This window comes from Numida meleagris, chromosome Z (assembly GCF_002078875.1).
Source record: "Numida meleagris isolate 19003 breed g44 Domestic line chromosome Z, NumMel1.0, whole genome shotgun sequence".
Classification (NCBI taxonomy): Eukaryota; Metazoa; Chordata; class Aves; order Galliformes; family Numididae; genus Numida; species Numida meleagris.
The window spans coordinates 65,729,358-65,801,446 of NC_034438.1; the positions used below are offsets into that span (position 1 = coordinate 65,729,358).

Sequence of the window (72,089 nt, forward strand, 5' to 3'; positions counted from 1 at the left end):
CCAGCCTGACCTACTGCACCCCAGCACTCAACCACTCCCCTTGGTGCCATGAATACCTCCAGGGACAGGGACTTCACCACTTCCTTGGGCAGCCCATCCCAATGGTTGACTACCCTCCCCATGAAGGAGGGTAGTCAGTTCTTCCTGATATCCAATCTAAATCTCTCCTGGTGCAATTTCCTCATGTTCTGTCATTTGTCACCCAAGACAAGAGTTTGGCAGCTCCTTACTGCAATTTCCTTTCAGGTAGCTGCAGAGAGCAGTAAGACTCCTCTCAGCCTCCTATCAATCAAACTACTCCTCTTGTGTAATAGGCCACAACTTCCTCCAACACACTTAACTTCTGTATTTCGGATGCATTTCAGGATGTAAGGCAAGCAAATACAATACGCATTTGCATTTGTTCTTCAGTCTTACTCCAACTGCTACTGTCATGGTTTTGTGATTTTTGCTGTCGGTATTCCACATCATTACATCATGTAAAGCACGGGCAGTTAAAGAGTTAATTCCCTGGTTACTGCAAACTGCCTTTTTTGCTGTGTGACCCTCCGAGGGGGAGGGGAGGAGGTGCACTCCCCAGGGGTCTTTGTGTTGGAGGGGGTGGTGAAGCCGCTTGGGAGACGCGGGGTCTGCTCCTTCCTGCCCGGCGGAGAAAGCACGTGCTCCTCCTGCAGTTTACTGTGTAAGATTTTCAGCCTGTAAACTCTCTGTTACAATTCCACTAGCCTCATTTTTGATATATTTAGTAAAATTAGTTGTTCCTCCTCAGACTGGTGCCGCTGTTTTGTTTTGGATCCACCTACAAGTCCCCTGCCTTTCCCCTCTTCCCTTTGTTTCCCCAGGATGCGGGTCTGTGGCTTCTCTGCCGCTTTAGCTGCCGGACCACCCGGGGCCGGCCCCTGCCCGCCGGCAATTTTTTTTTTTTTTCTCCTTTCTCTTCTTTTTTTTTTCTTTCAGGCCTGTTCCCCTTGTCACGGACGCAGACCCTTAGATAATACCGTGACAAGAAGAAAGACCGAGACGAAGACATGGACCCTGTCCCAGTGGTGGGACAAGTGCTTCCCAGGAGAAAAAATGATGCTGTTGTTCTCTGCCATCTTCTTCTCAGGATGAACCTCCTCACACAGGGCTTGCTTTGCCAAGCAAAAGCGTCTCTTTGTTCGGTACTTTGACCAGCACCTTCAGCAAGGAGCAGGCACAATTATGCTTCTGAGCACAAGGCTGTGTAGAAGGCTATCAGCTTTCAGCTTTCCAAATTCTTTCATTTACAGCTCACAAAAGGATAGCTATATGAGTCACAAATGCACAGACAAAGCTGGACGGAGCCCCATGGCTGGTGGAGGCACGGGTGGGAGTCCGGTGGTGCCCACCTCCCACCTGACCTGGCGCAGTGGAGCAGCGGGAGTCCCATGACAGGGGTGGCACAGGGAGCACATGAGCAGAAGTCTCACACTGTTTGGTGGGACAGCGTCTGCTGGGCAGTGCCTTGTGGGAAACAAATCATCCCTGAGCTGCTGCCTCCCTCAGCCTGGAAGAGGAAGCACTTCTGTGAGGACCAAGGAGAGTGGAAAGAGGAAGAGGAAAGGGAACGGAAAAGGTGGAAATCAGTGCTCAGTGTTGTGTCCAAATAGATGCACCACAGCTGTGTGAGCCACTCTAAGAAAAACAAGGTCAGCTTTCAGCATTTGTTTCCTCTCCTCTCTCCTGTTGTTTTCAACTGACAGCAATGCAGCCTATGAGACTCACCTGCACCTCCAGTGCAGAGCATTTCTCTTTTTTAAGTAGGTGGGAGGATTACTTGTGCAGTGCCTGTCTTGTTGGGCAGCATCCCCTGGCTGAGGCTGCTTCTCAAGCCCTTGCAGGAAAGAAAAGAAAGTCTGACTAAAACCTGTGCTAACCTCCTGGCTGGTGCTTTGCATAGGGTCTTGCCATCCCACGCCAAATATTTGCATGCACAGTGCCGTGGGCTCCTGCACACACACATATGTTGGTGTGAGGGAGTCTGTCCCTGCAAGAGGCAGATGCTTGGAAGCACTAAGAAGAGATGAAGCTCTTCTTAGAGTCCCATTTTACATGACTAGTGCCTTACCTGTTCTTAGAGTACCTAACATTAAATACCTTCACAGGCATTTATAGAAAATACAGGCTTAGCCTTACACAGAGACTATACTCCCTCCTGATTATTCTGTTGCTAAGCCTGGCCTGAAATGTTCTTACAATTCAGAATAATCGTTATGACATGGGGAGGAGAGTAACATGAAAAGCCAGAGAGAAGCAGTCCAAGCTATGGGCAGCTCCTGGAGAACTCAGACACCAAGCTGGACCCTGCTCCCTGGCACAGGGGGCAGCAGTGGGTGTTCTGAAACACGGGTGTGCTTCAGAGAGCCCTGCAGACTGTGCTGGATGTGTGCAAGGACCAGACCAGATGACAACCACGTGATGCTGCTTGCAATTACCAAGCACTGCCTAAGTTGTAATCCTCCCTAAACCCAAAAGTTCTTGTGCAACTAAAATGGTGAAAGAGCAGCACAGACTGCCAGTAGCTCCAGCAGGTGGTTGCATTTTTGGAATTGAAATTTTATCCACTTTTTGAAGTCAGAATTTTGACTCTACCTCTTATCCAAAGCAGTCGTCAGAACTGAGGGAGGAGGGGAAGGAAACAGGGGATTTCCAGACTTCTGGAAAAGAGCACCTTTACCAACCCTTCTAAATAAATATGTTTTTCTTCCTGTTTTTCAGTGAAACCACTCATCAGATTACTTAGCACAGAGGAATTTGGGGGTACACATTACTACATAGGAAGAAATCCCGGGAAGAAAAACCACACAGAGGCAGAGGTATTTCTTCTCTCAGAACCAGCAAAACCCCAGCAGTGCTTCAGCATGCAGATAAAAGCAGCAGCGCTGCACTGACAGTGAGCACCCTTCATGCAGCAGTGCCTGCAACTGTGTACAGCCCAGCAGGGACCGCAGCGAGCACCCTGCCTGCAGCGCGGACAGGTTTTCCTGCACAAAATCTACAGCACATGGCTCACTGAGGGGCTCACTGAGGAGATGCGTGTTTGAGCCACGGCTTTCCTCAGGATGTTTTTCTTGAATGCTCCTCTATGACATGGAGCTGTTAAGAGTCGCTCCCCAGGCCTGTCACGGGTCGCAGCCAGATGTCCGTATGCGAGGGTTTCCTTTGGGCTGCAGGCCAAAACATTTTGGTGGATCTGATTTCAGGTAGTTCCAGGATTCTGCAGCATTTTTTTTTGGTGCCTTTTTGTGTGTGTTAGTAAAAGACTTTGTACAAGGCATTCCAAGATTCCTCTGCTGGAGCCCAGATGTACCTCCAGGACTGGTTAGCAGCCCATTTACCCCCAGCCACCCAACGTATTGTTTCCAGGGCAGCCCCAAGCCAGCGGGAGCAGCTGGCTGGAAAGGTGCAAAGTTTTTTTGCAGCCATGAGGCAGAAGGCAGCTTGCACACCTTTGGGTACATGCAGGCCTTGAGGGAAGTCGGCTCAAAAGAGCAGCCGCGTTACCCAGCTGTGGGTTGTGCTAAATGCTGAGCACAGCTGTTTCCATGGTGGAGGTGAGTAATACGTGCACACAAAGGCATCTGTGCAGGGGATGTAGGATGTTCACACATTTCCCCAAAACAGCAGCAGCATCATGTTTGCAAGGACAGGCGGGCGCTGCAGCCCTGACCCCAGCTCAGCCTGCTTGCACTGTTGGTAGTGTCCAGCTCCATGTTGTTGCTGCTCCTCTTGCCTTAGGAGACCTTCAAGAGCAAAGGCAGCTGGTAGCTGCTGGAAACAGACTTATCCCTTTTCAACTTCAGATGGAAAGCTCTGCTCTCATTGTTACCTGGTGCCTGCCTTACAGGACACAGCACCACAGAACACCCTGTGCTGGCAGAGTCCCCCAGGGATCATAAAGGACAACTCCTGGCTCCACACTGGACCACACAAGATTCAAACCCTGGGAGTGTTATCTACCAGTCCTCACTGTGGCTAGCCAGCAGCTCAGCAGGCTGCCTCACAGCCCGGTGCTTCTGTTTGTGACCATGCCCAGAGGATCCATCTGACCTCACTGCTGTGCTTCTTAGTGGAGGGACAGCCCCAAAAGCCTCCTGCTCACCCCCTGGCAGGCACCATGGCCAGGAGGAGCAAACCTGAGGTATACAGACCATGACCTAGATCTGGGGAAGAGAAAGACGTGAGAAGTGCCAGTCTTAGTAAAGGCACTGGTTAGAAAGCAGCAATTGTAGCAAAAAAAAAAAAAAAAAGAAAAAGAAAAAGAAAAAGAAAAAAGAAAAAAAAAGAAAAAAAGCTTAATTTACAATAGCACTGTTGGTGAATGTCAATTAAATGATTCAAACAAGACACAGAGTGAGCACCTCTGCCTTCTGCATCGCTCCATCAGCCAGACAGCACACAGGCATGCAGGACACAAGGCTGCAAACTCAGTATTGCATATGTTCCTCCTCTCTTTTGCCCAGGAATGAAGAAGAACAGTGAGGAACACAGCCCCAAAGCATGCAAGAGAGGGATTGTGGCTTCTTTGGAGCAGGGCATCCCATCTCCCTCCCTCCCTGTGAACAGATTCAAGGCCAAATCTCAGCATGCCTGTGTTCCTGCAGCATCTGGTACCCTGCCGAAAGAATACTGCTTTGGAACAACAGGGATTCTGGCAAGCAGGAGTGTAAACACTAGGCAGTAGACAGGCAAGTGGGCAAATAACAGCCTTTTAAAATCTTTTTAAATAGCCCTGTTATATATTTAATAGAGTATAAAGGGAAGGTTTATTAACAGCCCATTTTCTTTTATTCTTAGTTACATGCAGAAACACCCACACTAACAAGTGAGAGTGTAATTAAAATTGCATAAAATACATCCGTCTAAAAAAAAGAGTTAATATGAAAATCAATATATTTCACTTCAAAGTGAATATATTGCACATAAATACAACGCTCTGGTGGTTAATGCTGCTTAGCTGGCAGAGCCCAGATGTCAGAAGAGAGAGGGGATGACAGTGGGAATGTGGATAGGCACTGGGCAAAGAGACGTGCTTGATGCAGAGCACAGCATCTCAATTCCCGTACCCCAAAAGGACAAGTCTAACTCAACATGCAATGAGCCCGTGCCCAGACAGATGCAGCAGTGGATATGGCAAACCCACTGATTTTCTTTTCACACCTGGCTTCAGGAGTGAGCGATGGATGCCTGCAGTTATGGCCAAAGGAGTACAATCATCAATCCATTTGCCTTGTCTCCTTTTCAGCCTCAGAGGAATACAATTTGCTTTTCGTTCAGAGTAATAGAAAGCTTTTTTTCTTGTTTCTGCTGAAGCAAAACCGTTTCAGACCTGTAATCTGAATGCTCAGAGAGGGACCCAAATGCTGCTCTCTGGCTGCATGCACCTCCCTGCTCATTACCATGGAACGCAGACACAGGGACTGGGCAGCCCTGCACAGCACTCCTGAGATGACTGTGCTGTTTGTCTGAGGTCTGGGTGCAGGCTGACAGCACACTGTCGGCAGCCTGCTGGTGCCTAGGGCGACCTCAGTGCCACTTCTCACCAACAGAAAGTGAAAGCCTTCAGAAATCTAACTCTGGACAGACCCCCCAGCAGTGAACAGAAGCCATAAATGAACCGTGTGAAAGCCAGGATGGGTGCTGTTTTGTTTCTTCACGTCTGGTGCTAAAATGAGAATTTGCGTAGTCATTGACCTCTGTGTGAGAAAACACTGCTACTCCAGCAGCCAGCTGCACCTACAGTGCATTAACACGGAAATGGCAAGAGTCCAAATATTCAGATGCTTCAGATAGCTGCTTGCCCAGTTCAGCAGACGCAGGGCACAAAGGTTAAAGAAGCACAGCTGGGAGACCAGCCCTGCACCTATTCTGTGCATATGGAAACTGTGGAGTTTTAGAAGGAGCCAGTAAAATAACTTGGTTTGTATAACTGAGATTAGCCATCAAGAGGACTCAAATACATATATTACAGATGATTTTTTGTTTCGTTTTGTTTTTTTAATGAGAGATCTGATATGTCCTGCATTTCTCCGCCCTAACCGCTCCCCTTTCACAGGGTGCTGATGCATGGCTGGGCTGGAGAAATGGGGAGAAATGGATCTTATCCATGGACATAAATACCTGAAGCAGATGAAGTGAAAAGGATGGAGGCACTCTCTTTCCAGTGGTACCCAATGACAGGACAAGAAGCAGTGGACACAACATTAAACACTTTTCCACTGCAAGGGTGAATAAGAATGGGCACAGATTGCCCAGTGAGGTCGTGGAGCTTCCATCCTTGGAGGTACTTGTAACCCATCTAGATGTGGTCCTGAGCAACCTACTTAGGGTGTTCCTGTTTGAACAAGGGCTCTTCCAGAGGTCCCTTCCAACTTCAGCTGCTCTGCAAGTCTGAGATTGACATCCAACCCCTGGCAGCAGCATGCACATCCTCTCTTGGATGGACAAGGGAGCAGGAGCATCCTTTGCTGCAGAGGTGCATGCAGCAGGCTATTTGGTGCTGGTTGCAGCAGCAGGGTTTGAATTCCACTAAGGAATCTGATTCTCAGGGATATACAGAGGGTTCTCAAGGCAGCACAGACCTTCTCTGATGGGAAGCAGAACGGTGTTACATGAAGTTTTCTTGGACTGGTGATTCATTGCCCATGGGCTTCTGGGTATCTGTGGAGTACTTCTAAAGAACACACAGAGTAACCATGCAAAGCAAGCCAGCCATAACAATCCTTCAGACTATTCAGGAAAATAAGTGTAAGGACCCATTAACTGAATAAACAGAAGACAAAAAAAAAAAAGATGAAATTGACTAAACCCAATCAAACCCAATGGGCAGTGCCAAACTTCTGTTACCTAAAAAATGCTGTTTCAAATAAATAGGGAAAAAAGTGCCCAAGAACCTGACTCAGGTGATGGGTGCCAAGGACCAATGTCTGGCAGAGGAGTACCACGGTGTGACTTTTCAGACAACCTATACGCTTCTGGACAAAGGCTAAAAACAAAGGCTTTCCTTCTTTTTTCCCCCTCTATTGCTGCCCTGGCAGGAGCCAGAACCCAGCAGGGGACTGCCAAGCACCCACTGTGCCAGACTCCGCACACTGTGGTACATGGAGATAGCATTCACTGGCCAGGGCTCGAGCATGTCCTTCAGTGCCCTCTGACACTCATCCACAGCTGACAGTGGGGAGGAGGTGGCCATTTTCCTTTTCCGAGATGAAGCTCATTAATCCACTGATTACAGAGACACAATGGAAACAAAGCTGTCAGAGAGGCAGAGAACACCAGAAAAGGCTGCAGCACAAAGCAGGTGAAAGCAGGGAAGCTCTGCTGCAGAGCAATGAGATAACAGTGCTTAGGATCCTTCATACACCTCGAGACCTCCAGCAGGCAAAAATAAGTGAGGAAATGCAGCCAGCCTATTTGTGATAACACCATCATGCTTCCGGGGAGCAAGAAGCTCAAAGCAATTCACAAGCACAGTGATGAGGGGTGGGAGTAGAAACAGCAGTGTGATGCTGCGGGTGTTAGATTGACCAATTCCACAACTGTTTTTAGAGATGAAAGCTAAGCTGAAAGCAATTCACAGCCACAGCGATGAGGGCTGGGAGTAGAAACAGTGGTGTGACACTGCGGGTGTTAGATTGACCAATTCCACAACTGTTTTTAGAGATGAAAGCTACGGGGTCCTGGTGGTGGAGGAAAGGGATTAGCAAAAAGGCCTCTTTCAGTCTGTAAGATAGGTTCCTTTGGGATACACTCTGTGTTTATATTTGAGGAAGCACCAGGAAATTCTTCTAAGGCAGTGTGAAATGGTTTAACTTTGTGGAGGAGCAAACTGCCCCGCGTGGTTCTGCCAACCAGCTTTCAGCATCTATGCCGTGGTTACCAGAAGGACAGTTTCTCCTGGAGAAGCTGCAAGCACTTCAAACAACGCAGCAGGCACGTGGCCTCCCGGTACAGCTCTACTGCTGGGTGTGGGCTGTGCAGCACAAAGTCTGCTTAAAGCAGCCATCATCCCACACGTGAGTGGAGTCTTTCTTCACTTGGCACTTGGTTTTGTTATTTCGCACATTAATAGCAAATGAGCCTACTGCTCAACAGCAACAAACTGCCTGAGGCAGAAATGCACCAGCTTCTCTGTTAGCCACGGAGCACAGGGCTGGAAATGCCAAATTTCACCTCTGGCACTCGTTTCTGCCATGGCTTTAGGCGAAATGAAATCATCTCTCTGGCCATCACCTGCTGCATACAAAAGCAGAGCATAGAGACAGTGTACGGTTGCATTCTGGCTGCCCAGGGGCCATCCTTAGAAAAGTACCAGTGCCTGCTCACTGCTGTTGGGGCTAGCATGCTGCTAACATGCTGTGATGAGATCATTGTTTGTGTCAGGCTGCATGCAGACAAGAGACTTTATATTCAGATGCAGTCATTCTCGACCACGTGCTACGCAGCTCTGCATAGATGCCATGATGGCGGGAGGATGCCAGAAATAATGCTGGTGTTTTAAGACTGTGCTATTCTGGTAAGTGGAAGTAAAAAACTTTCTGGTTCATACAACCAGGATTAGAATGAATGCATTCACAGGACAACCCTCTAACATCTGCCCCCTGCCTGCTTCAGCAGAATGGGATCCCCTGCCACCCAGCAGGCCAGGTCAGAACAGGGCCCCATCCAACCTGACCATGAATGCCTCCAGGGATGGAGCACCCATAGTCCTGGGCAGCTGTGCCAGGGCCTCACTGCCCTCCGAGTGAAGAATTTCTGACATCTCACCTAAACCTCTCTTCTTTTGGTTTTAAGCCATTTCCCCCTTGTCCTATCTGCAACCCGGAGACAAGAGCTGGCAGCTCTCCTACCCAGCTGCTCAGCTGCAGGGTGGGCAGCAGCCCTGCCAGCTCCAGGCCTCCCAGCCACATGACACAGCTGTGAGGCAGGTCTTGCTGAAAGCCCCACATAATTCAAGGGGAACTGGCTTAGCTGAGACTCCTTGAACATTCCAGAGGTCTCAGCTTCTAAACAAGAAACCTGAAACACATTCCTAACATCTCACTTCTCTGATATTCTTCCTCATTACCCAACATGTTGGGAAACCACCCAAATCTGCCCGTAATCGGTTACTCAAGGTCATCAGTTATAGATGAACTTACAGAGGGAGAAAACTGCAATGAACTTCATATTGCTTTTTCTCCTCCTCCCACGTTTGTGTCCTTTTTATAAACATCTTCAGAGACAACACAGTTTTCCCAGGAGGGGAGAGCATTAGCCAGCAAAACTGAACAGAAAGGAGGCAGTAGGCAAACTATACGCCTTGCCTTGCTCAGTTTGGGGCACTGCCAGCAAAGAAAGTAGTCTGGATTCTTCCTCAGCAGGGAGTCACTGAGCTCACCCAAAGGAAAGAACAAAACACTGGTTAAAACTAGGATTGAAAAGTCCAGAAAAATAAAAAGGATGGCATTGTGCTGTAATCAGTTTTAGAGACCAAATGGAACTGGATACAAGGCCCAGAGCTCAGGATTACTCCACTTTAATCCACTGACTTTTTAATTAAAATAACATTTCACCTGTCTCACTTGCCCACACAATCACATTTTGTTTGCTTTAGCAACTTCAAGGCTTCTTTAGAGGTTTTTGTTTTTTTTTTTTTAAACAGTGCTTCTTTATCTTATATATACATATATGAGTTTACAAGTGCATATATACAAAAATAGACTATCTGTACTTGAAAGAAACCACAAAAAGCTTTCATAGTTTCTCCATATTTTCTCATTTTCACAGGGCTGGGGATGACTGTTAAATGTTACTGTGTTTTACATGGGAACTGTATGGGTCTGCTGCTGCCTCACTGCCTCCAGCCACATTCTGGGACAAGAGAAAGGAAGCAGACGTTGCTATCAGGAGCGAGTTACCACTGAATATGAACAAATAAACACTTCCAGGCAACAGGCAAGCCTTAGAAGAGGAAAAGCTACTCACAGTACAGTGAGGGAGGGGGAAGGGAAGGCTCGCAGAGCTCGAGACTCACCGAGCACACTGCAGTCCTGTCAGCAGACCCAAGTTTAACAGGCCCAGAGGATGTAAAATCCAAGTCAAGAACAATAACTCTCTTCATGTCAAAGCCTAGTGATGAGATTTCTTCTGACAGCTCCTGTTTCATGCTTCCACTGAGCTTCCTGGCTTCCTGCACAGCCACACGAGCAGAAGTCTGACCTCTCCCATTCACCCGCAAGCTGGCTGCATGCAAAGTGGCACTAATTCCAGCTGGCACATGGGCTTGGCTAAGGCCCTTCCTTCCTGTCAGCAACAGGGGAGAGCTGGGACTGTGTGTGGAGGAAAGGCATACAAACAAGCTGCAACCCATGAACTTCTGCAGCAGGCTGCCTGGTTTGTGCCCCTTCACCGATCCTCTGCAGTCACGCCAGTGTTTAGGTAAAAATACTCAGAGCTAAGAGCAGAAAGAGGAATGCTTCTCCCCAGAAGCACCAACCATACATAAGAAGCAGCCCACTCTTGATCCCATGAGAATTTAAGAAATAAAGCGTTACAAAAGCCGTGGTGGAAAAGACTAGAAATATTCTTTTCTCCCACTCATGCTCTCTCAGTTTACAAGGATGAGTAGATTTTAACTTCAGCACGAAGACCAGCATCACAAACATCGTTTCCATTGAGCAGCCTACAATTAGAGAAGCTGCTTTCTATATATAGACTGCAGGGCTTCAGCACAGCTAGAAAAACACTGGAGCCTCTAATCTGCTTTTGGAAAGGGAACACAAGGGAAGCAACCTTGCAAGAGGCTCTAGCTGAACGCTGACAAACCCATGTGATTCACAAGATACACGGGTTTGAATCTGAAGGCCGGTGGGATTTCTCAGAGCCAGCTGTCAAGAACAGCTACACAAACACTTGTAGCAAATAGGTGCAAAGTAGCCACAAGAGTATCTTTCCACGTGAAACAAGTAACCAGCACTGCAACACGACACCACAGTGGCCGAGAGCCTGCAGGCCGGCTGCTGCCTTACTGCAAGGCTCGAACTCTGAGACGCAGGCAGTGAAAGCAGAATGCGGGAAACTGAACTAAAGGACTTATCACTTTCTTCTCAGCTCCCTGTGCTGATGGCTGGTAAGGGAAACGTTTGTGCAGTGTAGAAGAGCCCAACTTTGGAATGCTCATGACCTCCAGGATATGCAAAAAGTCAGTGCAGTTTGGGTAGGGGCTTTTTGTTAGTTCCACATCCCAGTCTGCTGATCTGAGTTACAGCACAGTTACACAACGCTCAAATCATACGTGCCTCCTACACAGTCAACATGCACGTACAGCAAATGGAGGGAAAGTTGTTCACCTGCCCAAACGTACAGAACTGTAAATACTGTTGCAATCGAGCTTAGTTTTTAATCAAGTGCTCAGAAAATACCCTTAAGCTTACATTTTTACTGGGAATATACAATTTGTCACGTGTTCCCGTGAAAGTCTACAAAAACTTACGCTTGGACACTCTCAGATCCAAAACCTGAATTATGGTTGAAACTGTTATTCTGTATAATGCCATCCTCTCTAAGTGTCTATTTTTTGGCCAAGCCTTGAGAGTGTTTATTTAAGCTCAGGTCACTCTGCACCACTCCAGGTTTATTGACATGTAACACTTCATGTGTCTGGGGAGACCAGAATAACCAGGGAATGCCAGGAGCTCAGGCATACCTGAAAGCAGAGGATCAGAAAATAATTGCGTGAGGAGGGAGAGGCCTTTACGATGAATAAAATATCTTTCAGAAGTAGCACATGAAAGCAGCTGGCTAGAAGCAGGCATCAACTGTGCCAGCTCATGAAACAGGAAATGAAGTAGTGCACGTATCACAAGACAGAAGAGCGGCAATGGAAGGAATTAAAGTGGGAAAAATTTCGTTTGAAAGCACAGAATACATTCAAGACATGATTTAACAGAAAAAAAAATATTCTAAAAGGACTCAGAAACAGGACGTAAGTGTGTGGTCGCTGGCTGCAGCTGTAATGAGCACAAAATACATTCAGGAATACTTGTGTTTCTATAAGCAATTTTCAAGTGACTGCAGTGGCGGTGGTTTCCACCATTCCTCCCAGACTCCAGCAGCTCTGCTGCACACACAGACTCTTGCCAAGATTTGCATGAAAACTTCTATTGGAGAAAACATTAAGGAAGAGGTAAGAGAAAGACAAGCCAGATGACAGAGCAAGAATGCTTTCCTCAGCAGCAGTACCTCAAATGAAAGTAATAAGAAACTATGCTGATTAGTTCCAGCAGACAGTTCAGTTGTGCAACTTTCATATGCTCAAGTTAGTTTTTTAGAACAAGGATGGCTCAAAAGGTTTAGGAACACACGAGTTAATCCACAACAGGTAGCACAGCTATTAAAAAAAAACTAAAGACAGCGCACTCATTTAGTGCAGCACAGATGATAGAGAAATCAAATCCAAAGCTGCCAAAAACACTTCAAATCAAACACTTTAAATAAAAGGCAGAGAACTGTATTGCAAACATTATATTCAAAATTTATTTTTAAATAAAAGAAAAACAATGACTTTAAATAAACATGGTATATTCTACATACCTGTAGATCAACACAACTTTACATTAGCCATTTTTAAAAGTTTTGTTGTATCATCTTCAACATTTGACAGTGTTGGTTTCAATTTCAGTCAACCAGACAATACCCCAAACAAAACTATTTGCTTAAGTGAAGCTTCAGTTTTCTTGACCAAAGATGGTTCTGCTAATACAAAAGCACCCGTTAAACAATTATCCCCACTTAACATCTTGTAAATGAAGTCTTTTCAGCCTTTTTTTTTTTTGGTTTTCTGTTCCATTGCCTGCATAGAAATCAGCATAAAGCTAAGTTGCAAGCTACGCTTCACTTCAGCAGTGCAATGAATGGCAATAAACTTCATGAAACAAAGATACAAATATTGTCAGCAAAATTCAACTATGTAAAAACTCTTAAAAACAATGTTTTCGTGGGTCACAACCAGACTAGCTTTCCGTGTGCAGCTTTCCTCAGGAGAAAATTCTTCCTGATTCACATGAAAAGAACGAAGCACACAATCAAAAGCCTTTGTTCATACAGAAATGCCCATTAAAAAGTTCCGTGTTATCATAAGGCAAAAGAAACATTAAGGTGGATGAAGCATTTTGGCCCAGAGTATGTTTAACACGTACATACACGACACTAGTGTGTAGCATATGACAGTTAAGGGATTGGCTCAGTAAGGTAAGTGTCCATTTTTATAAATACATATCATTATTGCTAATATGCTACACGTAATTCAACTTCTAAAGCTGCTTTGTTGGCATTAGCCTTGTAATTAGCAGCTCACATTCATGGTGACAATATTCTATTCCATCTGAAATAAAGCAGCATAAATACAATTATAAAAACAAAAGGCTTATGCAACATCCCTCTCTAGCTTTGCTGTTTTTTGTTTGTTTTTTTTTGCTTGCCTTTTTTTTTTAAATTAAAAATGTTCAAAGAAAACAAGTCCAGTTCACCACAAATTGGAAAGTCTTACAATAAGGTTGAAAACCAAGCTACAGGGACAGGGTCAGAAAACACGGCATGCATTATAATCTAGTCCTTTTAGTCATATCACTGGAATACAAAAGTCCAATTTAAAGGCTAGACTAACAGGAGAAGGCAAAAAGCCAAGAGCAGACTTAGTTTGATGTTTAAATTAAGATTACAATTTTAGTAACAGCAAACTCACCCGGACCTTTAGTATATTCACAATATTTACTGCAATTGAATACTTCATTTTGACTACTGTGGATGCATATGTTCATTTTAAAAAGATATTAAATACCTGCATCATGAAATTACATTCTTAATACATTGTTTTAAGAAAGTAGCTTGTGTGAAATGTTTCTGAAATGTACTTCTGCTCCCTTCTGTCCTTTACTGAGTCCCACACACACACCCCCCACCCCACCAGCCCCACTCAAAGCACTCACACACAAAAAAAGCCAAACACCCCTTTAAAAGGATGGAAACAATGCAGGGGAGCAGCTAGGCTAGTTACAGCACAGTGCTTAACAAGGTTCAAGACCGAACCAGATTAGAGTTGGCCAAAAGATGCTCACAATACGTGACTGACCAGTAATTCCTTTCGCCTCATTCCATCAAACTCAGTCCACTTTTGGTTCATTGCCACAACTAAAGTACTTCATATATACATATAAACACAGGACTCCAGCTTTATTTTAGCTTGTTTTTGCTAAGCGTTTTCACTTTCCATTCATTTTGTTCCGCAGCAACTACAAGAGGTAGGCATAAAGCATTTAAGAGCTTCTTTCCCAAGGTCCTATTGCTAGCTCAGTTTAGTGGGATATGATAGAAATCAGATGTACTTCTTCTGCGATTTTACTAGGTACAGCCTTGTGCAGTCCAGATGGACACTAGCTATGTGACCACTCGCTTTGCTAGGCCAGCATACCATGGAGTAAGAAGCCGTTCATATCCAGAAGGATACTTTCTTTTTTTTAAAATAAGTTTACTGCAGATATGTGTCAGAACCAATTCTCTCCATTTCTATTTGTACATAGGAGCAAAATGCCATTTGGCCAAGACTACAGATGTATTTTCACAGATGCAAGTGCCATGCAAAAAATAAATTAAAGAACAGATACCAAAACATACAAGTAATAAAACTACTGAAGGTAGATTTTCTTAAAAGTATTTTTATAAACAATTTATAATACTTTCGATCCCCCTTTCTCTTTTTGACAGTCACAGTTACAAAGCTGTGGCTATACATCAAGGATTTCTTCTGCAGTGCCTCCGCAACGTAACCTGTAGCGTCCTGTCCTCCAGCTAATAGTGGGGTCCCACAAAGCAGATAGGAAAATATAAATTGTCATGGATTCTCTGATGAACCAAGCGACTGCATAATCAAGTTTAGAAAAACATAAAGCACCACCCTAGGAATATAAAAACAAATATTTAAACATACTAACAACTCCAAAGGAATTTTGAAGTCATGTAAAACATTTGTATTACAGATAAATCTATTCTAACACTTAATATACAGTTTGACATTATCAATAACATATTCTATTTTTATAAGCCAAGAAGTTTTTCTCCTTCAAGACATGATTACCCATGTTAAACATGAGATACTCGGCAGAATGACCCAGAGGGTTCAAAAATTGACTTGTCTGCAGAGCAAAAGAGAAAGAAGAGTTTCAACTTCACTTTATTTCCTTTTGAAGCTTTGTAAAATTGTGTTCAAAGCAGGCACTAGGTTTATGCCACAGACCCCAGAACAGCAGCACCACATTCTAAAGGGAGTGAAATTGGAAAAGCCAAGCTTCTGGTTTATTGCATAGGAAAAAAAGAGATTAGAAAAAAAACCTTTACAGACAGCCCCTCTGAATTTACTGTTCCTTTGAGAATTACAAGCTATGTGCAGAGCTGCAAACTGAAGATGTTTCAGAAGAAGAAGAGCAGGTACAAAGCTCTTTCACTGTACCATGTACATATCATGCAGTAATTACAGTAACCGGAGAAGTGACTGTCAAACCAGTGTTTTACCTAATCAGTGGAACTAGCCTTTCCTTCTGGGAATCCTTAAAACTACAAAAAGAATATTTTTCAGTGTGATGAGAATTAGTTGATAATTTGTACACACAAGTAACTGTGGACCAGATTTAGATGGAATAGGGTCACAGTAGACAGAGTACTCTGAAGAACTACAGCATCAGAAAAGCAAGTGTTTTTCTGATTTGTGCTATCTTCCTATATTGAAAATTCTACTGAAAACTCACTTCTTCCAGTGACAAGGAGGTTTCATTTTTAAAATTAGACTACATTCATACATCTGGTGTCAAAATACAGTAGAAATGAAGTGTACATGAGCTGTGCATAAAAGCTTCAAGATACAAAAGACAGAAGAACAATTAAAGATAAAAAAACAACTAAAATCCTAGGGCTGCTGTTCTTGTACTTTTTTTTTAGAAAAAGCTCAGACTTCTGGACATGCCTAAGTAGAGCAGACTAGAAACACAAACGCAAAAAGGTGAAAGGGAGACAGAAGCCAGCTTTCAGAGGCTAGTTAGAAGTAGTGCACAAAGAAAACAAGATCACAGCCAAGCACACCTTTCATGCTACTCTAAGTGAAGTTAGCAGATGGGCAGAGGTAACAGGATTTGACCCAGCATATCCTTGATGATATCAAGAGAAGTATTTCGCCACTGTAATTATCTGCATTTATCTGTTTGTTCAAGTAGTTAGCACTAGCAGCTTTCATAATCTCTGAAAAGAAATGTGACATACCTGAACACCTCTTAGTTGAATGTAGTCAAATATAAACCACGCCAAGCAGTGACACATAAAAAACACCATTATATCCCATCTGAACACATGATGAGCTGCCCAACCAATAACCAGACTGGCAACAAAGCACTCTGAGATTGGCTCACAGATTATTGTGGCAGGTAACATATTAATTCGCAGTTTGGCCCATCTAGAAAAAAAAACAACAGCTGAGACTACATGTAATTTCTTATGACTTCTTCCCCAAACTCATCAGGTGATGAGCCATCAGTCAATCTCATTTAATTTACACCTCCAAACTAAATATGGCAAAAAAAATCACCCTTTCAAAAATACTACGTAAAGCACTTAAAATGTAACCAATTTTGTTGTTGTGTTGTTTTTCTTTTCAGGTTTTTAGTCTTTTTCTTCCTTGGAAAGTCAGCACCTATAGCCATGCACTGAAACTACAGCATTCCTGACGTTATCATCAAATTAGTTTGAGAAAAGTATTCACTCCATTTTCAGGTTAACCACATTGGAAGCAGGTGACAGGAATGGGAAGGAGAGGAAGCAAGAATTAAAATTTTACCTTATCATTCTGGATTGAAACTGAGAAATAGAATATGAACCAGAGTTCTGCATTGCAACTTGTGTGGCCATTGCAAATTTCCACCCCCTGAAAAACAAACATATATTAAGAAAAACATGCAAATAAGAAATACAAAGAACAACTCTAGAACAAACGTTTTAAGAATTTTAATAAGCTTGGATATTTACTTTAGAATATATGCCATATTGTTACAATGTATAAAAACAGTAAAAACATACTTAATTTTTTAAATCTCTTGCTTGGAAGATAGTAGATCTCTTCAACAATATACTTAAAGTTGTCTGAAACTATCTTCTAAAGCAGTTGACAGTGATGTGGGCTTGAGTACATTTCTCCAAGAATTGACAGAACAAAGCACATGTCATAAACACTCTTGGTGTGCATACATGAAGTTGACCTGACTAGCTACACGTATAGCATGAAATGTGTAGAAACAGTTACAAACTGTTTCAAACAAAGGTTTGCTTCACTGATCTTACCTGTCAGCTATAGCTTTGGCCATAAAATAATCTTCAGCAATATACTGTGCAAAAGCTATCAATCCCCCTGCTTGGTCCAAGACATCTTTCCTCATCAAGCATGACATTCCTGTTACACACTTAAAGCCAGTTAAATTGGCTGAAATATATGACCTTGGATGTGAAGTTCCAAAATAAACCTGCAGAAACAAGATAAAGCTTTTAAAGCTCTACATATAGTTATGCCTTTTCTACTGACTACTCTCTCCTCTGTATGTATCTGAAGGAAAAAGAATTCTAGACATGGCCAATAATGATAGTATATTTGGAAAGTTCTTTACCACCAAAGCAAGAAGTCTAACTTAACACTAAACCTGAGAAACCTAATAGACATGGACTCTGCTCGTACGGATTTAATGCACAGTTTGAATTTTTACATTGAACAGCCATATTTTATTCGATATAAACTTCCTAATTTAGGTTGTTCTCAGGAAGTACATAAACTAAAACACACTACTAATCACTCAAGTAATACTATTCACTTACAGCTAACAGACATACTGTCTTCTACCTCTTAACTAAATCACTGCATACAACTTTATGGAAGCTTACTAAACACCCGTACAGAAGCACAGAATTTTTGTACCAGCAAGATGAAATAGCAAAGACACTTCAGACTGAAAAAGCTGTATTTTTAAAAGATCCAGTAACATGAAACCAGCATTTTCCTACAAAAAGATAGCTGAGGCTGAGCACTAGCATCTTAGTGCTATTCTTCCTATTGACAGTCTTACTAATACATCAGCTTATTCAACAAAAGGCATGGTGACCTTGGGGTACACTGGAACTAGAAGCAAAAGGTTCTTCCAAGAGCATAGAAGCAGCAATTGCTATTTAGCAAGCAGCAGTAATAACAGTTGTGTGTTACTACTTCTTGCTCTCCTCTTTTAAGAAGAAAATCAACTCAGACTTTCTGTTCCAAAAAAAAAATTCACTCAGGGTACTTTACTGAATTTCTCTGCACTTTTGTCTCTCACATTTCTGCCTTTGACTATTAGAACAGGACCAAAATGCCTTATGTCTGCCAGCTTAGAGTAAAAAGAAATGATTAAATTATTTGCCTTGAGACAAGGAACAAACAAAACTCAACCTCTTCATTCTACTGAGAAGAACTTGCTGAGAATGGAGAGAGGGAACAATAGGACAGATAACATTAAGTGACACAAAGATGGTGGACAGGAATCAACTCCTCATCTTCTCTTTCTAAACAACCATTAGGAGACATAAAATAGCCCTACAGAAGAACAAAGTTCAGAGTTAACAAGATAGTGGTGCTTGCAGCATAGATCTATGGAACTTCCTGCTACAGACAGATAAGATGTTGGAGATTTACACAGATTCAAGGAAAAACAGAAAAGTTCATGTAAGAAAACAAGACTACTTCCTGCACAGGGTGCATCTCAGCTGAAAATACTAGGAAGCTGAGAGTACTGGAGAAAATAGCATAAATACCTTGGTTAGGTCCTATTCTCAGAGATTCTGCTTACAATCTCTGGAAATAAGATACTGTGAGCAGGACTTTTCTCTAGTTCACAGTCATTTTTGTTTCCTGTTCAAAAGTCAACAGAATTCATAGTCTTTTCTGACTAATTACTAAGGTCCCAGTATTTATTAAAATAAAATCCTCTATTTTCATCCTGCAGTCTGCATGGTAAAAAGAGATTTGAACCGATGTCTAGAGCAATGAGGTAGAATTTCCAAATGTTGAGAAGCTATCCTAGACAGTCTGAACTGTAACTGCAGCTAAAAATAAATGAAACTTCACTTCACTCAAAAATGCAAGAGGCACTATACAACTTCTAGTCAGCAATGTATTAAATACATCATATCTACACAATGCACTGACCTGTTCCAGGGTGGCAGCAAATCCCTGTCTGTCTGCAACATAGGGAAGCCCATGGACCAAGCCTACTTTCTCAGTCATTTGGTTGGCCATATCTGTCAGAGTGTCTGGTGTAACTAAGCAAGAAATGAAAAAATGACAGTTCTTTGAGCAATTCCATCATTAGCAGAAAGCTACTGTATAACAGTGCTATGAATTCCATGTTATTGTCAAGAGCACGTATAGCTTTGTGCCCACCACTCTGGGGCAACAATGCGTCAGTAATGATTTTAATCATTATTACTACTTTAAGATCAACAAATATAATAAGAATACTGTTTTCAAAAACAGGATTGACACCCTTAGATGTTGAACATTTTTGTTCTGTGAAGACTTCTCCAGACTTCATTTCCATTTCTGTTCTCAGTTAAAATCATCTTCTACAACTGCTTACCTACATGGACTAAGGGCAATAAAACTATCAGCACATCACAACACACACCTACCTCTAATTCCACTATCACAAATCCATATTAGATCATATTTGGCAACTTCATATCCAGGCATTAAGTTGTTAATTTTGGGGTTGATGCCAACCTTCTTACCACCTGAAAAAAAAAAAGAGAGAGAGCATCATGCTTAAAATGCATGGAGGCTTTTTCCTGTGGTTTTTGTTGTTGTTATTTTATTTTGGAAGATGTTTTTAATCTGTCTAGAAAAAAATCTAGCTGGAAAATCAGTAAGTGTTTACCTTTCAACTCCAAAAGTCCACCTTTATGGAAAGGATTTAAATTTTATGCATTTCTTCATTTCTGTATTTTATTTTTTACTACAGTTAGGTGGAGAATTAAAAAGAAAAATCATTCAAATGCTCCTTCAAAATGGTAGGTTAATAACTGAAAGGAGAGTAGAATTACAAAACTTTTTCATTTGTTCTATAAAGTAAATATTGCCTACTGCTGTTTCCTAAGAGTCCTGATTATGATCATTATGCTCTAAAACAACCTCAGCAAAAGGAGAAGAGGAGCAAAATACAGTGATACAACTCTTTGCTCCTAACAGATATGATTCTGTTTATTTCATGTCATCTAGTCCTAATACCCTTTCCTTCTTCAATATAAACATGAAGTAAGAAATAGGCTTACAGTCTCTAAGTTAATTAAAAGAGATTAACAACTCAAGCTCAAATACAGTCAGAACTCTAAGCCACCTCCTGCCTATTTAGTACAGTATAGAGACAAGATTCAAACTGCTGAATTCCAGACTTAGTAGAAAAAGAGCTGGCGGAGGATGCATAGGTCGAACAATGATTTCTCCTGGAGTTTGTCGTTTTTGTTTGCTTTTAAAATGAGGTCACAAGTCATGAATACAAACTTAGTTCTAAACCCTGCTTAAACAGAGGATTAAGCCACAGAACCCACACTGGTAGAACAAGACAACTATGTCTTTCAGAACACTATTAAAGAGCTGAAAGCCTAAAAAATTTTTTTGTAAGTCAGAGTCCCACTCAGGAGATGCACTGCTTACCTATAAACAGTCTGGCATCAACATTTGGGTATTTGCCAAGGAGCTTTTTGCATACATCAATAGCCGGATCATCGTGATCTTGTACACAGAGTAGTACTTCATACTAGTGGGGAAAAAAAAAAGATGTACACACTTAATATCAGAATAGCCTACGGAATCAAGCTTCACAGCATACCAAATTGAAAAAATGAAGAGCACTGCCACAGAATTAAAAATAAAAGGGGGTTGTTGTACAACTAAATAACACCTAATGCACCAGCAAGCACTTGCAAAAAAGAAACCAACCCCACATCCCAGCAAACCATTGTGGCAAGGAATGTTCGTTTTCCTGTTACTGGAAATATTTCTATTAGGCACAAAACAAGAAATTGCAGCACAAAGGAGCTAAAGTTTCTGCTTCCTACTTCCATTTTTGTTCACATATGAGTCTTAAATTCAGATTTATAATCTGTGAAATTACAGTATATTAGGTATTAAAGAAACAGTGCTACAAGCTGTGAAAGTGTTCACCTGCATGGCAGAATATAATCCATAGCACTTTTAGGATTATAGATTTCATCTTGCAGTCAAAATACATTAGCTTCCAAAGCACAGCATGCCAGGACTATGCTGGAATTTGATCTTCACCAACGGAGTCTGTAATACTCTGAATACTTGCATGGTAAAACAAGCAAGAGACTTGCAAATGAAACTGACACAAACCAGGTTCTTCTTATATCCTTAACAGAACTCCGGACCATGTTAACACAAACTATTGCACACCAGACTGTATCTTCCTTTTCTTTATTTTGTAGATGCATAATGCAGAACACAGCTGGAAGACAGCCCTTTGTGACCAGTAAATGTACACTTCATCGTTGAATACAGCTATAGTCAGGAACACACATCATAATGTACATTTTCCTCCTCTACAGAATAAAGGCTAGAAAACCTAGCAAGAATTAAGGGAAAAAACTGTAGCTGTTTCAGCAGTCAACTTACACACCTATTAAATGAGCTACAGACAACAGGTGAAAAACAGTGTTTTAAGAATCACACACAACTTGATGTCTTGAGACTGCTTTGCAAGTTTTGAAGGAGGCATTTGTCTCTTCGTAAGTAATGGACTCCCTGAATACTTCTTTCTTGACACAGCCTGCCCCTCTCCCTGATCAAATTGTGAAGTATTACAAGTCAACAGCACTCCAGTTCTAAGAATAAAATTCACAAAATGTAAATTTCTCAACAAGATTCCTAGAAGTCATCCATACAGGTAAAAAGCCAGATATCCAGCCTCATTAGAAACAATTTTGTTTAATCCCATTTGATATCAGAATTATAAATAAAAAAAGGTGCAGTCAGTGAGCAAAACAGCTACATCATTCTCCATCACGCTGTAGTAACATCTAGCAGAACTTTATTTTCCAGGAAGTACACAAGCAAAAGTTATTCTGAACTTCAAAAGCTGTCTGTCTATAAGTTTAATGATGATCACCTCTAATGCTCTTCATGAGGAAGAAGTAATGCCATCCAGTATTGAAGGAAATAAGTTGAATAAATAGATTATTTCAAGGGGGGAAAAAGGCATTGTGACACAAAAACCCAGCAAGCACAAATTGACTCAGAATACTGCAGGAACTTAATAACCTCTCCATTGTAGTTGGTAGGACATGCTCTAACTCTACAGACTACCAGACAAAAGCAGCTATGCCTCTAAGTGTAAGCACAAAGCCAATTCGCTTGAAGAGCGAGCAGTATTTGATTACAATCATTTTTACTAGCACAGAAAATGGAATTTCAGAAGTAAAAAAAGATCTCTCTCATTAGGCAGAAAGATCTTTCAACTATTACAGAAGTCACCATGACATCACGAATACAGTGGAAATTAACAAATGAAGAGATTAGTGCTTTATTGCTGATCCAGTGAAACAATTATTTTCGCTAGTAATTCATAAAATTAATCATCAATCCACAGTTGCAGTAACATCCCTATATTCAGTCTGAAAAAAATTCAGTGAGGAATAACAGAAAGCTTAGACAAAAAAATTCCACAGAAAAATTCTATTTCATGGTAAATAGCCTTTGTATGCAATAACGGACTAAATAAATGCAACATATATAAATAATGCAGAGGAAATATAAACATACTTATCTGTACAAATTTTAGAATCAGGTTAATTTGGATATAACAAATGGTGAAATTTCTCACAAAATTTCAGAATGTAGCAGAATGAAACTCTGCTACAGAATGAATGCAGTTGTATTTGTAGTCAAATATTTAGATGGTCATTATAGCTACAAAACAGCTTGAGATCTTGTTGCCTTTAACTTTTTTTGCTACACTTAACGTTTATTGTACTTTCTGGGGAGTCCAAAGGATTCAAACCTGCATGTCTCAAGTTTTGAGAGGCCTCAAACACTATTTGAGAAGAACAATCCAATTTGTAGTAAATTCCAAGGTCTTTGGTTGGGTTGGTTTTTTAAACCCTACCGGACTCCGAAATAGAATACACAGTGAAAACCCACTGTAGAGTTCTCATGTGCTTTTGTCCTTTTACAAAGGAAGCAGCAGTGTCAGAAGCAGTTTTGAGAAGAATTGAGGAAAAAAGTTTTTATATCAAGAGTTTGAACTCAAAGTATGTGTAGTAGGAGTAGCCTGTATTCCACCCCCAGTACCACACACCACAAAGTGAATGATGCAACAATTGTTTCCCCTTTAAGGTCCTTAACACAAGGACAACATCTGACACTTATCACTTACCTTACTTACCACTTATATTACAAAGTCAAACAGCATTCAAGAGCAAACATAAGCTTTTCTTAACTATTTATTTTCCAGATATGATTAAGTGGCTTGGAGACAGTACTTCACTGGTTGTTGATAGGTTGGCCAATCTCATCATTGAGCAACTCTGCTACAGGGGCTGTCAGTAAGAACCACCAGTAAGTTTCAGGCTATAGTTAAGTGCTCTTTTTCACAAAACCTATGACAGAAGAATACCTAATAATGAAGGGTGCTTGGTTCCTCAAAAGGAAATGGTCTTTTAAAGATTGTACTGCTATAAACAAGAAAGTACTGGAGTACTGATTAAACAAATCTTAGAGTACGTTTTGTCTCCAAGTCATTGTTATGTTCCTTTATAAGCAGCTTTTTGAAGAGGAATAAATATCATCAGGAACATACAGAGCATGCAATCATGCATTTGCTGTGGAAGGAAGAACAACTCGCTACACAATCAAGTTGAGTAGTTCTAGCACAAATCACTGATAGGATTTTCAAAGGCAGAGGAGGAAAGACTGTAAATAGTATACATACTTTGGGATAATCCAGTTCAAAGAAGGTTTCTAAGTTGTTGATCAGATTAGGATCCACACCTTTTAACGGCTTTAAAAGTGAAACACCAGGAAGCTTGCTATATGGCTGTTTATCTGTGGCTTTCTTATTTAGGTGGAGGCGCCTGCAAGGAGAAATAACATACTACTATACATAAAAGAAAATATGCTAGAGAACTCCATTTAAAATACAGACAAAACTAAGAAACACAAAATTGTAAATTGTGATCAAAAGTTTTGTTTTGGTTGTAGGATCAACAGCTGTTCTTAGACCTGCTGATAGTCAGCAGGTCAGAGAACGCATGGCATTAGATAGGATAAATTCAATTCCATCTCATTCAACTTCTTAAATATTTTAGATAAAATTCCAAACATGATCAGTTTTAAACAACAGAAGTATCTCTTTCTTCAGTCTACATAGGACAAGCTTTTCTGCCCCCTTACACAGTGTTAAAAATCATTATTATAGCAGGATAATCATAAAACAACTTCCTGTAAACAATAAAAAGGTAAGATTATTTTTCCTACATCAAGGTACACAAAACTTAAAGCAAGATGGAAGCACAAAGGGAACAAAAGGGATTGGTAAAATCAGCAGTTGAACATATTTGAGGAAGGTTTGAAGATCAACTGAGAATGTGCCTTAGGAAGTCAAGCTGCTATTCTAGTTACTCCACTAAGAGAAGAGCTTCCAGTAGCTCCCTATAGTGTTTTGTTGAAAGAGGACAGTGACATCCTCACACATGTAATTTCATCTGCTTCCCCAGCACACTCCTTTGAGTGAGATTTGCAGCTGGATACCAGAAGCACAGCACTATTACAGCACCATAATCATAAGACAGAAGGACAAACATGATGTTCTCGTACTGTCATCAAAACCAAGCCACTGCAGAGGTGAATTAAAATACTCTTGCTGAACAATGGACAAGGAGTAGTCAGACCAAAGTTAAAAAGCTGTTTAGTAGTTCAGAGAGCTACCACAAAGACCTCCTTGCCAATTTGGACATAAACATAGCAGAAAACAAGGGTGTTAAAGGAGAATCAATAATGCTACTATGAACAGCGGGGGAAAAAAAAGGTAGATAATGCAAATAAATAAGCATTTTTAAATGGGCTGTAGCACTGTACGTCAGGTTTGTATACTGAGAAAATCCTTGACGAACAAGAAAGGATGAGTGAATGGAAAAGAGGTAAGAAGGAAAAAAAATGAAAATTTGCAGCAGGACTGTGACAGCTAACAAGCAGCAAGTGATAAAACTGCAGAATCTCGCTAGGCATTCTGTTACAAGCCATGCTGACATATAGGATTAGGCAGGTGATTGGATTACATAAGGAAGAGCCTACACATGGTGTGAGGGAAGCCTTACAAAAACTTGCAAATGAGGCACGTAGCATTATCAGGATCTGTTCAGCTATACAGTACCACAGCTGAGAATCCTGAAAAAGTACACTTCAGTATGGTAAGACTGACTCTAGCACGGTATCTTAAGATGTCACCTTGGGAGCTCCATGTATCATGACACTAAGGTAAGGCTGCACCCTGTTAGACTCCATGGAGCAAGAGACAATTTAACAGTAAGCCACATCACTTTACACTGATAAGGGCTATTTGCAGATTGGTGTAACCTGAGCATGAATAAAAGAGTAACAGCTGAAAAATCTATCATCACCAGAGAAACAGAGCAACCATTGTGAGAAATAAGTTGCAATATCAGTGCTAACATTTAACAGGGAAGTCAGAATATTAGGCTAAATTTAAACATTAATATTTTTAACATATATATTCTAAATGAAGTCACATGCTACAGAACATGCAGGGTCTACATTATAAATGTAAGATGAAATAGTAGATGAAGCAATGTTTTTGAATCTAAACTTGTACTTATGGTGGTTCAGTTCTCTCAGATGGGTGTTGTGATCATAGTGGTTTTCGTTACCACTGATCATGCAAGACCATTAAAAATGATGAACCCCTTAAAGTTCAAATTACGCAGGTAGTATTATGTATTATTTTGCACTGAACTTAACCCAGACTGTTCAGATATTCTCGCTTTATGGATTATTTCTTCCCTTACCCCTGCCTAGTGTAGCAGGCTGCAAAAAAGCACCACTACAGCAAGGAAACAGTAACAACTATTTAAAGTGCTATTTAAAGGCACCTGCAGGCCCTGTATGTGAAAGAACAGTAGCCAAGTTATCTATGAGCATCTTCACACTGACATGTGTTAAGTGTATCAGCCTGCAATCATTAGGTGACAAAGCTTTGAAATTCCATCTAAGCAGCCTGGTGCTGGAAATAAGTTGGGAAAGAAAAGCAGAAGGATGCATAATGGAGCCTTGTTCAACCATCCTATGTTGTCTAAGGTGTATCTGCAAAATCTGCAGAAACTTACTTACTGTGATAGTCCTCAGAAGCAATTACAATCTAGAAGTCTTCTCTCAGAAGCATAAACACTTTGAAAGGCAAGAATTCAGTCTACTGAGTTACCACTGCCCCTTGTTACTACATGATAAATCCTTGGTAATCTGTATCAAGTTAACCTACTAAACCTTGTCTCCCCTGCCATTCAAGTGGGGTTAGTATTCTAGGAAATAGAAAAACCTTGCTGAAGTGGACTGCCAGGTCACTATGGTTATTAAAAGTAGCTGAAAAACAAAACATTTTATTCACTCGTTTTAAACTTTCCTCAGCAGCTACTTTACTTAAATAATTATCTTAATAAGTGTAAGAACATTGTTCTTCATCACAAGTTTGCAACAGATACTTGGATATTACAAGGCAGCATTAGCAAGACCTGGAAAGGACTGAAGACATCCCTTGGAGGCTGTAGTTGCACAGGCAGTTGAGATGCCCTAGCAGCTCATTACTTTGGAAAGAGACTTTTATCTGTAATTTTGACTTTTCACACATGTCCGCCAGTCAGTTTTCTTCTTGGTCAACTGAATCATCTCACAGGGATTAGTGGAGCTCAGGATCTGCTACAGAATAACTTATCCTTGCTTGAAAGAGGAGAAATGAGGAGGTAGATGGTCCTGCTTCTTTTGGCAGCAAAAAGGGAAAGAAGGTGAGATCATCATATTTTCATTACTTTTTATAAATGCCTTACATTAAAACATCTCCAGAAGCAGGTATCTTTATGCACAGATGAAAATGTATAACATTCCAATCAGTGCAATAAATACCATTGAAAGAAAGATCAAAGAAGTCCAGAGAAAGTAGTGCAGGTTACTCTTAAATTCACAGAAAGGTTAGCAGCACTTATGAAGGCTAATATTTTAATACTGAAATCCAACCATGTTAATCTTAGTGTACACAGACATTTCCACACTAATAACGAACAAGTTCCAGCACCTTACAGCAGCAAATTTGTACGTGTGTAACCATTTTACAATTCAGTAACCAAAGCATAACTCTATTTCAAAAATATAGAGCATGCAGAATTGTAAGTTTATTTACAACTAATAGTCAAATTCCATTTATCCTCGTCATTGATACAAGACAACTTCTGGCTTGGGAGCCACGGGGCACATTTTGCCTGCCAGTGAAGGTGGGTGAAGGGTCTGCGTGAACAGCCTCTGCCACAGTGTGGGTCTACATCAGCAGGAGGAAAAGAATCCTTAGGTGTGGGAGCACAGAGACCGATGAGATGATGTTGCAGTGTAACTAAACATTAACTAAACACTAAGTAACGAAACTTGAATAATGCATTATCAAGTACTTACTACACTGTTTTATACTGACTTAGGAACACAGCATTCTACTGTGTACTTAGAGGCCTGCTACACTACTCCTTTTAGGGACCTCTTCGATTTCAGATGGATTTGAAAACTGCAAAACAGATCAGCCACAGGTCTCCTAGCAAGTGCCCAGAATTACTCTTTAAGCCAGAACTGAACACCTGAATCTTTTTATGACCTTTTTCACCTAGTACGGTTTCATAATACAGCTGAATCATTTCAAGCATAGGCTGCTACTGAGAGGCACTCCTTTCTTCCTCCATTTCTGGGATGTGCTGTACTTTTTGCAGTGGAGCTGCCATTTGTCTGATTCCACAGTGACCCAATCAAGACACTTAAACCACCACAATGTTATTTCACTTGAAACGCCAGCATTTTGTCAATTTCACTCAGCAAGCATACTTGCTGAAAGGTTGGGCAAGAGGATCCTGCAGCATCATTAACAGCAGAGATCCCTTGGTGCTCCTTAACCTCCTTGCTTCTGTCAACACCAGAAAACAAGACACTGTGTCAGTACAGATGCCCATACAATCCTGCTGTAAGCTGTTTTGACTCACTTAAACAGAAAACTAATTCTGAAGTGGGAGGAAAAAAGACAGACTGCCAAATTAATGTTGGAGCCTCTTCAGGAAGGATGCAATAAGCTCCAGAGCGTTCAGAAAGGAGTCTGCCGAGATCAGAGTATGAGTTCCTCCTTCTCTCCTTTCTTCCTCTGGCTTCAGTGGGCTTCCAGAGAGCTGAGCTGCCCATGGGAGAGCAGCACGAGCACACTCACCACAGGTCAGAGGAGGACCCGTGCCAGCACAGAGCAGCACTGGGAGCACAGCCACTTCCTCCACAAGTGTGCACAAGGATGAGGTCATGCTGCAGTTGGTTAGTGCTCCCTCATATATTCACATACCAGCTGCGGGTAAAAGGCAAATCAAATACATTCCAACGACATTCTACACAAATTTCTTCCTGTGCTACACATAGCCCACAGATGAAAGGGTAAAGGCCCTTAGAATACAGCACGCTGAAATCATGACAGGGAGGTGCACTGAAGGGGAATGAATCTGAATACTTAAAACAAGAGTCAAACAATTTCCATACACAAAAAAAAGCAGAAGTAAAAATCTTAAGAAAAAATGGATTGAGATAGAACCTGGGCTGTGACAATTTTTTCAGAAGGTAAGTATTCTCAGAAAACAAACATTAATCTGCACTTCCAGTTGTGGGAAGCAGTAGTTCAGTTAGTAAATATAAATACAACTGTGCAAGGCAGAAGAAAAAAATCTTAGTGCAATTTGAGACGTTTAACTTTAAACCTTCAAACACAGAAGAAATGTTTTAAGAAGCACGTTTGGAACAGCTGAGCACATTTTCACGAAAGTCACATCACATTCAGCAGAGGCAATCCACAATGAGTCTTTTCAGAGGCGGACTTTGTGTTGCTGGCTTTGTTTGATTTTAAACTCCACGTTTGAAAAAAAGATGAAGCAGAAAATGCCTTATCTTTTAGACAGAAATATGAGCAAACACTTCAGATAACAACTTCAAACCTCTAGCAAACACCCCCTTTCTCAAAATCTAGAAATTCTTCTCCCATTCCCCTTCTTACCCCCATATCCACAAGATAAAAGGGAAACAAATAGACTCAACTCCTGTACAATAGACTGCAGTTAAACCTAGAGTAATGGGAATCCTTTCACAGCCCAAATCCAAGGTGGTCGGTTCATGTACACTGACATGTGCTTAACAAAAACACAGCGCAGTGTCCACATCACAGCTGTTACTGGCACATTGTAAGCACTGAAATGAACACGGAGCTTTCCCTTGCAGACTGCCATCAGAACAGCAATTCCTGCCCTGTTTCTGCTTTCCCACACCCCTCAGCCTACTGGTGGTAATAAAGCAGTCAGGGCCATGAGATAAGTTGGATCAGCCTGCTGATCAAACAGAACTATCCCACAGAAAATCTGAGTCTGAGTCACCATGTAGCCACATGCTCCCTGAAGGCAGATTAGAAAGGCACAAATGTTTAGAAAGGTGCAGGGGTAGGAGGGGATTTAGGTTATCCCTTTGAGCAGCAAATTAAGAGCCAGTGAAACGTAGAAATAGAACTGCTTTTTGATGCAGACTCCTTGCAACAACTGTTATGCAATTTCAAAACTGCATGCAATCTGATTTGTGTTTTATTTCTGAGAGCACCTCCAGTGTATGGCAACAACTCTGGGCCTGATAAACCAACCACAGCAGTCAGTTTTTACAACAGAATCAAATCCCTCAAAGCTAAGGATGTAATCTTTTAATACAAAGCTTTGGAAGATCTGTACTGTAAGATTATTCAGTTTGTTTTTCTGACTTACTTTGCAATTCTGTAGGGAGAAAATAACTCATGACTATTCATTTCATAAGGCACAAGTTTAAATTAAAACAACATTTACTAATTATTAGATGATGTGCTTCCTACAGACCCAAGTTGCTCCTTATTGCTCCCACTGTGCAAACAGACCCCCTGTCACACAATCTTTCGTAGCTCCTTTTCCCTAAAAGGTTCTAAAACAGTTAACAGTGAGTAAAAAAAAAGCATTGATGACTCTCAAAAATGACATGAACAAAAAAAAATATCACGCCAATCATTTTTCCTTTGTTTTAGCAGATGAGATAGGGAAAAAGCTACACACCTTGTCTGGACCAGAGTACTGTCAGCAAGGTAGTGTCACTGCTCTCTCTGAAAAGTGTCTTATGAGACCTTGAAGAATTTCCAATAAAGAACATCAGGAAGCAATTGCAAGCAGATTAAAGCAACTATAAAAATCTCCCAAAGAAAATACTAGAGTAACTTCCATATTCAGCACAATGTTAAAGTTTTCTGAAAAGTTTTCTTTCTTTCCAGCGGATAGAAAACAGCAAAGCTACCTTGGTAAATTTCATCTCTCTTCTCCACAAAAATAATAAATTGAAAACTGCAAAAATACAGACAACTCTGGGGACAGAGACTCCCCACAGAAGCATTTATCTTCCCTCACTAGTACACAATCTACATGAGCGCATTTCAAGCATACTGTTTTATGGAACATCCGCATTTCACCTCACCTTTAAAACTGTTTAAAAGGAAGTATGAATTTTGAAAAACTTCACTAGTATTTCAGAAGGTTGGCAGGTATACAGCCCCTCAGAGTTTCAACCACCTTTTTCCATGGAGTCAGGCAGGTAAAAAAAAAAAAAAAAAGGGCAGGAAAAGACTCTGGCAGCCTGAAAATCCAGTCTGATTCCCCATAGCTGTGAGGATGGAGACAGGGTGAATTCCTCACTTTCAAGATGCTGCTGCTGCTATTAACATTTGACAGTTCACAATGCATACTCTCATGAAGATAGAGCCTGAAAGCTTTCTACTTCACCCACAGCCTTATTCTAGCAAAGCATGCAAGAAAAATGTATGCTGTTTTAGGCTTAAAAACAAAGTACTCCAGCAGAAAGTGCTTGGGACATCTCATCTAACAGCTCTGTACATTGTCTCAGCATCTTGGATGTTTTATGTCAAGCAAGGTGTACATGTAGTCAGAGAAATATTTCTTCTGCTTTAAAGTAAAGCATAGCATGCTACCATTATTAAACCATAGCAACGATCACCTCAGAACTCATTACTATACAGACACACTGAACCTGAGTATCTCAGAACAAGCACTAAAAGGATACTCACAACCACCATAAGAATTAATGTTTATATTCATTTAAACGGGTCCCTCTCTGTGGATTATAGTGCTGACAAAGCCGAGGCAAACCTAAACAAGGGGTTAGAAAAAACTAACCAACAAAACAGACTTTGTTTTTCAAAGAGGAACTTCTGAAGAGGGGAATGATCATTGGTCTAGAACAGGGGCCAAAGCAACTACCAATATAAACTGGCAACATAGATGAGTTGTTAATTATCTGGCTGTTTTAATAAGATCAGGCCACTGGAATCACGTATGCAGTTGTCAGACTGCTTCAAGATATACAACAACTTCAAAGCAACAAGTTACAGGCAGTACTTCCAAGGCAGTTTAAGCCTTTCACATAGTACAATACTTCACTTTGGTTATCTCTGTCTACAATTGTAAACGCATTTTATCCTACCTGCCCAGAAGATAGTGTAAAACTCATTTTACGTGTGCTACAACTACAATTTGACTCAAGGTATGAATTACTCCAGGCCAAATATGAGAAGGTATAAACTAGTCTAGACCTTTATCAACTATTATAAGTGACACATTTAAGAAAATGCAAACTATTCACCTAGCAAGAATTAAAGGTTTTTATCTACTATAAAACACAAAATAATCATTTTTAAGCCATAGTCTTTTGTAAAATGCAAGATCAGTTAGGTATATCAAAACAAAAGAACCTCTTTCAATTAAAAGACATTAAAATCCCAGTGAATTTGGCTATTTTTACTACAGCAATTCCCAGGGAGGGATTATATGAAGACTAAAGAGTGCTCTAGTAAAACTGTAAAACTAGTCACATACTTAGCATACCACACAGAAGTTCTTACAAAGTCCACAGATTCATTCCTAAAGTCATGTAGCACTCTCTACCACTCTCTACCTTAACATCTCCACCCACCTGGAGTAACCAGAAGTTTATAGCAGTATTTTACTTCAAGAACAGCATCCTTCAGTGCAGTCTTATGTCTTACATACTCCAAATCTTGTAGTCTTCCACATAAAGTATTCACCAGGCAGACATTGTTTGTTCTAACAGCCTATTTCTCACGTTCAGTGCACCATCTCCCAATCTCTCTCTCAAGTGAATGTGTCTAACCTGTGAATGGTATCCTCAATTCTTCTCCTTTAGAGCTATCCTAAATAGTTCTTAATCTGGGCTTTGGTTTCTTGGCCTCTACTAAATCACTCATGTTAAGAGCCTGCAATATCACACTCTCCCCTCAAAGTTTGCCATCTGTATCTTATCCTCATGGCTCACAACAACAACAAAAAAGCAAAAACAAAACGAAATCCAGCTTTCTCATTGGCTCCAGCATTAATGTTTTTCTCCTACATTACTACCACTCAAGATTTCTGGTTTTGTGCTGTTTTGCTTTCCCTCACTGTTAATCTTATAACACAAAAACTCACTCAAACACAGTCTTAGTATGCATAAATCAAAAATTAACTCCTAACTTTTTCAGATCTATCTTCCCTTAAAGATTACCTAAAATTAAGTCTTGTGACTACAGTGCCATGTAAATTTCAAGTTGTTTAAAATGAGCAACTTACATCCTCCACACTATCTCCTATCTCAGCCAGCAACTAGGTAGTACTACAGGCTGTCATTCACAGAACTACAGAACAACTGAGGTTGGAAGGTATTTCTTGACAACCCTCTAGCTTAAAGCAGGGTCCGTATCCAAGCATGGCTCTACTGTCTTCAAGAATGCAGCCTTTACATCTTCTCCAGAAAGCCTCTTCCACAGGTAAGCCATCCTCACCAAGAAAGGCTTTTATTTCAACTGAAGTACTTGAATTTGCACATACTGCTTCTCATCTTATCACTGGGTACTGCCAAGGAGAATCCAGTCCCTTCTTTACTCTCTCCAACCAGGTCAGGTATTTACATGTAATGATAAGCTTCCCCCTGAGATTACTCCAGGTTGAACAGTCCCAGCTCTCTCAGCCTCTTCTTGCACATCAGATTCTACACAGCCTTGCCACCATCCTTCTGGCTTTCAGCCAGACTTGCTCAACCATGCCTCATACCAGGTAGCCCAAAACTGTATGTTGCACACCACACATAGTCTCAGTGATACTGAGTAGAGGGGAAGGATCAGGTCCCTTAACCACTCAGAAACGCAGCCCAGAATGCTGTTGGCCTTCTTTGATACCACAGGTACCTCACTGCTCAGGGTCAATTTGCTGTCCACCCGCACCTCCAGCTGTTTTTCTGCAAAGCTGCTTTCCAGATGGCCAGTCCCCAGTCAGCACAGATGTATGGAGCTATCCCTTGCCATTTTCCTTGACTGAGCTTCGTGAGGTTCCTGTCAGCCCACTCCTCCAGACTGTCCAGGTCCATCTGGATGGCAGCTGCTCCTCCCAGTTCTGTATCTTCAACAAATCAGACGTTATTTCCCATCATTCAGGTCATTAATGATGTCAAACACTATTGCCCCAGATGACTTTTCACATCTCAGCTCTGAAGACCTTTAGTCGTTTCCATGGTTTATCAGAAGAACAATCTCATGTTTCCTCTAACCATCCACTGAGCAGAGAGCCATCAGCACTAAGTTAGCCCTGCTTTGAGCAGAGGGTTGGAACATCACCTTCAAATGGCATTTCCAGCCTAAAACACTAGCTTCCTACTCTGTGCCAAAAAACTGACCCTCAACTCTGCCTCCAAGTTGTTAAACATTTGTGTGAGCCCAAACTATTTGATTCTCCTATTCCTCCCTCATAATCATACTTGACTTGCTACCTTTGCCTTTCTATCCCTCCAATTTCTCTCTGCCACAATGCTGTCATTCACCCACTGAGTAAAAACAACCCAGCAGTTTATAAGGATGTGGTACTTGCAGCCAGTACCTGAAGGAATCAGCATAAAGTAGGGTCCATCATGAATGCAGAGATAGGGGAGATGGTGGTGCTGAGAGAACAGAAAGACAGGAGTGTTACCAAGTTCAAAGAAAGCCTCAGGTAACTTTTCATTCCTTTCCAGCATGCCAGTTTGCAGTCAAAAATACAAGATTCCTAACAGAGGTCCCGAGCTTGCTCTATTCCCTGTTCCACAAAGATGAGATTACAGATGACAACCTAATGTTTAATTTAACATTTTACATCAAGTTTGTCTTCAGCAATACAACTGGAAAAACTGTTCACCTGCATGGAAAATTTCAGCCTAAATGGTACAAGTTTAGTAGAGATTCAACTGAGGAATGAAGAAACAAACCCAAGAACAGACAGCGCATTCTGCATGAGCTAGAAGTCTTTCAGTCATTTCCTGGAGAAGCTCCAGTGCAACCACATTTCTCAGTTTTCTGCTTCAATTTGATTATCAGCAAGAGGGTAAGACACCTCTAACTTCAGAAACTGGTATTTAAATCATCTCCATGAAAGTTCATCTAAATGTTAGCTCATTGATGCCCCAGAATACTTGATAGCACAAAGACTGCCTCCCTGGTAGCTGCCTCTGAAGCACTTCCACAAACCAAAGCAAACATATGCCTCAGACGGCTAAGTGAGTAACTACAGCTCTTAACAGATACTTTGGTCAGTCTATTGCCAGAAACTGGCAGTGCAAAAACAGGATAGCCCAAATGAAGAAACAGCCACAGCAACAAGCAAAAAAAGCCAGAAGGACAAGATCAAAGACTAGCAGAGATATCAGAAAAGAGTAGGGTTTAAGACTGGACACAAGTCATGGACCAGGCAGCAAGGGAGGGACTAACAGAACACACCGAGACAGTAAAACAGGGACAAAAAGAAAAATGTTTTCTTAAGAAGGGAAGGCGACAACTACTATACAGTAATGTATTATCAAGCAAAGATCAAAACAACTCAAAAAGCAGGTGTCAAACAGAGCTCTTTGGTGGTGATGGGGTTTGTTTAGAAGACATGTTTTATAAAGTTCTAAAAGTTGCAGAAGTTCTTCAGTAAACTTGAGTTTTCTGAATCTTTGCAAGCTGAATTTCATCCTTGCATGCTTACACATTACACTAAGGCTATTATTTATCTTTTCACTTGCAGGTAGGAGCTTTCTTACTTCAGTATGTTTCTGAAAGTCTTGGGTTATGCTCAGTAGACAAGGCATAATGTCTCTAATTACATCTAAATGCAGCACGATTAAAGAATTAATTTTTCACTGACTGCTGTTTAATGCCCATACACTTAAATTATTTTAAAAAGCTAAAAATAGCAATATAGTCATCAATTTCATGGTATGACACTACCTTTCCCACTTACACCTGGGGAACCAGGACAATGAACAACATCAGTACCAACTGGCTATGGTTCCCTTAAAAAAAAGTTCTGTAATTAGAATTGTTACTGGCAACAGGTACAAGAACAATGGAGACTCAAAACTGGAAAATGACTCCACCAGTCTCATTTTGTGAACCAGGAAAATATAGCAGGAAGTTGCATGCACTTCAAGAAACTCACCAAGCATTTATTAGGATATCTCTGACGTTGGCAAAGTTCAATGCAGTTCAGAGATTGCATGCAGAATGCAACTTCCTAAACTTAAGACATCCACTCCTCTGTCCTCAGTCCTAGAATGTATTTGCTACATACATGGGATATGAGCTGGAATAGTCAAACTGAGTTTTCAGAGAAGTATAAAACATAACCTTTCCTTCATTTTTAGACTAAAGTCAGAAGACATAGTAGGGAACCATATCAGATTACACTTAAGTAAGGCTTTTTCTAGCTTCTGTGAGCTTTATTTGCCAGCTTTGTTTTAGGAAGGGACATACGATGTTCAGAAAACACCTATCATTATTAAACCAAAACTATCTATTTTCAAATGCTGTTAAAGCAGCAAACCCACTGCCACAGAATTTGAAAGTCAGTTATTCAGGAACACAATGTGTTAGAGTGCCATTAGCCCTGAGAAAGCAGCTTTAGTTGTTTACTTTTTTCCTCTGATTTAAGAAGGCATCTGTTCCATTCTGTGCACATCTTCAGAGTAGAAGTTATTTAGGAGTCATTAGTTTAACATTAGTTTAGTTTAACAGAACGTTAAAATATCGCAACTTACTCCTAAGTCTCCTCAGTAACATCGCAGACAAGACTGTAAATCCCTTCCTTATTTGCACATCATTCACACTGCCTTCCATTTTATTTTTGTTCTGAAAGTCCATTTTATCTGTCCATACAACCACACAACTTCAAATGGTTTGAGAATTAGTATATCCAGTAACATCCAACACTACACTCCTGCTGGAACAGTCAATGTTCAACTTCAACTCAAGCAGTTACATGCACGCGAGGGTCCTTGCTCAGGGACTTGCGTAGGGTATAAAGGAAAGCAACACAAACAGGTCAGATACCACTGCCTTATTACACAGAGTAAAGGTAAAGAGCAGTTTGCGTACATAACTAGTAGCAATAAAAAGATGCCATTGGGCCTATGTTAATTTCTCTTACTTCGCTGACTCAGTATTACACAGAGAGCAACAAACTTATACTGGTTTCAAATCATGTACTTCAGACAATTTATGGAGTGCCCTTTGACTTAGCAGAATGTCTATCTGAATTTCCTTGCTTAACCCACCTGTTTATTTTGAAGGAAAGTGAAATCCACAAAACCCACTGCATTTTTCATGAACCAAAAACATTCATTGTGGGAAAATGTGGTAGGGGAGAAAGGTGTCAAGAACCAGATTAAGCTTTTGCAAATGCTATACAGGAAAGTGGACAGCAAACACTGTTCCTCAATTGGCATTTCTCAACCTTAGATATCCAAAATCTACATCTTTTTAAAGCAATTATAATACAAACAAACACAACTGAAATGCTCTTACGGCTTTAATCTTGCCAATTGCTGACAGCACTTCAAAACAAGAGAAGTTTACTTTCTTGAACACATATAATACTATTTATCAACCTAATTCACGTATGTTCTCACTATTATTGATTTCAAATCAAATACCTAAAATTCCAGAAGAGAACCACAGGATGAGGAGTACGTAGGCCACAGAAGCTCTGTGAAAATGTTTTAACATTGTTTTATTTCAACAGCACCGTTCAGTTCCTGCAAGCCACCAGTTAAGTGCTGCTAGATGAAGTCTGGGCTGAGAACAGTCCTTACCCCAATCACTTGCAGAAACATCAAACCCACATTATCACACAAAGTGAAAAATGGGAGGACTAATTACTTTCATCTTTCTTCTTTGCTGTCTGTAGCTGGCACATTTGAAGTAGTTTCCAGTATGTGGTAAACATGATAGAAATCTACTACCACGTTGCATCCTTTCACGGAGTTCAAAAGGAGTTTCCACATGTCAGAGGCCCTTCACACCTCAGCAGCCTAGGGAAGGGCGCAGCATGCTGTACAAACATCCAAGACAAAACAGAGGGGCATGAGTAACTGTGTCTAACCACCAGCACTCTCAGATCACAGCACCAACCGTGATCACTTTTTGGGATCCTTCCCTTGTAAACATATACCAGCAGCTGTATCCATCCTAGCAGCTCCAGTGTCCCAGCACTACCACAGGCACTGCAAAGATACCTCCCTGGGATGCCTGCTGTAGGCGTCCAGCACTTCTCTAATTACACCGCAAGTAAAGGACAGCTCAGTGGTCAGACTCTGGGGAGCAGCAGTCCTGTTTCTCTATACCTATCCAATAACTGGGGCAGCTTCTCCACCACAGCATGGGCAACACGGCACGGCTTGCAGCTTGGTCACTTACTGCTGCTCAGCCCCGACCAAGGGCCACCCTTCTGCACTGAACATCAAAAAAAAAAGCCACGTTACTGACCCATTTCATGGGCAGAGATGGTCAGCTCCCATCTCCGTATCTCCTGAGCTAGTCTTGGGAACCCTGCTGGAGGCACATTCTTCTCTAGGGGTGTCACAAACTGTAGTGAGCCTGCTTCCTTTCTTACTGATCACCTGTCCTGCTGGCAAGTTTCCACCTTGTTATCACACTGCTGTCATATAAGCAAACCACAGGCACACCACAAATGCCCAGTAACAAAACCAGCAGCTCCGTTCATGTTTCACAACCACTTCATTTACGGTAGTTCTAGGCTACACCAGGCCTGGCAGCTGCCTGCCTTTTCCAGTAACTGTTGGATGAGGCAAAACAGTCCCCACTAAGGCAATTTTACTTACTTTAAATTATTGTCAGTTAACAGAAAATCACTGATTTGGATATTGAGGAAAGGCACAATGCAACCAAACCTGCAGGGTAGCACCTTTTGCTTCCCTTCCCCACACTCAGCTTCAGGCAAAGATCCTTCATCCCCAAACTCCTCATTTCCCTGCATCTTACTCTCAGTCCCCGCCAACCCATTCAGTGAGGTGATGTGGGAGGTCAGTGCATAATGGTTTTCCGCCACGCCTTACTCATCCTTGGAGCTTTTTAACTGCTCCTCCGGCAGGTGCACCTGCTCCGGTGTGACTCACACACAGGCAGCAAACCCTTTGAATTGCACAGGCTCAGGGTGCCCGCACCCAACTAGGGCCGGCCACAGCTCCCCATGGCACACCCTCAGTTCGTCCAGAGGTGTCCCTGAACTGCTCCACACCCTCTGCTCTGTACCTGGGCTGTACAGCATGAGCTGCCAGTAACACCTCCTTCCCTATGGCCCCTCTGTTTGCTCTCTCACCTCTCTCCTGCTGTTTATCCTCTCGCATGTCTTCTCCCATGTCACCATTTGGGCCTCCTGTCCCTCGTAGCCGCCACCACTCTTTCTTAAATATTTATGAGCAGCAGCACCACCACATGCACTTACCGGGGAAGCTGAAGTTCTAGCACACGAGGGGCTGTTTGCTTCAGAGCTGCCCAGAGCCAGCTGCACCTACCGTATCTCACAGCCTCTTCCCAGGGCACCCCTGCAAGCACACTGGTACTGAAATGCTGCTATTCACGCCCAGCACAACCTATACGCTAGCTTACAAGAATTTAGTCACCTGAGTACAGGTAAGACCTAGATGCAACCCAACCACAATGTGGAAAAATGTTCAGACCTTTCAAGGGATTTTTCATGAGAAAAAAAGAGAGCAAAACAATCACAACCATGGATAGTAGAGGTAAATCTAGCACGTGTGAACGCAAGGGGAGCTTTGCCTTCAACAAGGGCAGGCTCTTCTCACAGGTACCTATCACATACGTGGAACAGCAAGAAAGGAAGACAAACGAGCACAAACAGAAATACAGGTACTTTCTAACACCTATGGCAGCACAACAGTGGCCTCCTACTTACGAGAAAGTACAACCAAGGCCTAACAGAGAAAGGAGCACGTCCCCAGTGCTGTCCCACGTACCCTCGGACAGCCCCTCTGCGGGAGCACACCGAAACCTGCTTTGTGTGTCCGCCATTGGAGAGCAAACACCCCTCAGCGCAAGGTACAGCGCTCCGGCAGCCGGTGCCTAAGGCAGCCCCGGACGTACACACGCGCCGTTTTCTTACTAGTATTACCACGGTTTATTAAATCATCCCTTTACCAAGCTACCTGCCAAAAGGAGAAGCACGCTGCGGTCCCCGTTCCGCACAGCGCCGCGTTAGCCGAGCTGCTTCGCGCCGCGCCGGCAGCACCGCGGCAACGCAGAGCGGAGCGCCGCCTCCCGCAGCGCCGCACGCCCCGGCCCTCCCAGCACAGCCGCATCCCGCAGGTGCACCGCGGCGCCCACGGAGCCCCGAGCCCTACGGCCACGCGCTTACGTGTAGATGATGGACATGAAGTGCATGAGCCAGAGCACGACGAAGAGGATCAGCCCGAAGATGGCGAGCCCCTCCAGGGCCAGCGCCAGCACCGCCATCCTCGAGGCGCGGCGGCTGCGGAGCCGTGAGGGGAGAGGAAGGACGAGCGGAGGAAGGAACGGAGAGAGGCGTCTCCTCGGCCCGGCGACGCGCGCGGCTGCCGCTCTCGGTCCCGCCGCTCCACACACTACGGAGCGCGGCGCGGCGCGGCCCTGCCTGCCCCCGCCTTTCTGCCAGGCGCGGGCCCCGCCTGTCGCGGGGCGGAGGGCGGTTGGGGCGTCTACGCACCGCCCCGCGCCTGCGCGACCTTGGGGCCGTCCCGGGCCGTGATTTGGGGGGTGCGGCGTGGCCGGCTGTGCGGCGGCGGAAGAGCCGAGGTGTGGTGGAGAGCGGGTTGCGGGCGGGCGGGCGGAGCGTGTTCTGAGCGGCTCCCTCGGTTGAGGGGGTTTCCGCGAAGCGCCGGTGCCTTAATTCTCAGATTCGCTTACCACAGGCTGCGTCTTTATCTCACTTGTAACTGAAAGCAGTTATCCGGTTTTTTTCATTTTTCTCTTTGTTCCTGCGGTCAGCATCGAAGGATCACGCTTATATTGATTTAAGGTCGCCTCGAGGTGTGTTTTTAAGTTGTGAATTGACTCTTAGCACTAAATTTTAACGCTGTCACAAGAGAATTACGGTCCAGTGTGTAGGAATTGTGAGAATTATGAGCCGATACACATAATAAACCCTCGTCTGATTAGATTGCGTTTTCCTTCCAAGGCAGAAATGACCTATGCAAAACAGCATCTCGCATTAACATACGACAGTGCAGTGAATTGGGAACACTGAGGGCCAGTCTTCAGTAGTAAGTTGAGCAAATAGTCACAGTTTATTAACCTTTTTCTGGCTTTGGACCATTGAGCTGAAGCACTAAAGCTTGTTCTTTGTAAGGTTTTTGCCTGTGAAACTATTGACCAGCTGCTTATTTTGCAATAGCTGTTAGGGTCAGTGCCTCCGTGCAAACAAGCTGCAGCTTCTTCTGTAAACAGTAACATGTGTTTAAGAATTGCCTGAGTATAAATAAAGTGAATAAAAGTTGTTTCCCCTCCTACCCACTCCTGTGCTTCAGCAAAGCATACTGGTGAATGAGCTGTCCTCACACAATATTCTGCAGGAAAATGCCGAGCTGGTGCAAGTAACTTCAGGTTAGCAGGCTTTCTGCCATCTCCACTGGCAGCATTCTGTCCCACTTCCTTTCTTGTCCAGGGAGAAGTTTAAGGTGAAAAGCCTAGAAGGCTGCAGTATCTAACACTGAAATCAATGTCTGGTTTAGTATATGAAGCTCCAGAAGTCTTTCAGATGGTTCTTTGGGAGTATGGTGGAGGAAAGTGAGCTGGGATAAGGGCTTTGGTCTGAGCAACTTCTCTAGCCAGAGCAACAGTGAAGATTTGTTAAGCAGGAACATGAAGGTTATGGTTTCCTGGAACAAGGGGCCTTCTGGAGCTGTGGCAATACACCAGCTCCTGCTCTGCCCTCTGTTAGCACTAACTATGACAATTGGCAAAGAGCAGCGTTCTTCAGCTACTGCTGATCTGCCTTCTCCTCAGCAGTGGCTCATCATGCCTCAGAGGCATGATGTACCCTCCAATTTTAATCAAATGCCTTGACTTATGCTAATCAGTACTCCATTTCAATTTTTTTTTAATGCCTCCCATGTGTTATAGAACTACTGCTCTAGGTTCATTCATCATTTTGTCAAGTGTTGATGAATTTATTGCACAATGTTTAAGTGTTACTTTATTTCAGACTGAGAAAGATTAATTTAACAGAAATCTCCTTCCTAGGGATCTCCAGTATGGCTGTGGAGTATGTAGATATGTGACCTGTTGCTCCAACTGCAAATGGTTAAATATAAGCACTCATATGTAATTTTGTACTGATAACAAAGAGTATAAATTTGTAGGTCATTTTCAAAAGAACAGTGGTATGTGAAGCTGTGGTGGTATTGTTCTGAGAAGACTGCAGAAGAAAATAAAACCCACAAAACTTTCTGTTCTTTTTGTCTCTGTGTAAGCTTTTACCCCTACGTGTATTTTTAGATTGCTCATAAACCATCAGAATCGCTATTGAAAAACATCATTTGTATAGGCTTTGGAGACCAAAAAAAAAAAAATAAAGTAGTTTATTTGTCCATCCAGTTAATATGGTACATAAAATCTGCTGAAATGTTATTTCACACCTTGTGCATGCCTTTGTTAGTATTTCCAGGTGTACACTTCCCAACTCGCTGTACTGTAACTGTTTCTGTTAACAGTGATATCGCTGAGATCCTGGGCAAATAAAAGGCAAGAACAAGTTCTGCATGAACACATGGACGTACGGCAAGGGTGGAAGTCTGCCCTGTACATAATGACTTGTTCTGCTCATGCATCTGCACTCTCAAACTGCTTTATAAAATACCTTATTATAAAGGCAGTATACTCTGGTAGGAATTGTTTGTCTTTGAAGTTCTAATTTTTAATAACATAAATGCTGAAAAGTTCACCTCCAAAGCCAAGCAGAATCTTGGACATACCTGAGTAACCCTTCATTAAAATAACTTCTTTCTCCTTTTCCTTTGAGTAAAATCAAAGAAATAGGTGTATTACTGCTAAGCATGTTTGCTGTTAAAAAAAAAGATGTTCTGTCTTGTGGCTTTCTCTAGCTTAGAGAAAGCCACAGTTCTCCTTCCTTAATATTTAGAAAAAAAAGTATGTAGTCTGTAGCTGACTTCAGTAGAGGAATTTACTCAATTACTCTTTGTCTAAGTGAGTTAGGAATTTTATTCTTACAGCACTTGTAAAATTTGAGGAAAAGTCTAAGAGAGGAGAGCTGTAGGGGCCTCACTTATCACAGAAGCTTGCCAGTGTCCTCTTATAACAGTAACAAGCTATCTAATCAGCGTATGAGAAGTGTGAGCTGAGGTTTAACAAATGTAGTTCTAGGCTGTCACACAGACTGTCTCCTGTCTGGTAGACTGTCCCAGCAAACTAAACTCCAGAACAATTAGACACTGGAGCTCTTAAAAAATGCCCAGTAATGGAAAAAGTTCAATCTAGAGCTTGCAGCCAGCCCTTAAGGTACAAATCTGTCAGGAATCTTTCTTACTTTGACTTTCAGAAATCTTTTTGTAAGAGAATATGAAAGCATGAAAAAACGTAAATGTGTCTCAGTATTGTAAGGTGTATGCAGATGTTTTAATTACATAGTACTTTTCTTAGGAAGTGATCCTGTTCTATACTGACATATAAGCCTTCTTGCTGGTGTTGCTGTTGAAAAGAGTTATGTTTCTGCCATCAGCATTAAGTTATGGAAAACTTGAAGAAAGGGCGCTCATGGTTTACCTTTCAGTCTAGAAAACGTGAGTCAATAATTTCAGAAAATCACGCTATAGTTGAGTTTGGAAGGGACCAACTTCCTGCTCAAGCAGGGTCAACTAGCGCTGCTAGCCCAGGACCCTGTTCTGCTGGGTTTAAGCATTTCCAAAGATGGAGGCCCCAAAGCCCTTCTGGGAAACCCACCCTGATTTGACCACCTTCACAACTAACAAGGTTTTTCATACCATTAAATACTTGTTAGAGGTTTGGGTTTTTTTTTTGTATTTCATTTTGCGTTTACTATCTCATCCTGTCACAGAACACCATTAAAAAGGATCTATTTCCATTTTCTTTACTCCCCTTGACCAGATAAATGTACACAATGGCAAGGTTCCCTTGACCCTTCTCAGGGTAGAACAATCCCAGCTCTTCAGCCTCATCTCGTGTGCCAGAGGATCTGGTCTGTCTGTCATATTTGTAGCCTTAAGGTAGACTCCCTCCGCTCTACCCTTGTCTCTCCTTGAACAGTGATGGACTTACTAACGTAGACCAGGTGCAGGACTTATTAATCTTCCTGCCTAGGTGCAGGGCTTTGCATATTCCTTTATTGAACTTCACATGATTCCTGCTAGACCATTTCTCCAGCCTGTTTTGAGGCTGTTTTACTCCTCCCATCATGCATGCCAGCCACTCATGTACTTTGTGTCATCTGGAAATTTGCAGAGGGAGCCTCCTCTCATTAATGAAGATGTTAAACACTATTCGCTCCAGCAGTGGCCCCTGATGCATTCCACTAGTGTCTGACCTCCAGCTGGACTCCTTGCACTGATCACAAGGCTTAGAGCCAGGCCATTCAGCCAGATTTCTTTCTCACCACACCCTTATCTAACTCATTCTTTGCCAGTTTAATCTGTGAGGATATTATGAGAGGCAGTGTAGAAAACCACGATCAGGCTCAGATTCCCACTAACCAGATCTCACCCCTAGTTCACTCGTCATTGGGTTATAGAAAGCCATCAGGTTGGCTAAGCATGGTTCCCCCTGCACAAATCCAGGCTGAATATGTATCCTTTTTCACTGCATTTCCCAGACTCTCCTTTGAAGTTCTTATTTGTTGCTCTGGAGGCTCAGTAGAGCTTTAAGTTCCTTGCCTTTTAGGGGCTCTTTCTTCTGCCTTGCCAAGTGTTCTCATCTTTTTTTTTTTTTTTTTTTCCTGAATCTCTGTATTACAATTTACTCCATCCCAGTTTTCTCCCTCTACCATGTTCTGTTGCATTTCACTTCTGTTCATTCTCCAAGGCCTGCCCCCAAACATGTTTGCTTCATCTTCTCTCCTGTTAGGTATTCCAGGATTTCTTCTTTCATTTCCAGTTATCAGTGAGCAAGCACATCACATAGGATTTGATATAAGACATAACAGTTCTTTCTTTTTCTGTTTCCATCTGCCCTTTTCTTTTCCCTTTCTCTTCTCTTGTCTCCCTTCATTTTTTTTCTTTTGACGTATTCAGGAGAAGGATAATCTCTCTGAGGTGAAAAGTATTTTCCAGTATACAAACTGACACAAAATTGTAGTGTCTACAAAGCAGTGTATTCTTTTGTTTAAAAAAAATGTAATGTCCCTATAAACAAACTCCTCTTTCTGAGGAATATCACGTTATCCTCGTCTCCTGGAAAACAGAACCATCTGGCCGCACTATTTCAATTATTTCCCAGCTTCAGGCTAAGGAGGATGGCCAAGACTATCCTCGTGCAGCGATCAAAAAAAAAAAAAGATGATGATTAGAGGTGAAAGTGTCTGATAGCAAGAGCTCTCTATCTGTGGTATTTCTCACACCTAAAATTTGTCCCAGTAAATTTATCTGAATTCTTCAAGAAAAAAAATAATATCTATGGTAAAGAAGGAAAGAGTATTATATGTCTATTCTTCCAAGCTAAATGATTTCTTTCAAAGCTCTAAACCTTTTCTTGCTCTTTTGGGCTAGCCTTGTTTCAAAAATAATCCCTTTGTTCCAGTGTTTAAAACAGTGTTTAAAAGATCAGCCCTCTAAGGAGTATTAAGCAAACAGCTCACCTTTTAAACTTAAATCTGTTAGCAGGTGTATCCAGAGATCTTCACACACTGAGAAGAATACATGTCAAAATAAATGCACAACTTTTATGACCAAAAACCACATGACTAGAGAAATACTGAAAATGAACTTAGGGAAAGAGAAGGCTCTAAGTTCTTAAAACACGTTGCTCTCTTTAGGTGACATTTTGAAATTTGTCTTTTTGCATGAATGTCTCTAAGAATGAGTTTTGGGGGTTTTTTTTATTATTTATTTATTTATTGTTAATTCCAGTCAGACACAGGCTACTCTTGGAGTTTCCACTCTAACTAGAATTTATATTTTTATTTGTGGCACTAATTTGATCATTGACATGACCTCATAATGATCTAATGTCATGTATGGACAATTCAGATTTATAAAGGAAAGAAGAAGAATCAAACAAGATTGCAAATGGATTAGACAGAAAAATCTTGCATGACTTTTAGAGCAGCAAACATTTTCCCAGCGGAAGAGTTTCTGGGAGTTTCCATTAAAACAAACAGTCCTGCAAATAAAAATCTCCTATAAACCAAGTTTGCTGAGTGCAAGTTAAAAAGCATACCATGAACAGAGAAATATATTCAAGTTTCTCTTTTCGAACATTGGACCCAAACAAACACTTCTGCTTCTTAGTATCTAGCAATACTTTTTGCTGTGAAACAGTTCCATTTTTACCAACTTACTAACCCAGGCAAGAGCAGTCAAGAGCACAATTTCAAACCTGTGATTTTATAGCAGGTAAGTTGTTCTGACATCCAGCACCCTAGCATGAAAGGAGTGGAGGGAATATGTGGCTTAGAAGGATATCTGGCTTAGAAATCAAGTTCAGCCTTGTCTTGAAGCAGAGTATCTGGCACCTTCTGAAATAGAAGAACAATTAACATACTGATCACAAGGAATCTCTTGTGATTGAGCGAAGTCATGACATCTCATGACGTTTCCTACTCCATGTCTCAAGGGTTACAATTATAGCATTCTCCACTAGCTCTGTCAGAGGCCTCCCCAAAGAATGTCTCTTTCCACAGAGAGCTGATATACTTCTTGATAACCATGAGTGTTTCCACACAATCTCTCAACATTTGAGCAGAGGTACAGACTGAAGATAGAAGGAAAGGTAACCTACAAGCAACCAGAACTCCTTGAGACATCTACCCTACCCACATGCCCAGTTCTCATTGCCCTTCTGCTGCACACAGTGACACAGAATCACACCAAGGATGGAAGGAGACAACTTGAATTGTCCAGCCTCTACTCAGAGTGCTGTTAAAAGCAACTGAGGACATAGAGGCAGACTTAAATTCATGCTCATATGTGAAGGTGTGGTCTAAAAAGGAAGGATGAGAATGGTTGAGACGGACTACTACAAATAGTAGCTAAAAAAAAAAAAAAAAGTAATGTTGGTTTTTGTTTTTACTTTTTACTTTTTCTCATTGCTCAGTTAGATTTTGTACATGCAGATGCACATCTCAAAGACCTTACTTGTTTATTTTTTCTAATAATGCCAAATGTCTGAAGTTATTGCTTTTTTTTAATTATTATTATTTATGAAGAGAATTTACAGGGTAGCCTGGAGAGAATAATGACACTGCTAAAGCTCTTAGATGATAACTCTTCAACTGACTTTTTCTAACTACTTTTTAAAGAAATGTTGTCTATTTTTTTCCTGAAGGACACAAACATACTCCTGTGTGGCTGTCAGCCACCACTGGCTGAAATAGATGGGAGTCCTCCATGCGGTGAGTTTCAGACCTGGGCCTCTGGCACCTTCACCGTGCTCATCCAGATCACAGAGATCCCCTGTCACAAAGCTGTTCAAGACTTCATACTATTTATAGGCTCTGATTTTGCTCAGAGATGATCATCCAGTTAGGAATAAAGTCAGCAGACAAGTAATGTGCTGACTTGGTATGCCTGAGTTGCCAGGTACCCTGGGATGTCTTTGTGGTCCTTCGTATTTCTGGTGTGGTTATTTAATTAGCACTCTCACTGTGAAGAGGCTGGTAAGTGTCTCAGAAGACTAATATACATGGAGTCTAGACCTGCACAGACTGAAACCAGAGGTTTCAGTTTCTCACTGTAGATAACCAATGATATCCAAGTTTCTGTTTCTAATCATATTAAGTAGTTCCATCACGTTTTTAGTTTTTCTGCAAAGGAAGGATCACATCTGGTCCTCCTCCACCGTGTTGTGACATCTTGCTCGATGTGAATTACTCTTTAAAAGGAGAAGGGAAAGTTGATGGGAAATTAGTATTTAATTAATACGTATACAGTATGTACATACACTATCTGTACGTGCATTTATATAAAGTTTCAGTTACTATTTAAGCTCATTACAAACCCCCCACAGTTTAATGCTCTTTTAAATTTCTTTGCACAGGAATATTCTTATAATTGAGCACACAGCAGGTGACCGAGAAGGCTGAGCTTTTGCATATTACAAAGGAGGCAGCTCTGAGAAAAATCTGAGAACTGCTGTTTTTTTTTTTTTTCTCAAAACAGAGATGTTATAAAATTCTAACTACATTTTCCTTTCTCTAGGCAGAACAGATTTTTACTGCTTTATTGTAGATATAAAGTTCTGAGGTGTGTGAACCACGTGCATATTTGGGACTAGCAGAAGAGCTGTGGGATTACTGGAGCTCTTAGCATTAGTGTCTTTTCCTGTAGTGACTTGTGCGTCGACTCAGGAGCTATCTCCCATTTTGGTTCTTGACAGTAACCCAGAGAGTGACCAATGTGTAATGATTTTATTTATGTGCAGGCAGGAATTAATTTGATTTGTTATGAAGAAATGGCAGAATGGTGTCTGAAGTTGCATCCATTAAACAGAATATAGACTCACATGCTTCTGAAATCAGCTGTCTGTAACAACAATCAATGTTTATTATCAAGTATGCTTACATTTCCAAGAGTCAGGAACAGAAGCGGAAGCAGCTGTTTGCAGTTGTGTCAGTTTTGGTGATACCAACACGGACATCTAGGAAGAAATAGTGGAAACTACCGCGGTCTCCATCAGAATTTTGCCTTTTTTCAGGAGCATAATCTGTTTCACATACTGAAAGGAGTAAAAAAACAGATGGTCGTGTAACTTCTCTCACTTTCTTTTAACTTTGAGGCTTCTGCTCACAGTGTGAAAGTAGGAGACTGGAAGTTAGTGCGTGATTTTGTCCTTCTGCTAGCATGTCTGTGCCAAAAAGCCCTGTGGCAGACAGAACTGTGCTCCTGAGTGGATCTTCCCTTGAGTGAGCCTGGAGACGTCATGGAAGCATTGCATGGTGTCTGCAAGTCATTGCTGCCGTGCCCTTTGCCTAAGGACAAGAAGTGGAGTCCTTCATCAGTAAATCGTAACAGCACTGATTACCTGAAGTACAGGGGACAGGCTTGTTCCACATACTCGTCATCATGAGTCATTGTTGCGTTGTGTCATGTATTCCAGCCCTGTGGTATCAGGTTAAGGTGTGACAGTTAATTTTGATAAGCAGGAAGCAAGTGTCTACAAATCACTGCTACCTCCGAAAGGGGCTATTAGAAGATCGTATCTTCTCATCCATTTTGTAGTGACTTGCCCTGGTGTTTGTTACAGTTAAGGATTTTTTTCATGCCCGTAGCTGAGGTAAGCATGGGTACAAAGTGCTGTGTTCTGTTTCTAGGCATCACTGCTGTGGGGATTTGGACATCTGTAGAAACTTGTAGACATTTTGTCTTCAGTTAGCTCCTCTGTGGTTGAATAAAAAAATAAAATGCTTTCTATTCAAAACCTTGCCTTTGCTCTTTCTTTCTTCTTCCCTCCTCCAGCAAAAAGAGATATTACTCAGGCAATAAATATTTCTGTGTGTGAGAGAGTGTGCACGCATTAGACAGAGCTAAATGGGCAAGATTGCTTGGCAGCCTCAAGACACTGGTTCTCTTGCACGTGTGTTTGTTTGTGTACTCAGCACAGCGTTGCCTTGCTTTTCAATGGGATGTGACATACTCTGTTTCTCAATGCCATGAGGCTCGCCTGGGAGGCTTATATCATACAAACAGGTGTGGCCTCAAAAGAAACTGCATAATATTTCCAACAGGAACTTATTCACCAGTGAAGTATTTTCAGTTATCTACTCGTATGAGCAGAGCTGGTAAAAAAGTCTCACTGGTCAATAAAGATATGTGTGGTTTGAAGTAATTACTTTTCACAAAAAGCAAAAAAAGAAGACTTTGCTGGCTGGTTTGGATGTTCACATGGCACCTTACTCTTTGGTGAGAGGCCATCCAAGGCAACAGGGAATGGGCAACAGACCCTTCACAGACAGCAGGCACACCACACAGGTCTGAATACATCCCCTGAGCATCATTAGTGAAACCTATTGTGCAAGGGTAAGAGCACGGGCCACAGGGTTTTCATTCAGGGTCTGGCACAGTGGTACGTATCTACAAACCTAATGGAGCCCTGGCTGCAGTAGATCTATGTTCATCTATACCAGACTAAAAATGGCCAAATATGCCAGAACACAGATATTAAACAAAACTGCTTACAACATACCAGTGTTTCCCTGAGATTTTTATTATTTATCCTAGAAATCTAAGAAATTTAAAGAAACTCTCATCATACCTTCTTCTGTAAAAAATGGAAACAGAATAAATCCACATTCTGCTCTCACAAGTCTCTCTAAAGCATCTGAACAATGAGATGTTGCACACTTGATCATTCTGAATTCGTTTATGTCTGTAATCTTTTCCCACTTCACCTGTACATATGTAATCGGACCTTTACTCAGCAGATAATTACTTCCCTTCATACAAAGAACACTGCGACCTTCCTTGTCTGTACTATTCCTTGTTTTCAACTATGTTTCTGATGGCTAGAAAAATCATTCTCAAGGCTATCATTTCAAATTAATACAATTTATAAATGTGCAATGTGGACTAGTCATCTTAGATACAAAACCTCCTAGATTCTTCATTATAATTTTATTTCACTTCTACTCAAAGTGTATTGCACGCTATGATACTAGGAAGACACAAGACTGTTCCTCAAGGAGCTTCTGCCTAGACACTGCACAAACAATAAACAGAGAGGGGGAGATAAATGAAATAAGGGTCACAACTAACTTATAGTTAGTTTTAAAGCAGACCTCATCAGAAATTCATTTCATAATCTCTCTGCAGTGTGACAATTATGAAATACAAAGATCGTATCTAAGAATACATGCTTCAGCTCAGGACAAGGAGCAGTGTTTGAAGAGTTGATTTGACCTTCAGTGGGCCTCAACACCTATCTCTCCTTAGTAACCATGCTTTCCAACCACCCGTCTTGCTGCCACTACTCAATTCTGGAGACCCACACACTCAGTTACTGACACAGCAGATAGAATCTTGTGCTCTTGTTACTCACTGTAGCTTGATTTAGACATTTCCAGCAAACCAATTGCTTTGTGTTGTACTTCTGTTCAATGGCCAAGAGCATACGCTAGTTAGTTTCGTTATATGACACACTAATTTTCCATTTCAGCCCAACTTGCAGGCCCTTGACTTTTAAATAAAGACAGCCTCAGTGATACAAACTACAATTAAATGAATTGCACCTGAAGACATACTGACAGTACGGCATTTCAGATTTTCTGCCATAGGTGTGGGTCAGTTAGTAAGACCATGGCAGCTGTAAGCTCTCCACGTACTTAGCCTGAAGAAGTAACTGAAGTCCGAAAGGCCTCCTGGGAACTACAGGCTGGTGAGCCTCACCTCTGTGCCTGGGAAGACCATGGAGCAGATCCTCCTGAAAGACTTGTTAAGGCACATACGACTCGAGGAGGTGCTTCGAGACAGCCAGCATGGTTTCACCAAGGTCAGATCATGGAGGATAAAGAATTGGTTGCATGATCGCAGCCAGAGGGTTGTGGGCAACAACTCCATGTTCAGATGGAAGCCGGTGACAAGTAGTCACTGGGGTCCATATTGGGACTGGTGCTATTCAACACCATTAGCAATTACATAGACTTGAGTGAACCCTCTGCAAGTTTACTGATGACACCAAGCTGAGTGGTGCAGTTGACACAATAGAAAGAAAGGACACTGTCCATAGGGACCTGGACAGGCTTAAAAAGTGCCCCTGCAGGAACCTGATGAGGTTCAACAATGACAAGCACAAGATGCTGCATGTGAGTCAGGGCAATCCCAGACATGTATACAGCCTGGGAGAAGAAATCTCTGAGAGTAGCCCTGCTGAGAAGGATCTGGGGGTCCTGGTGGATGAAAGCTGAATGTGAGCCAGCAGTGTGCGCTTGCAGCCTGGAAGACCAATTGTACTGCAACCGCATCTGGAGTACTGTGTCCTTGTCTGAGGTCTCTAGCAGAAGAAAGACATAGAGTTGTTGGAGCAGATCCAGAGGAGGGTCAAAAGATTATCAAAGGGCGGAAGCACTGCTTCTATGAAGAAAGGTTGAGGGAGTTGGGATTGTTTAGCTTGGAAAGGAGAAGGCTCTGGGGAGACCTCATTGTAGCCTTTCAGTACAAGAAGGGAACATATAAAGAGGAGGGAGTCTGATTTTTTTCATGGTCAGATAGTGACAGAACAAAGGGGAATAGCTTTAAACTAAAAGAGGGGATATTTTGGTTAGATGTTAAGAAAAAACTGGTGAGACACTGGCACAGCTGCCCAGAGAAGCTGCGGGTGCCCCATCCCTGGATGTGCTCCAGGCCAGGTTCGACGGGGCCCTGTTCTAACCTGACCTGCTGGATGGCAACCAGCCCATAAGCAGGAGGTTGGAAATGGATGAGCTTTGAGGTCCCTTCCAACTCAACCATTCTGTGATTCTATGATTCTATGGCTAGAAACAGGAGATCTTTGGGCCTATTTTTTTAAATCACTTTTGTCTTATATTTGCCATTAAGGAACAAAGAACTTATCCCACATAGCTGAGAACAGTAAAAAAAAAAAAAAAAAGATGAAGGAATAAAAGGATGGTAAAGAAGTAAAACAAAAAGAAAATACAAGAATTTTAAAAATAGACACTTTTCTTCTTCGCACTTTCTTCGTAACTGCCTTGAACAGGCAACAGAAAAAGTGAGCAAGCTGGGGAGGTGTAGATCTTTGCGAACCTCGACAGTCACCAGAATATGTTGTAAGGCCACCATTCAAAAAAAAAATAAGTGGCAAGGTTGTCTGGAAATTTTCTGTATGACCTTGGGGTACGTTTTCACTTTTGCAAAGCCTACATGTGATGTCTGTGTGTGTTGTGCTTGCAATAAGCAGTGTGTGTAGCTTAACAAACAGAGAAGTCCTGACCGCTGATCTTCATGGTGTATTTCTCATGGAAATGAAAGAGCGGCTGGGCTGGCAGAGCAGTGTGCAGGAATGTTTGGCCCACAGATTTACATATTTCAGCTGAGATGTAATGAAGTGCAGCACTAGGGGCCATTATTGGCCTAAGAGATTTACAGAGAATATCTGCGGCATACACTTGTGTATCTACAGTGGCTGTGATTACAATGCATTCAGTGCCAACCATGCCATCAGCAACACAAAGGATAGAAAACAAATCTCTCCCTCCTTCCCCAAGGTTCAACGTGTGTTTCCTAATTTTTCCTCCATCATATGTCAATGCACACTTTGTATATTCATTCTATCTTTTTAAAAAGCATTCCAAATCCAGGAAAACCCCATTTTCGCTCTGCAGACAGTATTGACATGCCACGCTGATGTGCAGCCAGCTCTGAATGGAGAATTATTATGTTTCTAATCAAGGCAGAACATAGTTTTTCTGTCACCAAGACCGTAGTGTCTGTCACCCCAAAGGATCTTTTCTCTGTGACATGCTTTGACCTGATACCTGGAGTTACAAGGTCTGTGCATCTTTAGGCATGGCATTAAACTTTTACAAGAAAGCCTTCCGAATTTGTGTCCATACCTTGATTTTTCATTAACTGCTAAACTTTCCCAAGTGGCAGATGATATTCTAGTACTAATACTCCATTGCATTCCTCTTCTATCTACACAGGTTGCTCTGAAAGTAATGCCTCCTATATATTTCCATGGAAAATACAAATGATACAAAGAGTGCAATAACAGTATTTGATAGAACAAATTCTCAGCAACAAAACACTATTTTTCAACGCTGTCACCACCATTAGCTCTGTGCTTTTGCCAGCAATGAACAAGAGCCTGCATGCCATGCTCATAGCAATCTTTGCTGGTGAAGGTGACCCATTGTTTCACAGCTGCTGCAAAGGCACTGTTGCTAGGAAAATGTTGTCTATGCAGTCCAACATTCACTGTGCTCACATCCACTGCTTGGTTTCCAAAAACATTCAGCAAGCACCAGTGAATGTCAGCAGGTGCCATTTTTTTCTGCATAGAGGAATTCAATGAAATGAATTTTGTTCATTTCACATTTCGTTTCACATTTTCATTGCACCTTTGTTCCAACTGTACTTCCATGACAGACACCATTCTGCCAGAGTGCCCCTCTGCTGCCGTCTCTAACACGGCAACAACATGTAATGGAATCTGATGGGAAGTTTCAACCTCTACTGCCACACCACCAACAACCCCCTCTGATGTCATGGGTCAGCATCATAAAATAGGAGGCATTACTTTCAGAGTCGCTTTCATACACCGTGGATTTCTGACAAACGCTTTTAAAACAAGAAAATCAAATTAATGCAACATTTTTTACAATCATATGTCTTAGGAAAAAGCTGATTTGCAACACTGTCAGAGAACATAAACTCAGCTGATGTGAAATTTGCTGCTGCTTAAGCAAAACTCCAACACATTGATCTCAAATCTTTGGACAGTAACACCATAAATTTTGGTTTCGTGCAGGTTAAACTTTCAGGCTTTAGTAGTTGGGAGAATGAGCAGGAGGAATGCTGTTTGTCACAAACAGTTTAACTCAGTGCACGGGAAAACTGAATGACAACTCTTTGGCTGATGGACATGAGAAAACGTTGACAGGAGATGCCCTGACCTAGATTTTGACTTCTCTCTACTGTTCTACAACTAGTTGGCATTATTGTATCTTGATTTTAGGCATAGGCACGGCATTTTAGAAAGTGAAAACTTTTCTGTATAGGCAAAAAATGCAATCTGAAGAACAACATGTATTCCATGCAGATATCAGTACTTTAAACTGATACCTCTGAGCATAGTGAATGCTGTAATTAGTTATACAGCAATACGACTATCATAGAATTTGACTACAAGAAGGCAGCTTCTTATAATGCATCTCTGCATTTTATGCTTTTTTCCTGTCCAGTGCTCTGTGATGCTTTACTATGTCTGGCATTTTGATGAGTCCAGCTCAGTTTTAACTGTGACAATTGGACCTTTCTGTCACTCTCTGCTTGTTTGAGGGTGTATGAACATGTAGATTCTTGTTTCATTAATTACACAGTTGAAGCATCTACATCCCATTTCCTGTTAGCAAGTATATTTCTACTTACAGCCCTGCTTGTAAGAGTTTATAAATATTGCTGCAGCTTGTTGACAGAACTGTATGAACCACAGTATCTCATAACTGCTCCATATGAAAGTGCTCCCAAGTACCAAGGTGTGTTCAAGAGGGCCTAGGAAAAATACTGCCCAAAGCCACATTAAGCAATACTAACTTATGCGTTGCCTTCTTCCATTCCTTTTAACAACCCTTGCTCATCTGTGCATTTCCCATAGTGACCTTGACTCCTCCGGATGAGCCATGAGCTGACACTTCTGCAGTGCTGGAAATTCTGCCAGAAGTATCTTAGCATCATCCTCACGTGCCTGGCTTACTTTGTCCTGAAATCATTACTGCAGAATGTGCACATGGGGAAGCAAGTCTTAACAGTGATTTTTTCTATTCTCTGTTCCTTTTTATGTGATTGTTAACACTAGAATGAGCTGTTCCCTTCCTGAATATTTAAAAGGCATCATTTTTCAACCTGTTAGCTGATGATGAACCTATATAATCTATTCTCATGACACTTCAGTGAGGCAAGTAGGAATGATCAGCACTCTTTCACTAAAAGGATAATTGAGATACAAAGTTTAATGGGCTGCTTAAGGCAATATTAAGGTCTTACTTTTGATTGTTTACAGTTTTTTGAACAATCTGAAAAATTGCATTAGGAGAAAGGAATCTCAGAAGCACTGATCTGATTTATGGAGCAGCAAATGACCCCACTGACCCCAGCCTAAATTACTTCTTTCATGTTGGACAGTAAGATTAGTACTTGGTTAAATTTTGCAGGATGGTCCAGCTGTTTCCCTCCAGGCCCAATACCATCATCCTTCTCTATGAAAGGGTTGTTCTACTGAAATGTTCAAGTCAAGCTTTACTAGATACAAGTTTGAAAACAGGCTCCTGGTGTCACAGCAAAGTCTTCAGTCAAGTAATCGTCCTGCTGCATAAGTCTGCCTTTCATCATTCAGTCTTCCTTGGCAATGGACTTCTTAAGCTACCTGACACCTACTGAGGGACAGAAGCATCTGCATAGGGAATCAGCTTGTAGCAATGACAGCAATTTCACCTTTCTCATAGAAGTTTACAAGTCTCTGTCAGTATGATCCAGTCACCCCAGGCAGGAAGAAAACTCAGGAGCTTCTGCACTCCCACTTTCACCTTGACATAGTATCAGCAATAACACAGAGTAGTACCACAGTGTCTTGTCTTTCAGCCTGTTGACAAAACAAAGCCAGCATATAAAGCTGAGTGTAATGGTCACTCCACTTGCTAGCCAAAGTATCAAACTATCTCAGCCAATTACAGTCCTTTCTCAAGTTCTTCGAGGTGCTACCATGTAAGAGATACTAGATGGAATATTTGTTGTCTATCAAAGCTGACACCTAGAAGGAAAGAAAAATGAAATAATTACCTCAAACTCAGCAACACTGCTAAAAAACTCGTCTCTCAAATGCCATTTTTGCATGATTTCTTTCAATGCTTGTAGAATTTATCCAGGAGCTTTAAGAGAACAAGATTAAGAGAGCAAACTCAGTGGGTGTAGTGGCTTCCAGTTTTCATGTTATAATTAATGCTTCACAAATATTCCAGGATACAACGGTGACCTTAATAAATATACTGTGCAAATCTAGCAAAATGCCTTTAAAAACAATTTCTCTTTTGTAGTTTTAATAGAATTATTCAGTCCGTGGAGCTGTTCTCGCATTTATATATTTATTTTCAATTAATGGGATACATTTCAAGTCATATTTGTCCCTGTCTACCGTCAAGTCATAATTTATTGTCTTCTCTATTTCAAAGGTTCCTTCATCCTGCAGGGTTGAAAGTCCCGCCAGCAGACAGAGCCTCAAGGAAGCCCTGCCCTGGCCTTTATTTCCTCCAGGCAAAAATGTGCTCATGATTTGAAAGCTGATGTTAGAACTAGTAACAAAGAAGCAGGAGCTTGTGTAACACACAGGGGTATCACCCCTGGAACTCAAGAGTCTGAGAAATGCAGTGCATTACAAAGCAGAAGCTAAGCTGTATTCTGGTGTTGTATTCTCTCCAAGCTCTGGCCAAAGCCAAGGATGGTTTTCTGCTTCTCAATCTCACATGTACTGTCTGCATTGCAGACACTTTACCAAGAACAGTAAATTTTGCCCCTAGTGTGGTGGTTTTAATGATGCCTGGAGCCCTAAGCATGCTGTATGCTTTCAGATGAATTTTGCCCTATGCAGAATAATGGGGCCAATACAGTAAAAACTTCTAACTAATTTCCTGTAGCATGCATATTTTTATTTAAAAAAAAAAAGTCAATTTCTTCCATCCTGTTTCCTAGTAAAGACTTCTTTGTTCTGTCTCTACCAGGCTACAAGAGCAGCTAGCAGCGGCTCCTTTAAACAACTTAGCTGAAGTTTTTGTACCTTTCTTTTCTCAGCAGAGTCAGTGGTTCCCATGGAAACTCCAGGCACAACAATGTGGAGCCCCCAGGAGCTCCACTGCAGCCCCAGCACTGTGTCTGGCTCTGTGGTCCTATCATAAATGTGTGAGGGCTGATGCTGGGAACGCTCATGCTGGACAGTTAGAGAGCAAGAAAGCGATGGCAGGCTGGAGATAAAGCTGCACACAGACCCACACATTCCTGTCTAGTTTGGTGGAACCACTTAAGGCAGGCTGCTATAATGTATGGCTTTTTCCTCATTATCCCATGTGTTCTTGTAATTTATTTTAAGAAAAAGGATATTTTCCTCATTTCCATAGCAACAGCCATTAGAGAAACAGAGTTTCACTCAGTCTTTATTACTGCTGATTGCAGCCAAAAAGCTTCTTTTGTAACTAACATTTACGGGGAAGTCTCCTGTCTTCAGTCCCTATTACTGTGTTTCTTGTGTGCTACGGAGACTGTTCAATGAGACCTCTTCCTTCTAGCTATGATATTACCCCATCAAAATTAAAAAAAAAAAAATTGAATATGTCCAATTTTTGATGTAAACAATCTTAGCGATGCGATCCTCAGTTTTACTACTGCAAAGACATCGGCACAATCTAATTCAGCTGTCAGTCTCAAGCTGACAGATGTGTCTGTGTCCCAGGAGCAAACTCACATTTCAGGTTCTTCAGCTTCCCTGTCTGATTTACAGTTTACCCATCTTCATGCTCTTCACAAGAGCTGGGTCATAGCCAGATGGTTCAGTGCACTCCTCGTTGGTGTGAGTTCATAGACACTGGGTTTCCATTTCATACTAAGAACAGGTGAACCTGGGGCACAGCACCTCTGGAGTACCTGAGGACTATGGCACCAGGATTCGCGCTGTCTTGGTCATGTGTGGTTTATGCCAGGTTTTTGTCACGGACTCCTCCAGGGTTCACAGTGCCATCCCTGCGACAATGGCATCAGCTGACAGTACAAGGCATGCTCTCTTTAATCCCAGTCCCTTCAGCAAACTTTGTATTATTCAGAGATTTATCTGCAGATTAATCTGGTGAGAATGATTGACATTGTTTGTAACATAAACAATGAAACTCTAACCACTGGGCAAAATTCTGAAAAGCATAACTGGGAATGATAGACAGAAACACTCCGGAAAATGCACCCACAAAAACATGGGAAGAAAGCAGAGAGAAGACCAGGCATCACCATTCTTGTTTGCTATTATTTACATTGTGGGTAATGCATAGGAACTCCAGGCATGGACAGGGATTCCACAGTGATCAGTGCTGCACTGACAAGGGACATACATGCAACCTTTGCTGTTTGTAGTGCTTCTCTATGACTTTCAAAACATTAAGACTTCAGGAAGATAGCCAAAACCAACAATTGGTTTCTGGAACAATTTTTTCCAGACACACATCCTTAACCAGACACCTATCTCGACTCTTAATAGGTGCAGGAATCTGCCTACTCTGTGAAAATGAGGTGATGCCTTCATCACGGCCAGGAGCCAGCTTGAAAATTATTGTCTCTGTGAGTATTAAATTATTTCAACCCAAAGAATAAAATGGAGAGAGAGAGAGAGAGTGTTGTGATCTGAATTCCTTTTGATTTGAATGCCAGATTTTATCTGCTAATATTCTCCAACAGCAAATAGGCCTGCCTTTAATTAAAGCAAAAGCTGAGACTGTAGTGTAACTACTGGACTACAGACCCTGAGACTTTGAGTCAACCACCACACGTTACAGGAGTCATAGATAGCATTGCCAGTAGTGTTTGTGAGATCTGCTCTGCCAGGTACTGCACACACTGCATTGAGCAATAGTCCCATCCCTAAAGAGCTCAGTACTTAGCTGTGAAAGACCATTTGGAAAGGGTAATAACTATGCTATAGCTACATATTTTTATCAATAATAAAACTTAGTTTAAGCCCAAATGTATGTATTGTAAACTAAGACCCAGATTCATATTACCTATGTCTCATCACATACAAGACAAGTATCTATTCTAAGTGAGCCAGTAATGGAGTAATAGTAAACAGAGTAAGGAAGGGATACATCTACATAAGGGCATACCATGCAAGTGAAATAAGTGTGAATAATCCCTCTTTTAAGGAGTAATTGGTAAGAGTAATTTGAAATAGATGCTACCTCTATGATAGCCAGGCAGGATGGGATGACACACTCTGACTTCCCTGAGGTCATGCAGGAAGTTAATGCTGGGTACAACCCAGAGCCCTCAGCTCAATACCTGTGCATCACATGTCTATCTTCATTCATGCCCTGGTTTCAGTGTTTCAGTTCCATCCTGATCCAACAGAAACTTGAAGTTGTAGATGATGTGAACTAAGAAGAATACAGTATCTGATATAAAATGTTCATAATCTTTACAATAGTTTAGTCAGGGAAAATTTCAGGGGATTCGTTTTCATCTAAACTATAGTAAGTGTCACTAAGTATCTACCTGCTGTGAAATACAATTTAAAGAAGGACAGGTATTCAGGCAGGAAACCCAAGGTGCACAAAGGAACTTTGAATAGCTTTTTTAATTTAGGGATTAAAACTGGTTATTGTTCCTCTCTACTGCTCTCATCATTCCATGCTTACTAAAATATTTCTAACTGATATTCAGTCTGTTATTTCTGGCAATCCTTCTCCGTCCTCTGACAGTAAGAGTTCATCTGCAATTGTTGGAGTTAGTGTAGGTCAGCACCAGGCTGGTGTTTGATTTAGCACATAGCCAGAGTTGTGTCATTCCCCTCCTCTTCTGGTGAACACGGCAGCTGCTGGTATCAGAGGCACAGGGAATGACATCCAGATCATGCATGTTAACCTCTGATGATGATCTTACAGTACAAACAGAAAAGATAAGGTTGTTCACTGTCTCCAGTTCTCTGACACAAGGATTGCTAATGAGGTGTTCCCACAACCCCTGATGGCTTTCATGTCCTTCAGACAGTGGTCATCGTCAGCCTGTCACAAACCCCTGTTTCCTGTTGTGCTAAACAGAGCACAGAGGGCATCTCCGTCCTCATGCGTGGGAGAAACTAATGGATTCTGATATAGGTGGAGATTTTCCACGCTGTTGATACTGAAATTGATTGGTCGCAAAGCGCTAATGTCATTACCTAAATCGTATCATTACCTAACTCATGTCATTGGCTTCCCTAGGATGAGAGGTGGTACTGAAAGTTAGGATCCCTGCAAGGAGTGCAGATAATCATTACCCATTTACTGGGCATGCAGGTGTACTGGACAGAGCTCTGTGGCTGTGCAGACACAGCCATGTGAGACATCTCCAAATGTGACAGCAGTTTTCCAGCTTGCCTCATTCCAGAGGTAGCCAGTGAGTTTCCCACATTTTTCCCATGCCAGGGAGTCTCGTTTCAAAAGCTTAATGCAGAGAAAATGCAGAAGTTGCATAGGTAGTGACAGCTTTTCAAACTGTGTTTTCATGCAGTCTCCCTGCCCCAAGGTGAGAAAGAATACGGAGAAGCTGGTGAAAAGATGCCCAGTGCACTGCACCGCTGGAATAGTCAGCTTTCTAGACAGCACAAAACCAGCAAAGGGTACTCTTACTGGCAGGAAATGTCATTTTTTATCAGCATGCCCCAGCAGATGAGTAATACACTGTGCTTTCAATAATCCCAAATGATCTCAAAGAATTTCTGTGGGTATTATCTTCATCTGGGCACTTCCATATCTATGGAACAGCATGTTATGATGATGAATCTTTCTTGCACAGTTATTCTTCAGGAAATAAAGAGCAGCTATGACTCAAGGTTGAGGATCAGTGACAGGATGCCCTGTATCTTTCATTGTTTATGAACCCTCACTCTGTTTTTTTCTTCCATATTGTACACAGGTTTTATGTCACTGGTATCTGGGCTAGAAAACAGCATGTTTGTAAATATTTTTTTGTTTTGCTTTCAGTAACTACTCTTACTACAGTGATTATAAGCACGTGTTTTCTGCTACCTTTTAAAAGGCCTAAGAGATCCTTCCATTTTCTGCAGATTTTCCCAGGATGTCCAAGCCCAGGCACACACCTTTGCAGGATCTGTTATCTCTCTGTGCCCCAACTTCTGCAGCTGTTATATATCCCATGAGTATGACTTAAAGAGAGACTATTCACAAGCTGTTCAAGTGTTCACCTTCTTTTTCCTTTGAGTGTTGCTGCTTCCTGGCCAGCCTTTCCTGATCAGATCTGTATCTGTTCTCAGAACTAGAATTTCTCCAGATATACACATTATGTTGGAAAACCAACCAGATACACGAGGGCTGCTCAAAAAGTAATGCCTTCTGTTTTATGATGTTGGCCCATGACATCAGAGGGGGATGGTGGTGGTGTAGCAGTAAGTGTTGAGCCTTCCAACCAGTATCCCATCACATTTTGTTGCCATGTGACTGATGGCAGCAGAGGGGCAGTCTGAGAGAATGGTGTCTGACATGGATGTGTGGATGAAGCAAAGGTTTGTCACTGCATTCCTCCATGCAGAAAAAATGGTACCCACTGACATTCATTGACGCTTGCATAAACAATGTTTATGGAGACCAAACAGTGGGTGTGAGCACAGTGAGTGCTGGACTGCACAGGCAAAATTTTCCTCGCAATTATACCCTCATAGCAGCTGTGAAACAGTGAGTTTTGCTGGCTTAAAGATTGACGTATTAGCTTTGGAGTTTTCTTGCACCTTTTCATCCAGTCGGTAATTATAAGGGGCATAAAAAACAGACCTTTGGGGAGGGGCCATGTAAGCCTGTGAATACTTAACTGTAAGGGGTACTCTTAACACTTAATCATAGGAAGAGATGGAAAAGATTTTCTGAAGCCTGGTAGAGTACAAATGCAGGGACAATTTTGATCAGCAAATTGCTAACTCTGAAAAAATCACCAAAATCAGCAGAAAACAAAGTAGAAAAATAAGAGAAGTTTGGCTCCTATATGATCATTCTGATCTCAGGGAACATGGTTGACTCTCATCCCTTCCACACTTAGAAGTCCATGCTGTGACTGGACTCTGAATCTATTGTGTTCGCCCATATTGTACTACCTTCACCTAAGATATTATGTCAACAGACCAGACATTCCATGCTTTTCATTTGTCTTCTTCAGAAATCATGTTGAACAAGACTGATCAGTTTGAGCAGCCATGTGAGACATCTCCAAATGTGACAGCAGATTGCCAGCTTGCCTCATTCCAGAGGTAGCCAGTGAGTTTCCCACATTTTTCCCATGCCAGGGAGTCTCGTTTCAAAAGCTTAATGCAGAGAAAATGCAGAAGTTGCATAGGTAGTGACAGCTTTTCAAACTGTGTTTTCATGCAGTCTCCCTGCCCCAAGATGAGAAAGAATATGGGGAAGCTGGTGAAAAGATGTCCAGTGCACTGCACTGCTGGAATAGTCAGCTTTCTAGACAGCACAAAACCAGCAAAGGGTACTCTTACTACGTTCAGACAGTAGTTTACTTTATGATTACCTGAGTTTTGTTCCTGTTAAAATCATTGATGTTTGTTTACAGGAGACAGCACAAAACTCAGACTGTAGAAAGTTCTTTCTTCGGACAGTTTCCAAGCTGTAGTTTCCCAAATACACTATGCTACAGATTGTTTAAACTTTGTATTTGAGAGATGAAAGCAGCTAAATATATCTGCATATATGTTGCCTTATTTTATCTAAAAAGTAACAAATTGGGTCACAAAAATAATGACCTGGCTTAAAAACGATGAACTTCTTTTTTTCTTTTCTTACTAAAACAGATGAGTATCTAGCTGCGTTCGGAGGTTTTAATCTTATTTTGAACTCTTGACCATATGCGAATGCAGCTCGAAAAGTTCAGGCTTCCCTCTGTCATTAAGAATATCACATTTGTGGGAAAATATCTGAAGAAAAAAACATTACGCTAGGAGGAAAAACACGGCAAGAAATCCCCAAATTTCTCCTCAATCACTGGTAATTATTGTTCATTGTAATGTGTTTGCTACATAAAATCAGCTTGGTAATTTACAGTTTGGATCCAATTTTATCCCTCTGTGTTATTTGCCTGATAATTCCAGCCAGTTGCACCAGATTTCACCTTCTAACAAAATCTAATTACCCCGGCTTCCATTCAGAGAAGGTCTTTAGTGTAAAGCCAGTTCTATGGATAGCAGTGAATCTGCCTTTATGCTTACAGATACCTATATTGTTTAAATTAAGCCACTCTTTTTCTTTTCTTTCTATTCCCACAAGGGAATGGCCAATTAAATAGAGAAGTGTAGAAAACTTCCTTATTCACATTATGCTAGAGGCTGTACTTGTTTATGGCTCATTTTCTCAATCACTACGTGTGAAGGACAAAAAAAGCATCATCTAATATGTACAACAATGATTGATAGGCAGAGCTGGTAACCTTAGAAGAGGATTTTCTGAAATATCTCTCTATTTTCAACCTATCTCATGTTGAAATCAAGGAAAGTTTAACAATGGTGAACATGAGCATTTTTACATCCTATTACCAAATGCCTTTAAAAATCCATTCTGCATCAGATCTTTGGTGTTATTTGTCCTTGTCTACTTGCACAGGATACTACATGAAGTAGTATCTTGGAGCAATGGCAGCTTTAAAACTGAACTGTTTCAGTCTATGAAAGGTAGACTTCCAGTCAATGCAAATGTATTAGTTCACGTGGGCCAGCAAGGCTGGTTCACCAAGCAGTGCAAAAAGTCATCTTGTGGAAACTTCTACTCAAGTCAGACCTGAGTGGCAAAGCTTAAACTGAAGATCTCCTGTTTTGTGTCTGGAGCCAGCTTTAAGGGAAACCACTCTGCTGATAGCATGTAATAAGTTCTTAGGCTTTCCTCTGAAATTTCTGGTGCTGAACATTTAAAAAAGTGTGGCTCACTTCGTCTCATTATGTCTCAACTCATCTCAACTGCTATATAAAAATAATGCTTCTTCCCCAGTCCTCCTTTGATGTTCCTATGCTTGAGAATTAATTGGTGGGTGCCAAGTATGCATAAAACAAGCAGTGTTTACTCCCTACAGGACAAGGAATTCAAGCTCCTGACAGTGAAGCAAAGCAGATAGACAAAAAACAAAAACAAAAACAAAAACTTGTCTAGCACATGCTGAAATCCAGAAACCTGGATTCCTCATCTGCCCAGCATTCCACACTTCTTTGTTGTCATGTACTTAGCTACAATGGGAAAAAAAATACTGTTTTTTTGCTGAAGCCAGTTTTCCGAATTGTACTTACTGAGTCTCTTGAACATTAATCATGAACAGAGGTGGAAAATTATGCCAGATTTATAAGGTGGGCTGCTTAACACACCCACTGGGGCAGAAGGCTGCAGGTAGAGATGGAGCACTAAAAGCCATGTTCACCTCTGTCATCAAAAGACTCATTACACAGACTGCTTCTCTTTGTCCACAATACAACTACATTCCCTGGGGATAAGGTCAGTGGCTCTATGTCCAGGTGGAGGCTGGTCATCAGTGGAGGCCCTGGCACAGCTGCCCAGAGAAGCTGTGGGTACCCCAACCCTGGACGTGCTCCAGGCCAGGTTGGATGGAGCCTTGTCTGACCTGACCTGGTGGGTGGCAGCGCTGCCCACAGCAGGTGCTTGGGTCTGGGTGGGCTTTAGGATCCTTTCCAACCCATCCATTCTATGATTCTTTGATTCGGTGACATTACATCAAGCTAGCTGTTGCACTGTGAGGGTTTGTGAATGAAAAACTGCTCTTGTTTCTTAAATAAATACGGAGGAAACAAGTTATAGAAATGTGTGTATTTTGTGGGGCAGGGTGGTTACAAACCATTTGGCTGAGAATACCCTGGGGGAGCATGTGAGGTCATGAGAGAAGGAGATTAATTGGCCTTGCCTCTCAGTTTGTTTTAACAGATTCAGTTTACACTTGTTGGACTGTGGCATGTTTGTACAAAACTAGCATGTTTGCCAAGAACTCCTTTATGGAGAGAATAAAAGTCATTCCTGGAACATCAAAAACTATCAGTCACAAGAATGACCACATACCACAGAGTTGAAAACAACTGTTCACTTCAACCATTCCTCTTTTCCTCAACCTTGAACAGATTAAAGAAGAATACAGAAAATAATTATTTAGAAAAAGGAAGAAATAGACATGGAGCCCTTGCACTTGAGATACACCACGATGCTTTAGACAGCACCCATGGCATGGAAGTGTTTGGACCTGAAGCACCAAACACCCCCTGGCCCAGAGTCTGCCCATAGCTGCAGCATCACATCCTAACCTGGTGGCACTGCTTGGTACCAAAAGCATCATGCACGGCCGCTCAGCATCGCTGGCAGTGAGCAGGGCTTAATGCCTGAGGCATCAGAAGGGGATTCACTGAGAACCACGAGACAGGCTTAAAAGTCCCACCACAGAATAAACACTCTTCTTTCTTTATAAACCCTGTAGGTTTAAAAGCCCAGGCTGCATTTAAGACACTTCTTAGTCTGAAGTCTTGAGAGCTAGAAATGTCTAAATAGAAATTGTGATTCTTCTTTAAACATTTGAGGATAGAATTAGAGGCCATAGGAAGTAAAAACATCTTTCCTGAGATCTAAAATGCTGCTTGTAGCATTTGTAGAAATCCAAACTGACCAAGGATGCAGTTTCTCAGACTTTTTTCTTAGCGGAGTTGTCTTTAAAAGTTCCAAAATTACCTCATTCCTCTAATCCTCTCTGCTTTCACTGCTCCTGAGTTTTATTTGTAGTGGTAGCACAGCTTGTTAGGGATCAGCTATAAAATGTGCTAGCATTTTTTTTTTGTAAAAATAAGACTATTTTCTCTATAACTCTATTTTTTCACACACATTTCTCTGGCAGTGGTTTGCAGAGGCCTATAGGACAGTTTTTTCAGCAGTTGGTTTAGGCTGGATCACTTTCATCCTTGACTTTTGTGCAAGGAAATTAATATGAAGAGTTTATTTTCTGATGGCAAGGAGAGAAGGAATGGAGGGAGGCAATGGAAGCTGCAACACAGCCAGAAAGAGCAGATGATGTTTGCTGAGAAATTCTAATTATCTCAGAAAGAAGAGCAGAAAAATATATCTATATTGTTTAACATCTCAAGATTAATATTAAAATATACAAATAAAGAGACAGTGACCAAGAAAGGCTTTCACAGTTTTTGTGTACAAGTATCCCACTACAGTATCTCTTAAAGCAAAGGACATTTTTCAGCATTTGTAGGACAAATGAATCTATACACGTGTTCCTAAAGAACTACTAATAGAGAGTCTCAAAGAAACCTCACAAAACCACAGCAGATTTAATTAGTTAAGTGCAGAGTACTAACTCTGAAATAAGCTGCTAATGAAGAAACTGTGAGGAAGGCTGCTCTTTATTGACAGCCTCCACCTACCACGACCTCAGGATGGACTTCTCTCAAGAGCTTCCACCAGACTCAGCAGCAGAAGCCACACAGCTCTTCAAACTGCAGACCAACTCAGGTGACTACAACTATTGCTTTCTGTAGGTGATCTGGGGTCCAACTCCAACTTCCCTCTTTACAGAAAAAAAAAAAAAAGATTAAATAAATTTTCAGACTGTGGGAAATATTGAGCTAAAGACGATCGTCTTTGACTACTTTTTTTCTCTCTCCAGAGAGAAAGAAACTGGTAGTAGCATTCATAGCACATGCTTCCCCTGTTGTTGTCTGACTTCACCTCAGCCTTAACAGCACAGATCACAAAAGGACATGGGTTACATTTTAAATCAGGGAGGCCAAAGGAAAAGTGATACTGGAGCCACAGTAGAAACATGAATAACTTCACCATACTTACATCTGTCTGCAGAACACTGAAGATGAAGACACTTCTGTGATTCAGATCCAAAATTACAGAAAGATCTGTGTATTTATTTTTTAACTTGTCAGATAATATTTTCTGGGCAGCCCTGAGCAAGTCACCTGCAATAGTGTCTCCTTTTTTTTTTTTTTTTTTTTTTTTTCCTAATGCAGGAATAATTTATTTTACTCACAAGGTTACTTTAAGGTTAAACTAATTAATTTTCCTAAGATCATTCAAGAGTTCTTAGCTCGTCATTTAAAATTAATTAAGTGAAGCTCATTGTCAAAGAGACCTTAAGCTTGGCTTCAGCGATACAATGGTATCACTGTGGCAGCAGTGCCTGTGATGGAGTGCAGACCCCCCTGGGGCACTTAGAGCAGTGCAGAGCAGCCACTGTCTCTGGTGCTCACAGCTGCAGGGTTTGGGCATCCTGAACACTGCAACACCTAAATACTGAAAGCAGTATAGCACTGATTCTCTGAAGAAACAACAATTACTGCTCACACCCAAAGGAGTGAAAGAAATAGCCTGAACTCACAGAGGTGATGCACTGTCATTGTCACCACTGCTGAAATGCATCACCCACCACCTCACTATGCTCACACCCACTGGTTGGTCTCCATAAATGCTCAGCAAGTGTCAATGAATGCCAGTGGGTGGCATTTTTTCCACATGGAGGAAAGCAGTGAAATATCTTTGCTTCATCTGCACTTCCATACCAGATGCCATTCTGTCAGACTGCCCCTCTGCTGTCATCTGTCACACAGCAATAAAATGTGATGGAGTATGGGTGGGGAGGCTCAGCCCCCACCACCATACCACCAACATCATCCTCTGCTGTCGTGGGCCAACATCATAAAACAAGAGGCATTACTTTCGGAGCAGCCCTCACACCAGCTATCACTGCCTGCAGTGGTCGCTTTTACTCTCACAGCCTGACCTCAGATAGCCCAGGTTGCAGCCAGTCTCCCAGTTCAAACACACAATTTCATGGAGGTGTTTGTGGGGAAGGAGGAGAGGATGTTTTCTATTTTTTCTAATAAAACTCACTTTCTGTTTCCAGGAAGATTGCCTTACATTAGTATGGTTCTGCTTCCTGTATGGGAAAGACAACTCCCTACATAAAATATTTCCAAAAGATTTTTGCAGTTGGCAATTTCTCAAATAGAAGGATTTCCAACTCTTCCTCTGTGTGACAACCCCCCGATCTGAATGATGTTATGATGAAGAAATGCGTTTCCTTACAATCCAGCTATATACTGTTTATCTATATTGTACCATGGAAGTAAAGTGCTTCCTGGTCCTGCAGCCCCAGGCACAAGGTCTGATAAGACCTGCTGCTGCCTTTGAATATCATTTGAAGTACAAGACTGGACTTGAACGGGAATATTTCGATAAAGCTGTTAAAGATCTTTCACAGCGTTCCACCTAATAGCAAACCAGACTTCATAGCAGCAAAGCAGACCTCATACACAGTGCCTAACTAGGGGTTTGGGAAATTTTCTTTCTTTCTTTCTTATGTTTGTATGTTCACATTCTTTTAACTGATTAAGTTCTTGTCTTGATCTAGCACTACATTGTTTTCATCTTAATTTTTCCCATTTCTTTAAATCTTTTCACTCATTTACTTGTATCTCATTACTGCTCAGAACTTGGCATTTTTTTTTTGGAGGGGTGAGGGGTGAGGAGGGAAGCAAGACAATGAGCTATAAATATTGGTTTACAGAAAAAAAAGTACTAATAAATTTTTTTTTAATAATACAATTTTATCAGTCTTTTTAGTCCTGTGCCCTTTAGTTACCACTCTTTCCAGCTTTACTGATGGATACTGATACTAATCTTACAATGAAATATGGGTCTCTGTTGGGATCTGTCCAAAGATACATAGATTGAGAACAACAGAGCACATCTGAATATGCCCCCCCAGCATTTTTCAGCCAATTAATTTACCTCTTGCAAACTCACTCTTCAAAGAATCACAGAACCACAGGATGGTAGGGTTGGAAGAGACCTCTGGAGATCCCTGAGTTCGCATTGCCCCTTGAGCCTCAAGATGCTTTGGATGACAAAAGTGGCCTCCAAAGGCCAAAGAAGGACCAAAATAGAAGGGATTTGTTTCTTCTGTGTGTACAAGTGAAAACAACAAGCAGCAGGCTGTACTGAACTGTGGTTAATTTCTTTCACATCCTGAGATGGAAAGGAGCCAATGAACATTTGGATAGTAAATGCTGAGCTACTCAGTAAAGCATTGGCTAGGACCTAATCTTAAACCATAATAAAAGATCCTATCAAAAGATAAACAAATGAAAATGAGTGCACAGAATTTCAAATATCAGTGCCTCTTTGTCCTTGACTCTCCCCATGTGGATTGTTTCCATTGGGTACGTGTCGCCATTTTTCTGTCAGCACCACACCTCTGAGCCTCCTTGAGCAATGTTAATCCTATGTTTCCCCCAGGATGTCTGTGAAAGCCTCCACTTGTTAAACTATTTCTGGGAATTCTAAGCACACTCATATCATTTGTGCCCTATCTGAAGCTGTTTGCCAAGTTGTAGCTGTTCTGTAACAACCTTCCTTCTTCTTCTGTTCAAGGTGCATGGCAATTACAGTAACATTGTTCTTAGATAATTAGCCAGAGACTCTCCTCTCATCTAAGTCCACATTTTTTTAAGTTTTCACTTACTGGAGTACTTCAGGTATAATACAGAAATATTTTGTGTACATGCCACCATACACAAAACCAAAAGCAGAGATTCTTGGCTAGTTTGTAAGAGCTTTATATAGACAGGAGCGCTCTCCTCCAAAACAGGAGGACTCTTTGGCAGTGGATGCGCTGAACAGCGCTGAAGTTCCTCTCACATCCTGAGTAGATACACAATTCCTCCACCAAGAGTTCTGGGTGCAGTGGCTTAAACACTCTTTGAGAAAGCAGGTAGAGACGCATACATTGACATTCCTCTCTCCCTGCATTGTCAGAGGTTCTTCAACCATCCTCGCTGACGGGATGGAGAATCAAGCTTTGGTTTGTTCATTTTTTTTGTTTAGGTGACACACACATACTGCAAGGAACCCAGAGTAGGAGAAAGATCTCCCCTTTTGGTGACAGCTTCAGCCACAGCAACGAACTGCATAAGGAGAGCTGACTGTTGGCTGTCAGTGCTGTTCTTTCTGGGGCTGCACCTCCCTCTCTCACCAAAGGGCCCAGAAGATGTTGGTGCTGGGCTGTGCTCATAGGCAGCATCTCAGCCAGGACGCTGGCAGTCATGCCATGCGCAGGTCTGGGGACTTGGATGCGCGCTCACTGAAGTGGCTAAAAATATCCCATACATCAGAAGCCCTCCTACATGTGATCACAGCACTAGTATAGCCCTGTGTGGGGATCAACAACGTCCTGACTTGAAGACTCAATTTATAAAGAAGGTTTGGGCATCATATTTGGCAGTTTACTTTGCAGGCTTTCAAATTTACAGACATGTCTAAAAACAGAATTTTTGTTTAAATAGAGAAGTGATTCCAGCATAGTATGAACAGAGCTGATATATACTGAAAGCAGAAAGACAGCTATGGGAAATACATCAAGTCTGAGAGATACTGAAAGGGAATAGATAGTCTAACCCTGAACCAAGAAGTGAAATAGCTGAAATAGGTACTTTCCTAAATACTCTGGGGAACCAAAATTGCCTGCAAAAAAGCAAGAAAGTAGATCTCAAAGGATAATGGAAAATTAGGACAAGATGGCATACCAACCTACAGTGCTGCGCACTGTGAAAGCACACAGCCATCACACCTATCTCTGTGTGGCTGTGGTACTGTATTGAGTTGTGATGTGCCATTATAATTACAGTCATTTAAGCAGTGGTAATGCCTGGATAACTTGTCCTACAATTAAATATCTTTTCGCATCACTAAGAAAGGAGATGACTCAGCAATGTGATTACTTCAGTGATGAAGGTTGCCTGAGAAGCTCCTGCCTCCCCCTTCCTCCGGCCCTGCTGCTCATCCTTCAAGGCCCACACCCCAAGGCTGTGCCTTAAGGCTGCATGGAAGTGTCAGAAATTGTCTAGGTTAAAGATTTTTTCCTATTTGAAAAGGTTTATTTGAGATAGAGATAATTTCAGAAGCAAAGTTGACACTTGTATCACTCATCTTGAGAAATGGTGACAGTAAGCAGGAACAAGCTGCCAGGGTGGAAAGGAACTTCTCCAGACACCTTTCTGTTGCTGGAGAAAAATTATTGCTAAATGATCATCATCTAGGGTCATGTTTAGCCCATATACAGTCAGCCTGGTAACAGCTTCTGTTTGAGGCCATAGAAATTAATCGATCTGCCCATCTGTTCATATGTTTATGCTTTGCCTTGGCATTGTAGTGTCTGGATGCCACATCATTTGACAAGCATTATTTGTGTTCCATCTTGACAGAACTGAAGTGTGGGACTCATCAGTCATTATACCTCTTGTAAGCAGCTCCAGGCCAGTCCTCTTCATTTCTGTCCCTGGAAAGGTGATGGAAAAAATTGTTCTGGATACCATCTCTGAACAAATAGAAACAAAGAAAGTTATCAGTAGTAGTCAGTACAGATTCCCCAAGAGGACATCATGCTTGACCAACCTGGTAGCCTTCATGGGTCTCATGACTGGCTGGATAGGCAAGGGGAGAGCAGTGGGTGCTATCTACCTTGACTTCAGCAAGTCTTCTTTTGACACTATTACCCAGGACATCCTCATTGGTAAGCTTAGGAAGTGTGGAATAGATGGTTGCACAGTGAGATGTATTGAGAACTGGCTGACTGGAGGAACTCTGAGTGTTGCAATGAGCAGTGCAGA

General features: G+C 41.7%; 1 protein-coding gene and 1 long non-coding RNA gene across 2 annotated transcripts; one reads left to right on the forward strand and one right to left on the reverse strand.

The window, feature by feature from the left end:
• On the reverse strand, positions 12,515-40,427 carry UGCG (UDP-glucose ceramide glucosyltransferase). Its single transcript, XM_021380722.1, has 9 exons — positions 40,168-40,427; positions 24,063-24,204; positions 20,768-20,870; positions 19,747-19,848; positions 19,265-19,377; positions 17,380-17,558; positions 16,880-16,966; positions 16,309-16,498; positions 12,515-14,954 (listed from the first exon to the last, which is right to left on the reverse strand). Exons 1-9 carry the CDS (start codon positions 40,263-40,265, stop codon positions 14,784-14,786), a joined length of 1,185 nt encoding a protein of 394 aa, XP_021236397.1. The 5' UTR covers positions 40,266-40,427; the 3' UTR covers positions 12,515-14,783.
• LOC110389789 lies at positions 40,507-48,473 on the forward strand. Its single transcript, XR_002433377.1, has 3 exons — positions 40,507-40,583; positions 47,301-47,367; positions 48,396-48,473. It is a non-coding gene; the product is annotated as an uncharacterized LOC110389789 (long non-coding RNA).

Excerpts from the sequence above, each read along its gene's own strand:
- UGCG (XM_021380722.1), bottom strand. The coding sequence starts at position 40,265 with ATGGCGGTGCTGGCGCTGGCCCTGGAGGGGCTCGCCATCTTCGGGCTG. Across the intron at positions 24,205-40,167 it reads TTCATGTCCATCATCTACAC|GCGCCTCCACCTAAATAAGA; the intron begins GTAAGCGCGTGG and ends TTCTCCTTGCAG. Across the intron at positions 14,955-16,308 it reads TTCAACTAAGAGGTGTTCAG|GGTGGTGCTTTATGTTTTTC; the intron begins GTATGTCACATT and ends TTATATTCCTAG.